We start from the raw sequence: 60,195 nt of genomic DNA on the forward strand, positions 1-60,195 counted from the left end.
GTCCGACACCGCGTAAAAGTAGGAATCGCGCGCCAGCTCCGAGTCGTCCTCGTTCTCGTCCCCAAAAGTGTGCAGCCGGCTGAACGTCACCTTGATGTCGGTGGCTGTGACCCAGTCCTGCAGCACGGGAGAGTTGTCGAAGTCGTGCGCCGAGGGTCTGCCGTCCAAGGTGCTGAACGCTATGAGTCCACCTGTGAGGGGATGCATGTCCGTGTGCGAGTCCGTGCAGATCGCCTCTTGCTCGTTCTGCTTGGTAATCGCCGCCTTATTCTGCTTGTTGAACATCTTCTTACACTGGGTGGAATAGAACTGGAAAGGGACCCACGATTTGCCATAGTCCATAGACTTGAAGATAGCCATAGATTCGGGTCGCGGCGAACAGAACTGCAAGCTCACATAGGTCACCTCGAACTTCTTACCCAGCGACAAGGTGAGCGTGACGTTCTGCGGGTACTGGACATAGTTTTCTGACTGCCAGCAGGTGAGGTTATGCGGATTGTTGAGATCTGTTAAATACGCTGGCGGGTGAGACTTCTTTGGATCATCGGCATCGCAGGTGTGGCAATCCCTAGTCCTCTCCTCTCCCTTCTCGCTCACGACGCAGTACCGGGCTTCGGGGGTTCCACAGGTGCTCGAGACTCGCACGTCCTTACCGAATGCGGAGTTCACGAAATCCGGGATGCATCTCCGGGGGTTCCCGTTCTCATCGTAACACGGGTCTGGAGGGGACGACTGCGCGGCAAACATACTCATCCCGTAACCTCCAAGAGCACCCTTGACAAGCAGAGAGACGGCCACCAAGGTGACCCAAACTTCCAAAATCCTTATCATTGTAATCCGTGCTCCTCAGTGTCTCTTACGCTGAAATGTAGTCACGGGAAAAATAATTGAGACAATCTTTAAGTCTTTCACACAGTAGGTTTTGAGAATTATCACATTATATTTCATAAAGATTGTACATAAATAAAAACAATATAAGAACGCATAAATAAATGTCCATGTTATTCACATCTAAAATAAACCATGGTGAAGACAAACAAGCAGAGGACAATTTACAAACGAAATTACATCAAAAACACATGTTTAAAATTAACCCAATATATAAACTCCTGTGTTATGTTGTTCTTCTCATACACAAATATGAAAGTCAGAGGCAAACACCCATGCAACATGTACAGTATGAGAATGAAATCTTCTTACGAGGCAAAGAAAACTCCTCAGAGGACACTACCTCGAAATAACTGCTCAGTCTGGAGGAGACGTGTGGTAAAACTAAAGAATTTAAAGGAAATCGACCACTAGTTTAGTCCTTTCGGTGTTTCCTCTGCACATAGATATGTTGGACGGAGGACCAGCTAACTAGGCTATTACTTTCCCTGACTCTTCCTTTCAGTCACACTCACACCTCTGTGTACCTCTGTCTCCGTCTGTCCCATTCCCTCTCTGACGCTCTCACTGTTTGAGCAGAAAAGCGAGAGCCAGTTATCCAGCATGCAGAGCTTGAGGTCATACTGTGGGAGACGCTCAGAGCTGAGACACTGAGAACAACGACATCCACTGGTAGGTTATCAATACTCGATAAAAGACAGCATTTGCCTCGAAATTCATACTGTAGGACTTTTAGAGTATATTATTAGAGGTTTTTTTTTAAATTTCGCTTAACATATAATAATGACAGTCAATGTTTCCTTTTAAAAATGAATTGAATAAATTCACACCTTGTTTGGACGACATTACGGCCTTGTGGGTTCAAACTAAATATTGTTGGCCTAAAAAGGTGCATACTTTGTAAGGCTAATGTGTGTGGCCAAAGGTGCAGGTGAAGCTGATTGATAGAGCTAGTTTTCTCCGATCCACAGTGGTCACAATTGTGACACGACACACAATAATTATATATATATTTATAACACATATTTTAGATATTCATATGCAATCTGAAAGAAGTAGACAGGTGTCATGTCGCTTGGGCGTTTTCACAAGGCACACATGCAATTGAAAACAACTTTTACCTCGAGTTTCACAAACATACCTTCAATTAACAGGTTTCACTTCACATAGTACTAAAATAGGTGGTGGGTAAGCTTCCTCGTTTGATTCCAAGATCCCTTTCATTTGGCACCAGTGAGTTGGTCATACGATCACTGAGGTGAACAGAAGACAGGTCACACTACAGCAAATGCAACGCTCGGAGCGACATCGTGCGGCGGTTGGACGTAATTGGTCAGAGAGGATACCAATCATACCGACTCACTTCATCTTTACGTTTTGAATATATTGTGTTAAATGGAGACTCAACTGTCAACTAAAAAATATTACATATTCAATTCTACAAAACACACATGTCAGTGGTGAAAATTGAGGCGTCTTCATGTGTCCCTCCTTCAATTTAGTAAATGTCATTATTGATATGCAGAATTCCTTTATTTATTATTATTATTTATTTTTTCCTAATTGGAAAGCAAGGATGCATACAATACATACATTAGAAGCTATAACAGCTCTGTAGAGTGAGTGTGTGTGTTGCTACCACAGAGTACAGTATAAAGGCCTCCCCTGCTGTGAACAGTACACTTGCCTTCTAAGCGGGAGGTCCCTGGTTTAATTCCAGTATACCATACCCCCATGCGCTACCATACTGTGTAGATTGTAGTGGTTAATGTGCTGTAAAATACATAACATAATGGCCTATCAAAACATGAACAATGTCTGCCAGTCTGATATCCTCCCTCAGCGGTTTAGCTGTATGAGTGAAATAGATACATTCATCTATCAATAGATGTGGTCCTCTGTGGCTCTGAATGTATGCACTCACTGCAATGTAAGTCGCTTTGGATAAAAGCGTCAGCTGAATGGCATATATTATTACTATATATAGATGAGTGATTGCGTGTATATGAGAATCCCTGAGTGTACTGTAACCTACTTGTCGTCCCAGTTTTACCATGATAACCACTGTGTTTACAGGCACAGCCCCAACCCCACCGGTGGTTGCTCACCACCGCATCCTGTGGAAGGCCATTAACACAACAGCCACTATTGTTCTTGCTTGAATAATGGACACTTGTAGTGCTTATATGTGTATGCGTGAGATAAATGACTTCCCCCCTTGTCTGAGGGGGTTACAGAAAATAAGAAAGAGAAACACTAGAGGGGTAATGCTACTGTATGTGCAACTGTGTTTGATACCATTCAGGGTGTTTGATACCATTCAGTGTGTTTGATACCATTCAGTGTGTTTGATACCATTCAAGGTGTTTGATACCATTCAGTGTGTTTGATACCATTCAGTGTGTTTGATACCATTCAGGGTGTTTGATACCATTCAGTGTGTTTGATACCATTCAGTGTGTTTGATACCATTCAAGGTGTTTGATACCATTCAGTGTGTTTGATACCATTCAGTGTGTTTGATACCATTCAGTGTGTTTGATACCATTCAGGGTGTTTGATACCATTCAGTGTGTTTGATACCATTCAGGGTGTTTGACACCATTCCTCATTCCAATCCATGCATTCCAATGAGCCCGTCCTCCGATTTCTACCTCCATCATCCTCTACTTCAACACAATGTCATGTTTCCCATAAGACTGACATATTAAATCAGACCCTCTCAATTTGCCAATGTTAAAGGCAGCCTCCTAACTGGGATAGAGGTATTGCATTTGCTCCCAAACCATGTGATATTGAAAAAGCCACAGCTTTACTAGATTTGATAGAATGAAATCAAATGAAAATTTGAGGCTACTCAAGGCTTCAAGTGTTTTAAATGTTTCAGTTGGCAAGAAGTTGATGAATGAAATAAGTCATATCTCATCTTGAATTTGTCATTTCTTTCACAGAACCCAGAGCCATATACAGATATTCCACAGTGGTACAGTATCTACGACTTTGACAGAACCTTAGCTGTCACATGTCCTCCTTGACAATCTGTCAAATGAGATGACTGTCAAAGTTACCCCTCCCCCAAAACCACTATAATGCCTCCCTCCCTCTCAACAGTTTTATTCAGTTCCTGTTTTGTTTCAGTCGCTTACTTGACTGTCTGTGGATGATCTATTTTCACTGGGCTACTTGGACGGGCGACACAAACAGAAGCAGTGAAGGATGTGGTCGCCGTGTTTGTTTCCCCTCCGCCACTGAGCCCTACTGCAGCTGGATCCAAGAGAGGAGAGCAAGCCTGGGGTTGAAGAGAGGAGAGCAAGCCTGGGATTGAAGAGAGGAGAGCAAGCCTGGGGTTGAAGAGAGGAGAGCAAGCCTGGGGTTGAAGAGAGGAGAGCAAGCCTGGGGTTGAAGAGAGGAGAGCAAGCCTGGGGTTGAAGAGAGGAGAGCAAGTCTGGGGTTGAAGAGAGGAGAGCAAGTCTGGGATTGAAGAGAGGAGAGCAAGCCTGGGATTGAAGAGAGGAGAGCAAGCCTGGGGTTGAAGAGAGGAGAGCAAGCCTGGGATTGAAGAGAGGAGAGCAAGCCTGGGATTGAAGAGAGGAGAGCAAGTCTGGGATTGAAGAGAGGAGAGCAAGCCTGGGATTGAAGAGAGGAGAGCAAGCCTGGGGTTGAAGAGAGGAGAGCAAGCCTGGGATTGAAGAGAGGAGAGCAAGTCTGGGGTTGAAGAGAGGAGAGCAAGCCTGGGGTTGAAGAGAGGAGAGCAAGCCTGGGGTTGAAGAGAGGAGAGAAAGCCTGGGGTTGAAGAGAGGAGAGCAAGTCTGGGGTTGAAGAGAGGAGAGCAAGCCTGGGGTTGAAGAGAGGAGAGCAAGTCTGGGGTTGAAGAGAGGAGAGCAAGCCTGGGATTGAAGACAGGAGAGCACGTCTGGGATACAGAGCAATGCTGCATGACACTGACTCTACGGGACAGCTGTGGGTGTAGGTAAGGACCAGGAATCTTCCTGAGTGGCTTAACAGTGTACACTACAGGGCCAACCCAACCCGAACCATACTGTGCTAGTTTAAGTATTTTGCTATGGTGGATGTGCAACCAGGCCAGCTTAGCTCAGCTCAGCTCAGCTTGGCTCAGCTGGGTTCGGCTCTGTAGTGTGATTAGGATCTCAGTGTGTGTTTTCCACCGTACTACCGATGGGATGTCACATGGGCCTCTCTCCATGTTTCATATTTAGAAACAGAGGAGGAGTACACTGGTATATAACTGTTCATCACTTAGACCAGGGGAGGCTGGTGGAGGTAGAAATCGGAGGACGGGCTCATTGTCACACGTGTGTGATACCTTTACTCATTCCGTTCCATGCATTACAATGAGCCCGTCCTCCGATTTCTACCTCCACCAGCCTCCGCTGCACTAGACTTAGGAAAGGGATTGGGCAAAGAGCATATTGAACTACTGTAAAATTGAAAACTAGAGTTGTAAAACCTCACAATTTGTGTGTGTGTGTGTGTGTGTGTGTGTGTGTGTGTGTGTGTGTGTGTGTGTGCATGCATGCGTGTGTGCGTGTGGTGTGTTTGCAAGCGAGGATATGTGCAGGTATGTGTGTGTATTTCCCAACAACAACTGCCGACCTAGTCACACCTGAGGTGCGAATCAACATCAGCCGCTTTGCCTTCTTAGAAAACCGGCACGTTTAGCAGAGTTGTGATGCCTTCCAACAAAGCTTGCAGCAGTGTTGTTGAGGCCTGCGTTTCCTGTTCCTCTTTCAACACAGAATCTACAGAATCTGTCACAAATTCTCAACAGCTAAAACAACAGTCTTTCTTCAGTACCTGAAGGTTCTTGCATTCAACTTGTTCACAGCGCTTATTAGATGTGTAGTTTAATAGTGCAGTGGTTATTTTACTGGGCAAGTCCAAATTGATATTGTATCATAAACCATATAATCTGTCTGTGGCTTTGGACATGTGTTGCACATACTGTACTCACAAAATAAAGAAACAATGTTCTGAAACCATAGAAAATGAAGAATAGACAGCACTCCAATGTATAAATATCAAATCATAATATATTTATTGCATTCTTCATTTTCTGACCAGTCCAAGATCCGCCTAGGATCGAAACGTTGCCCATCTTAGTTTGTAATAAAGGTAGTGTACACTCAAACCTTTGCGTGTGCAGGCCCTTACTACAGCTCCCAGTCTCCCTGTGTTAATATGTGTTGTTATGTGGGAGTCCTCCGGCACTCTGGATCACAGGGTGTGTGTGTGTGTGTGTGTGTCTGTGTGTGTGTCACAATAGTTACACCTGCTTCCTCTGTAGACAATTGACCTTCCTGCTTTGGGAACTTGATCAGGCTCTTGGTCTTATAGTTTTGCCAACGCTAAGAGGTCCTCCTTGCCGTCAAGGCCAATGGAGGCTGTGTGTGAGTGGTTACTGTACGCTGTACACTAAAAGCTACTCAATGGCTTGGTCACACAGCAGCTGTAGCACCCAGTTGAGCTGAGGTGACAAACTTCATTGATGCACTGTTCTGTTTATAAAAGCTCAACTTCCATGGCATCCGATATTTTGACTTCCCATCAGTGGAGGCTGGTGGAGGTAGAAATCGGAGGACGGGCTCATTGTAATGTATTGAATGTCAAAAGAGTGTTTGATAGCATTCCTCATTCCCCTCCACTGCTTCCCATTTATTGTGTATTAGCCTATGGTTATTTATTCATTTGTGTAGTTCAACCTTTATCTATTCAGGAGGTCCCATTGAGGTCAAAATACCTCTTTCTCAAGGGAGACCTGGCCAAATATGATCTGCATCAGGAGATCCCGTCCTCCGATTTCTACCTCCACCAGCCTCCCCTGACATTCCAGTACAGTATGCACTTCCCCCCTGGTGCGTTTCCTGAGCTCTCTTCAAACTTCCAAGTACTCTTAATAAGGAGGCTCATTTCCTGTTTGCACCGACACAGGTGACACTCTGTCAACCACAGTGGCATGGCTGCTTCCGGGCCACAGCTGGGCACAATGACACCTTCCTGTCTGCACATACACACATTAAAAGACCCTACACGCTTAATATAGGACTCCCCCTGGGACTTGTGTCTTACAGATACACACAGGGAACCTTGGGCCTATAGTAAGTACAGTAAATAGCTTTGCACACTCATGTGTGCTAGCCATAATGGCACATAGGGCAGGAGCCTATCTCCTGTGTGTGTGTGTGTGTGTGTGTGTGTGTGTGTGTGTGTGTGTGTGTGTGTGTGTGTGTGTGTGTGTGTGTGTGTATGTGTGTGTGTGTGTGTGTGTGTGTGTGTGTGTGTGTGTGTGTGTGTGTGTGTGTGTGTGTGTGTGACTGACTGAGCCAGGGATAGAACCCCCAACCCTCCACATATAGGCTTCAGTGATATGTCTGAGTGAACGTGTGATATAGTATATTATACTGTATATTATATTATTGCATGACCCCTATATTCTATGCAAACCAGTGGAGGCTGGTGGAGGATGGGTTCATCGTAATGCATGGAACGGGATGAGGAATGGTATCAACCACACATGTTTGAAACCATTCCTCATTCCATTCCGTGCATTACAATGAGCCCATCTTCCAATTTCTACCTCCACCAGCCTCCACTGATACTAGCCCTTAGGGTTTACTTTAGGACTCAACATCACATCAGTTGGGTGCAGGACCCTTTGTGTATGACTGGCCTTTTTGCATTAGCCTACTTTACTCTTAAATAAATAGTGTTCTTGGAAACAGAGCATGTAAACATCAGTTATGCTGACACAGAACGTCTAGCTTGTTGATTGTTTTTGCTGAGTTTGGTCTCATTTGTGGGTGTGTTTTACCACATATATCATGTGATCTGTAGTGGTTGCAAATTGGCACACAGAAGTTGTTGTATGGGTTTTACTGTATGTGGTAATTTTTACACTTTGCAGCTGCATTAGAGGATTCATTTAGGCCATCATGTACTTATTTAGGCAATGAGTGTTCGTCCCCAGTGACGTACCCCCCTTAATCCTGTGAATTCATTAGAAGTCATAGTCAGGGTAGTTTCTTGGTATCCCCAAAGAGAAGTCTAGCGAGTGGAAAATAGGAGCTGAGACGGAACTGAGGTGGCTGAAATATGGAAGTGGCTTTTTCCAATGCTGTTCTCCATGACGTGAACCCTGAGTCATGTGACGACCCTCTTAGTCACTAAATATGAGAATGAAAAACTGGAAGTTGTGGCCGACCTTCGTGTTACAACTCAACCGGCTCATCGTCATGGCCTCCTCTTCCATGCCTCCCTCTGAGATGATAGGAAGTGAGTAACTTTGCCCCCCCCCATCATTGTGTTTGGAAGAGATTTTACAGTTCGTGTACCTGTTGCTTGGGCTGCCTGTCCACATACCAGTCTAAGGATGCTGTATGCAACAGTGGGATGGTGTGACTTCACCGTGTTTATGGCTGATGTTGTTGTGATGCTTCTACAGATGAGGATCTAACTGTTGCTTGGGCACCCTGTAACATCTCTTTTTCTTGGATGTTGCATGTCACACTCGTGAGTGCCTGTGTGATTGGTCAGGGCCGGTTCTTTGGACCTAGGTGAAGCCTGATCCTAGACTAAATAAGCATCTTCAATGGATATTTGATTTTGGCTTAATCGGTGCCGTGACCATCCCCCTGTGTTCACTGTGTTTATGGCCAATGTTGTTGTGATTCTTCTACAGATGAGGATCTAAGATGGAGCACACCTCATGTATGGAGGACCGTATCCACCACGGCCTGGACAGGTGCCTTTACGGCCTCAGCCCAACGCGGCCCAACACACAGCCCTGTAACAGTAGCCAGAGCCTTCCTACTCCCAACACACTGACCTGGAATGGTAGGGCTCCCCACCTCCTAACCTCTGTCTTCCTTGCCTTCACTCCAGGAGAGGCTGGTAGAGACAGAAATCGGAAAGGACGGGCTCATTGTCATGCATGGCATGGAATGAGGAATAGTATGAAATGACTTCCGATTTCTACCTCCACCAGCCTCTCCTGCTTCACTTTGATCTCATATCAATGGAGTCATCTTTCTGCCAGCCCAGTTCAAAACCATAACCCTAGCTTACTTGGCTTCACTACATGTTTTTGTGGTACTGTAGGGGATGTGGTGTACAGCATACATAAAATAAAGGTACTAAATGAAATATACCACTACTTGAACTTTTAAAAAGTAAACTTTTACTTTCACAAAGCTTTCGGGAAACTCACCCCTGTTAAAAATCGCAACCCCAGCTTAACCGTAAGTTTTATGCGTAAACAATGACAGGAGATATGATGTAAAAAGAAAATCGACAGTATAAATCACCATATAGCTCTGAACGAATGGTCTTTGGAGAGCAAGCAGGCCGTAGTTCAGTCATCTCTCAAATCTCAATGCATTCTCTGTGTATAAAAGTGTCTGACTAGAATGACTAGATAGTGTATTAGCTACTCATCTACTCATTCATGTTACTCTTCTCTCATTGAGAACACACCCATTGTTGTGTAAGCCTTCGCCAAAGACATTGCTCCATAGAACTCGGTCTTGTGACAGTGCCACAGGGGAAGTGAAAGAGGTGATCCACAGGATGAAGAGGGGATGAGGGTGGTGGTGGTGGTGGTGGTGACAGACAGGGCACAGGGCAGAGTGGAGATCATTCATAGAATACAATAGTACATAATTGTCCATTACACAGGGAAGCAGAAATGTGTCTATGTGCTTACCACCCCCCTCCAATACACACACAAGTAGCCCATTCACATCCACAGACAGGTCAGAGCACAAGGTCTCCTATAGCACAGAGCCCCTGGAGCTGTAGGGGGTTAAGGGCCTTGCTACGTCGTGAGATGTGTGATGAACAGTCTGTTTATAAAATGGTAGGAAAAGAGAGTGACTACCTCAATAATCCCTCTGGGGTGTTACACACTACTGAATTGACCAAAACCATAATGGTGGATGCGTAACCAGGCCAGCCCAGTACAGCTCAGCTTATCAATTATGGTTGATAGACAACGTGACTGAGATCAAACTTCCTGACATAGATTTGTTATTATCATGGATAAACAGAGCACATAGATGCCATAGATTGTCGCTTACAGGGAAGTAAAAGCAGACATGTTCCATTCACTGTCTCTCTCTGTCTGTCTGTTTGTCTGTCTGTCTGTCTGTCTGTCTGTCTGTCTGTCTGTCTGTCTGTCTGTCTGTCTGTCTGTCTAGCTGGTCTGTGCCTGAACCTCTGGAGTTTAGAGGAACTAGTAAGGAGAGATCCGCAGAACTTCCTCATCCTGCTGCAGCAAATTCTGAGGAAAACAAAAGAGGTAATAATGTTAGTGATAATGATAGTGATAATGTTAGTGGTAATGATAGTGATGTGTGCAAGCCAGAATGGCCCATAGGTCAGGAGCCTATCTCCTGTTTCTGTAGCGTGAAGCATAGGATGCTAGCATAGGATCAGGATCCTTTACATTTTACATTTCAGTCATTTAGCAGATGCTTTTATTCAAAGCGACTTACAATAAGTACATTTGCCTAAGTAAGTGAATCAACTATACATCAGCTTTCAGCTTAATTTTTGTTTATTTTTTATATTATATCAATTATGTTATATTGAGTCCATATACACCTCTAATAACAACATAGTGAGGTGTGTGTCCTGTGTACTATAACTGTCCTCTATATGTCCATAGGTCCTGTGTACTATAACTGTCCTCTATATGTCCATAGGTCCTGTGTACTATGACTGTCCTCTATATGTCCATAGGTCCTGTGTACTATAACTGTCCTCTATATGTCCATAGGTCCTGTGTACTATGACTGTCCTCTATATGTCCATAGGTCCTGTGTACTATGACTGTCCTCTATATGTACATAGGTCCTGTGTACTATAACTGTCCTCTATATGTCCATAGGTCCTGTGTACTATAACTGTCCTCTATATGTCCATAGGTCCTGTGTACTATGACTGTCCTCTATATGTCCATAGGTTCTGGAGCACTGTCAGTACGAGCAGGTGGCTCCGCTGACTCTCCTCTTCTCCTCCACTCTCCTGCAGGTGAGTGCAGGTAGACACACGACGCCCAGACTCACATGCAAACACCTTTTGCTTCGGTCGGAATCAAACCAGTAGAAGTTGGTGGAGGTCGAAATCAGAGGACAGGCTCATCGTAATGCATGGAATTAAATTGGTATCAAACACATACCTCCACCAGCCTCCCCCTGAATCAAACATAGAGCCCCGCCCCAAGCCTCGAATCAATCAAGTGCAATGTTGTCAGATGGTCTGGTAGATATCTCTCTGGTCTCTTGGTTTCAGACCCCCCACCTCCCCTCTGACTGTGGGGTGCTTCAGGAGGCCTGGGTGGTGTTCCACTGTTTCCTGTCATGGCCGGAGCCTTGCTGTAGCGCTAGCCGAGACCTGCTCTCTATCCTTCACCAGGAGCTCAGGGCACCAGGTAATGAACTTTCTACCTCCACCAGCCTGTGCTCATGTCGAACTGCAGTAAGCCTTTCTCGAGCGCTCGCCTGTTCTAATTCAAGTACCGTTTTCTGCCATGTGGAGGCACTGTGGACCACGATACAAAGCTAACGCTTTACTTATTTTTTTCCCACAGGTGTCTCCTTTCACAAACTGGTGAGGAAGGAGCAGGGCTTGGTCAATGGCAGTCATTCATCCAAAACTATGTAAGTCAACACACCTAGATCGACCTTGTTTCAATCATTCAATTCAATATTACTGAATTATTATTATTTCATTATTATTAATGAAAACATTGTTCACCTGTTTTGTTTTGTTTTTTATATTTATCTGCTTTTCTGTCTCCAAATACATTCTGTCTGTCTGTCTGTCTGTCTGTCTGTCTGTCTGTTTGTCTGTCTATCAGAACGGTGTTGTTAGTGAGCCCAGGTGAGGACTTCCCTCCTGAAGTGCTGTCTGTCTCTGAACAGCTGAGTGGTATCCATCACTCCCAGTGGGACACCTCTGTCACTTTGATCAAACATGCCTTCCAGGCAGCCCTGGGAGACCGGTACCCCCTCCACACTCTGCACACTGCCCTGCAGGTGAGCCATCGTCACACATGTTTGATACCATTCCTCATTCCGTTCCATGCATTACAATGAGCCTCCGATTTCTGTCTATCCACAACCCTGAAAATACTCAATAGAATTGGTGAAACCTGAATAATGTGTCCATTTACTTAACTGTTATAGGGCTATCTGCACCAATTAAGCTAATACAATGAGTATGCTTTTCCCTAGCCAACAGATCATGATCAAATCAAATCAAACTTTATTCACACAGCACATTTCCTCTACAAAGATGCAATACAGATGCGCTTCACAGTCGGAATAAATCAAAACTGATGGAGAAAATAAAAACACAATGAGAACGAAGGAGCATAATAAAAGTATGCCAGCCGTGGAAGTTCAAACAGAAGCCAACAGGTTTATGAGATATCTGTAGCTGTTAAAAAGCTCTTTTATTTCCCCCCTCACAGTCAAAAGAGACAGAAGAGTTGGAGCAGATCCTCTCTGAAGTTACAGAGGCCATGGAGACGGCAGCAGCCTCCACAGAGGACCCAGCCTCAGCCAGAGAGAGGCTGCTGAAGAGCCTGGGGGCGCTGAGTGAGAGGCTGGGAGTCCACTTCCCAGATGGCAGGACAAGCCCTGGTGAGAAAGACTAAACCATGGCTACTGCTATGTGTTTCCTTGTTGATACCTACTCTAACAGTTAAGCATCTCAGCCTGTCCTGTTATAGTGATAAAGGTAGGTAGGAGGTAGGAATCGGAATACAGGCCCATTGTAATGCATGGATAGGAATGAGGAATGGTATCAAACATGTGCGGCTATAGTATGTGTAACAAACTGGGTTTGAACTCGGGTCACCCATGTGGAAGACACAAGCGTCTACCATTAGGCCAAGAAGACATCCTCAAGGTCCGAGGGCAGCTCTTGTCTCAGGCAGGGCTCCCTCTTCACGAGAGCGTGTTTCCAAATCACCTCCGCTACATATGCAGGCCTGATTGGAGATGGTTTGAGATTTGCAGATATGGGAGAGATATTGCATTTGTTGAGTTATAGCTTTGAGGAACTCACTGTGTCAGGCACAATACGCTTCCACACTTGATCCCATAAAAGTCAGATTTGATTTCATTGTAGAGAAGGCTATCATTGGCTTGATCTTATTAAGGTTCTTCCCTTCCATTCTATGTGTTCTCGTTATAGGGGCTGTCCAGACTCTGAGGCTGCCCTTGGCCAAATGTCAGGTGTACCCCTGGGACAAGGACAACTTTGGTAATGACCTCCATGGCATGATTCTCCCATGTTACTACATGTAATAAATACCTTACTTTGATGTACTGTATGTCTGCTACAGTATGGGGCAGTTTCCTAGACACAGATTAAGCCCAGTCATGGACTAAATTGCACTTTTCAATCGAAAACCTCCATTGAAGATGCTATTTAGTCTAGGATTATGCTTAATTTGTGTCTGTCGTCTGTATAGGGAGTGTGTTTTTCTCTCTGTGTTTTTTCATTGGTGTAATTCTATGCTACCACTCAGATATTTTGAACGACATCCTCGCTAGCGAGCTTGACCAGGCTCCAGTCCTGAAGCAGAGCTTTTCCAAGGACAAGGGCGAAGGTAACAATGACATTGATGATGATGATGATGATGATGATGATGAAGATGAGGAAGGTGAGAAGGTGGAGGAGGAGGAGGAGGAAATGATGATAATTGACCGATACACGGACCACCGCATCTCCGCCATGTCCTCCACCTCCTCCAGAGACTCCATGCTCTCCAGCTACTCCCTGTCCTCCAGCTGGTCCGTCCCCTCCACGCTCTCCGAGTCCTCCGGGGTAGACAGTGACTTCAGTGAGGTGGACGAGGGCCAACCGGAGCCCGGCAGGGTCAGGGGATCCAAGTCCAAAGCCCTCCTCGTCAACCGCTTCTCCATGCTCTTCAAGTCCCGCCACTCCCCATCCGCATGCCGCCGCGCCCAGAGCATGGGCTACCGCGGTGACGTCAGCAAAGACGTCCTCAAACGGTCCAAATCCCTACCCAGACAGGTCCGCCTGACTCTGGGTTCCAGGGTCCCCTCCCCCACCACGGAGGGGGGGTGTCCGTCCCCCCAGAGTCACGTGTGTTTCCGGAGGAGACCCATCCTAAGCTGTGAGGAGGTTGTGATGGACGGCAAGGGGCAGGGGACGGACATGTGTACCCAGGTCAGGGTGGTGGTGTTCGGGGAGGACCGAGAGGCGGGCAGGCTGGCTCGGGCCTATAGGGACCTCCAGCAGAGGGAGAGTAGGTGTCCTCGTCTCACCAAAGCCTGCAAGCTCCAGTTCTACTTTGTCCCTGTGAGGAGGAGGAGTCCAGGAGCCCCAGGGGGAGGAAGAGGAGAAGGAAGAGGAGTAGGAGGTGGAGGAGGACACACAACACCTGAGGGACACTCAGTGAGCCCTCTCAAAGGCACATCCTCCATGGTGAGAATACTGTCGAGCTCCCTTCCCTCAATACATTTGCAGACAACTGAGTACTCCAACTGTAGCTACCTTCTTGATACATTTGTTAGAGACAGTGTTGATGAGGAGATTTAGAATCTTGTGATGAGGTAGTCTTTTCTGACACATGTAAACTCAAGCATCACACTGTCTTCCATGTGGGAAACAGGTTTGAACACTGCACGTCACAACTGCACGACTAGCTGGCCCCATAGTTCTGATACCAGAGGACTCACACTTTATGATGTGCTATTAGATTATAAAGACAGTTTACGGTGTCTCCCTGACTGTCTTAATAAATGTCACAGACCGAAATGTCGACATTAAACTGCAGAGGTAAATGGTATTTCTTTAAACGATATCTCCCCTCACAAATTGTCTTGACGTATCCATCTGTTCCACTTCCTTGTCTCTGCTCTGACAGGAATCCAGTGGGGTTGCCGTGGACGACAGCACCACTGACATCGCCCAGCTGATCGGCATGGTGGACCCCTGGTACGAACGGAGCGTGCTCAGTCTGCTCAGCCTGTCCTCTGAAGTCCTGTGCCAGGTACTTCACTTTTTTTTTTTTTAACTGAATGTATTTGACAGGGACAGGCAACATTGATCAACGTTTCCATAAATACACCAGATTTAGCCAGAGAGCACAATCAACTGCTCCTTAACATAATAGCTCTCCAACATAAGTTTACTACTATTTATAAAGTAAAATATAATCTAAATCTAAATCTAATCTAATCTATAAACCTGTCATATTCTAACTTTAGGTGAGGTCTAAAGTGGAGTGTGACTCAGGCAGCGGCTCTCTGGAACGCCTGCCCCTCTTGGCAGACCTTGTCTTGTATTACTGTCGACATGCAGCCAAGCCCGTTCTGGTACAACTCTACCAAGCGGAGGTGAGATTTTGTGAAACATTGTAGTACATTGAGACCCAGTGTGTCTGCTCTATACAGACATGTGGACTGTTGAAATGAGCTTCCTATTATGTCTGACACAGCTGACCCTGGCTGGAGGAGACACAAGGATGGAGGTGTTCATACACTCTCTGGACCTGGGACACGCAGCAGGGACACGGGCCGTCAAGGCCATGGGTCAGTTTGTCCGCATGCACGCACGCACGCACGCACGCACACACACACACACACACACACACACACACACACACACACACACACACACACACACACACACACAAAAACACACGTATATCTGTCCACATAATCTGTCGACATAAGTCTCTCTGTGTTCCTCTCTCTCTCTCTCTCTCTCTCTCTCTCTCCCACACACACACACACACACACACACACACACACACACACACACACACACACACACTACTGCACATTTCATTTTGAAATATGAAGTTCACAGTTTTACTGTATGTTTACTAGGTGCAGCCAGCAGGAGGTTTGGGATTGATGGGGATCGTGAGGCCGTCCCATTAACACTAGAGGTCACTTACAACAAGGTATTTAGCATATTCTGGCTCCTACTTTAATAATGTTGTTATTAATCATAGCTTGACAGTAAACATGACAGACATTTTTCAAAACCCTCAACTATTTCCCTTTGTAGGTGGCAGTGAGTAGGAGGAGTCAGTGGACACAAACAAAAATGGTTTGCACGTCGATCAACTTACGCAAGGGCTGCAAGACCCCCGAGCTGTTAGGTGTGTTTGCTTTCCACCTGTTTCTCAATGTACTGTAGATCTCACGTCGTATGCATAGTTAGACACAATTTTCTCATGACTGAGTCGTAATTCTATTCTGGGTGCTTACTGTGTTGCTGTTTTAGAAAATGGAATAAATGAATCACTCACTGGGTTTTGGTCTAGATTCTAGAATGGAGACTCTTCAGCTGACGATGACAGAGGTTCTGAAGAGACAGAGCTTCAAATCCAAGATGAGCTACAATCAGGTGAGATACAGGGAGCATGTTGCCTCACACACAATGACATCATCTCATTCCGCACAAAAGTGAAAAATAGGCATCCAAGAAGCCTTCACCCATGTGCAACTGGTGGGGTTTGAACTGGGGACTTGGCTGACCCAGACTTAAACCATTATACCAAGAGGTCATCCTTGTAGTGTGTGGGCTACATCTGAGCTTAGAAGTCACAAGCAGAGCTACTCATCACAAGCGCATGATTCCAAATCGCCTTCATGACACGTGTGGTCCTGTGTCATTTGTGGCCTACTCTCACTAACTAACTCACTAACTAACTCACTAACTAACCCATGCACCTCCTCCATATCTCCCACCAGCAAATCTCCAACTCAGAGGTGAATGTCGATCACGTCCAGGTGAGTGGTGGGAGCGGCACCACCTTCGCTGTGTGTCTGGACCAGGATGAGAAGAAGATCATCCAGAGTGTCATCAGGTACAGTAGGCAGAACAGAACCAACCCAACCCAACCCAACCCCAGCCTCTAGCCAGAGGGCTGGATAAAGTATATGCATTCACTACACACACTGTACAGTTTATATGCAACTCTTGCAATTCACACTTCAAATAAGATATTTAGTGTATATTGTATGTTAGTTTACATGTGACTGACCCCCTGCTCTGCTTGTTCTAGTTGTGAGGTGTCGTTGTGCAGTAAACCAGAAAGCAGCTCTGACTGGAAGTCTCACAGGAGTCAGCCTGGCCAGGTTCGACCTCTGCACCTCTCCTACCGCTCCCTCCTCTGCCTGCCCATTGCCTCCTTCTGTGGGTCGCACCCCTGACCTCCTCCTCTTTCCCTCCTTCTGTGGGTCGCACCCCTGACACACTGGAGTGCTACCTCCCTTCCTCCGTCCCTGAAACCAGCTGGAATTACAGTAGACGTTGCCCTTTGACACTGACATCCTCCAATCCTATCCTATCCTTACCCATTAAAGGGACACAAGCAGTATATGATCCTGTTTGTTAGTTATGGACTTCTGCCAACTCCCAGAAACCACTGAAACGCACTCAACATGTTCTCCTGACTCAAATATACACAGATGATTAGAGACTAGAGTAGAGATGATTATGAATAGAGATGATTATGCAATGTACAGCATGTGTTCAAATTTGTGTACCGCACTGGAAATCAAACATATGTTGACTGATATTGTTCATTGTCCATTGGTTTTTCTTTTCTACTGTGTGGTGTATTTGTATGTATATGTATGCTTTGTTAAATGAGGATCTATTGTTGATAAACATGATTGAATTAATGGTGAGAGGATGTACAGTGACATGCCATAGGGGTCTTCTTTGTGATGTTTGCTGTTGTGCTGCTGTGAGAGAAAATGTTCCACTCAGGAAAATGTGCATTGTTCATTGTGATAGGCTATTGTCTTGTACTGTGTATGATAGCATTCATGAATGGGTTTACATTATGTTGCCTAGCAAATTCTTCAAAGATAAATATACAGCCATGTAAGAAAATATTTATTGAAATAAAGAAATCATATTTAATAATATTCTGTTTGTTGAAGTTTTTTCTATTGAACAGAAGAAAAACAATCAACAGAGAGAGTGAGACAGAGAACAGAGAGTGAAGCCACATCCACATTCATAGCTATCACGTCCTTATTAGCCTAAAAAGTCTTGAGTGCGTCTGTTGCAGATTCGGGTAACATGGTTTTTGAGTGGCCTCACATGCACATCTGTAGTAAGTGGTAAGCATGCTCTGTGCACAGAATCGCTCACTCGCTCTCACACATCTTTTCTCTGCTTCCCCCTTCACACTCACACGTTACAATGCTTCACACACGTTGTACATAGAGCCTGCGGGTCTGCGGTCAGCAAAGAACAGGTGCGCGCCTTTCATTCGCATATTCGGACATTCCGACGTTTTGTTTTAGCGATTATTTACGAGTATATATTATAAATAAGTAGTAGTTTTTTCCACTTGCGATGCAGACTTCAATTTGGTAAGTTCGTTTCTTCGTCTATCTGAGTTGGTGTAGTCTCGAGAGCTGACTGAAAGGAAATTAATTCGTGATAACCTAGAAGAAGGGACTTGGCGTACTGTCATTACTGGGGCAATTAACTACAGTAGCTGATGAGATTTTGAAGATATGGATTTGAGAAACTTTACCCTTTCTTCGTGATGAATTATAATAACTGACCTGGAATGACCCTAAATGTACAGTACAGTAACTGAAAGTGTGATGATGGGAAATGCAAACAATTGCCCAGACTGTATTGCCAAACCTCGTTATTATACAATTATGATATAATTGTAATTATAAATGTAATGTAGTACAATTACAAACAAAGTATAATTGTAGAGGTAGTACTATGTTTGGAAGGATATGTGTTTTATGTTTCAAGTGCAAAGGATTTAATGCATTCATAAACCCATAAACATTGACTGTGTGTGTGGAGCATGGAGAAGTCAGTAGTTCTAGAACTCTTTGTGTTCTTAGAAGAGGAACTTTAACACTCTTTCAGTTAGCTCTGTGTGGTTCCTGGTTTGTTTAAGGTTAGCCTTCATCACTTTAGTGTTAGTACCCACCTGCATTTTGCAAAGACTCTACTATAGATAGGCCTACTGGTGTATGATGTCGCAACAACAATGTAGATGTTGTTGTTGTTGTTGATGTTGTTATTGTTTATTACTGTATCTGTTGTATTTATTAGCTGCTGCTGTGTAACAAATTGTCTCTTTGAGGCTTTCACATTTTCTAAACTGAGCTCACGCTATGAACTATGAATACCCATGCTCCCCCAAGCATATCTGTAGACGGAAAAGAGGTATATTTTGGTCTCTGAAGTGTGAGCTATACTGCATGCACATGTGCTACCTCTGAGCATGATGAGCATGTGACATGTACATCTTAACAGCCCTCCTAAAGACCTCTTCTCCCCCACTACACCCCTGTACAAGTTTCTCTCCTGTTTAAAAAAAAAAAAAAAAAAAAAAAAAATCCTTCTTCTAGCATTGTGACTGCCTATGGCCCCTGGTCCGAGCATTGATTACTTTATCTTATGATGACTGATGGATAGATGATTCACTTACTTAAACAAATGTATTTGTTGTAAGTCGCTTTGGTTAAAGGCTAAATGCCATAAATGTAATGTAAATGACATGTGTCTTGGTTTGTATGTTTGTTGTTTTTACAATGTGATATACTCATCACAGTACACACTCACCTCAGCTACATTTCCATGTCTCTTGTCCACATCAAGTGAATGGTCACTCAAAAAGATGTCAGTCTGTCTGTTATTATTTTAGAGATGCACAAAAGTCCCACCACTGTTTCCATTCCTTTTTGGATAGTATGTATGTTTTGTTGTCATTTTAATGTATTTTAATGTGTTCCTCCTTTAAGAGCTAAGAGAGACTCTTTCTGGTGACATTTTAGTTTTGTGTAGTGACACAGACTGTCACATATTCACAACCGTCCAGGAGTTGTGGATATTGCAGAACTTCCACGGTCTGAAAATAAGCTTTAGTGTGTTCATCAAATTCTGTTCCTGTTTGTAGGTAGGCAACTGTAGCATTCACATGTTCCTAAAATGTGATGCTTGACACCCAAGTTTACCACGGATTTAACGAAGAAACAAGACTATGGAGCATACAGGTAAGAACACTTTTTCACTCTCTCCGTCACAAGCAACCGGAATGATTCTTAATGGATGCGTCATTGTAATAGGTTCCTCATTCCTCGTTCCTTAGTTCCTCATTCCGTTTCATGCATTACAATGAACCCGTCCTCTGATTTCTACCTTCACCAGCCTCACTTGTAGTAAACACACTGTTTTGAATATGAGTATGATATTATAAAAATGCTAACTGTCTTGCAGCTATGGATGTGTCCTCAGCCATGGAGTCCAGTCTGTACAGCAGCCTCCAGGCCATCCTCAGAGAGCTGGACATCCACAACCCAACTGTCTTCTCCTACAAAGGTACATCACAGCTGGATTAACCTCAACGCTCAGAATGATCCAGATTATAATTTGCTATCCAGGATCAGATTGATCTGGCTGATTTCCCATATACTACTTCAAATCAGCCGGGTGATCTGATCACGGACAGCAAAAAAAAGAACAATTTGATCCAGATTTAACATTTTGAAATACTGGGTATTAGTATCACACAAGCTAAAACGAGTATTACAGTATGATCCATATACAACAGTGAAACAGAAACGACCCGACATGAACCACATGTATCATTCTGTGTCTTCGGTATTTCAAAAAGACTTCTCAGCACAGTGTGATTGAGGATAAGCTAGTTGCTTGCTTGTGTATGCATTGCACAAGGACCTACAGTATAACAGCTTCTCACACTGCCCTTAACCCATGACTAAGAAGCTGCAGTGGAGAGAAAACCTCTATACTGTAGATCTACATATATACAGAACAGTAGAGAGTAGTAGACATTGGAGGCTGATTGTATTGATTGTGTTTGATTCAATTTCATTCCATTCCATGCATTACAATGAGCCTGTCCTCCAATTTATACCTCCACCAGCCTCCCCTGATACAGAATAATGAGTATGTTGTCTCCTCTTGAAGGGATGCTGAGGTGGACTCTTCATAAGAAGGTGGAGTCCCACCAGTCTAACAGTGTCTCACTGGTCAGGGTCCTGGTGAAAGAGCTGGAAAAGGTTGGTCCTTTACCTCTACACACCATATTGTCACTCAACAAGCTTTTACTTGAGATGATTTACTTATATTGTTGTTTCACATCATTTTGATGAATGTACTTGTTGGAAGTCGCTGTAGATACTCAGTGAGCAGACAATTGTGGGCCAGATCTGGTCTCGTGGTGGCACATATAGCTGAGTGCCGGAAATGGCAAGTATTACATGGGACAGACCTAGTCCAAATGTGGGGGGCCAGCCCTTGCTGAGAGTTGGCAATTTGCTGTGGGCCAGCACTGGTATGAGGAATGTGGCCCTGATATGTTCCTGTAGCTACTGGGCCATCTTTGGTTTGAGTGTGGTTGAAACCTGGGCCATATCCACATGCTGGCCAAGGTCTGGTCTTTTCATGGCAAAGATAAGGCTCAGGAATAGCAACCAGAGCTGGCTCACTTGTCCCTGGGCTACATCCGGATAACTTTAGAAAACAGACATGGGCCAGATCTGGGCCGTCATTTCTCTGCTGTCTGGGTAAGAGCATCTACTAAAATGTCAAATGTAAGACCTGCATCTATAACAATTCTCTAGGGGGTACAGGATAGGGGTTGTTTCTGCCAGGGGAGTCTGGTACTTGTTTGATACCATTCCTCATTCCGTTCCATGCATTACAATGAGCCTGTCCTCCGATTTCTACCTCCACCAGCCTCCCCTGGTGTCTGCACAGGGTCTGTGTTATGCTTTCTCTGCAGAATAATATGCAGGATGCGTGATGGCAGCTGTTTATCTTTAGAGGTAGAGTTGGCAGACATGTTGTTAACTAAACGTTGTCTCCTCCTCCTCCTCCTCCTCGCCTGCTGATTCAGGTGGACAGGACAGACTGTAAGCGGCATGTCATCCCTTTACTTCACACCCTCATCTACGTGGCTATTCAGGTCAGAGTCAGACATATTTACCTCAACTTACCTGTGACCTGAAATGCCCTCCCTTGCTCAGACAGCACCTGTATCTGTGACATCTTTTGTTTTGGTGTTTTTGTTTATATTTCCGCCACACCTAAATTCTTTTACTGGTAGAGTTATTCCGCCTATCTTGTCAGTACTGTCGGCTGCACATGATTATGATTGATGTTGCTTTTTGACATTTCCCGGTGTTGTGGCAGCAGTCTGGTCACATTCCTGACAGCCTGTACCAGAGAGTGTATGACTGTTTCAAACGACTGCTGACACTGCCAGAGCCCTACTGCATTGTTGCCTTGAGCTACCTGAAGAGTATCAAGATGGAGCAGAACACACCAGGTATTCAACACTAGTACTGTTAAGATACACATTTCAATTCAATTCAATGAGCATTATTGGCATGATTTACAAATGTAAACATTGCCAAAATAGAAATACAAATGGAAATAACTTGACTACTGCCAACTGTGTTTACTCTTTTGGTCCATTAAAGGTCCATTACATCTTAGTCATTATACACAAGGCATTTCCTCCTCCACAGGTGCTTTGTATCAGAAAAGAGTTATTGCTGAGCAGAACCTCAGACCTGAGCTTTTTGGCCTGCAGGAAAGGTGAGTACAATACAGCCAAACATGCCTACAGTATGTGTAGTAGGCCTACAGTGTATTAAGTATTGTAGCACCCAAAGATCAGTCATTGGCCATTATTAGCAACATGCTGATTAATTTAATCCAGGCCATTTCCTGCTGTGTGCTCTGTGGTTGCTCACGCACGCACACACACACGTACACACACGTACACACACATGCACACACACATGCACACACGCACAAGCAGTAATATGGTAGTGCTGATCTTCCCTCTGCCTCTGTACGCAGGGTGTTTGTGTTTGCGGACCCGGCTGTGTTCTCTGGGGCCCTGGGGGTGGCGGTGAGTGCCGACCTGGAGCTGGCCAGCCCCTACAGGGACACACTGGCCCACGAACGCGCGGTGGTGCTACACACACTGCAGGCAGGGCTGCGGAATGACTGCCATGGACCCACCTTGACCCAGGCTCTGGAGGTGAGTGAGGTCAAGGGGTTATGACAAGGGTTTAGATTATGCATGGTTTACAACAACACTGTAGCTTGATTGGGTTTAATTGGACATTTGATTGGATATCTTATTGTGTGTACAAGATGGATGGCAAAGTGTGTGTGTACTACACATTTACGTACTGAACATACTCACACAGGCTCTGAAGGTGAGGAAGCTCAAGAGGCTCTATGCCTATTGCAAGATAGATTGTTTTGTTTTATGCAAGGTTTACAAGACCATTTTCCATTGGCTTGATTAGATACTTGATTGGATATCTTGGCATGAGTCACAAAAGTCACAGTACCAGATCACAAAATGTGTGTTCGCGCGTGTGTTTGTGTGTGCGTGTGTGTGTGTGTGTATGTGTGCAGAACCTAGGTGAAGATGTGGTGCAGTTCTTCCAGGAAGTAGTTCTAGCAGTAGACCATAGTCAAGAGAATGGAGAGAATGGACAGAGCCTGTACCAGAGCAGGCTACAACACATCTACACTGAAATCCTGACCGCTGCTAACCAAGGTATGTGTACTGTGGCTGACACAGCTATACAGTCACAGAACCTATTATTTCATCCAGGAGCCTGTCCTCCAATTTCTACCTCCACCAGCCTCCCCAGATTTTTAATGTGAATAGTCAAACACATTTAGCTGCGTTTAACAAAACAGGAATTGACAGTTTATTGTGTTACTTTCACTCTCTCTCTCTCTCTCTCTCTCTCTCTTTCTCTCTCCCCCAACCTCTCTCTATCTCTCTCTCTCTCCCCCCCACCCTCTCTCTCTCTCTCCCCACCCTCTCTTTCTCTCTCCCCCAACCTCTCTCTCTCTCTCTCCCCCAACCTCTTTCTCTCTCTCCCCCAACCTCTCTCTTTCTCCCTCTCTCCCTCTCTCTCTCTCTCTCTCTCTCTCTCTCTCTCTCTGTTCAGACCCAAAGGCCCATGGCTGTCTCTCTAATGCACCATTGCCCACACCAGAGATTAACTTCCACCTGTGGACAAAGGAAGAGGATCTGTGTGAGTCAATCTACTCAACAGCGAGAACCTTTAACCAATATGATAATTTATCTTAACTCTTTAATTATTAATCCAGGGGAATGTTCAGTTTATATTGATCTCAGTGGGATTTAGGAGAAGTTATATAAATTTCAATGTCAAATCAAATAAATAGAGAGTATGGAAAATAGAAAATAGAAAATAATTTCCTAAATCCAAAACTGCTGCTGGGGAATTTTTCTTGTAACGACTTTCTCTGACATAGATTAAGCCTAATCCTAGACTAAAAACACTTCAATGGAGATTTTCGATTAAAAGTGTGAATTAGTCCAGAACTAGGCTTAATCTGTGTCAGGAAACCAACCGCCTCATGTTTACTACAGGGAACGCTCTGGCAAACTTCACCCTCAACATCTCCCCGTCTGAGTGCAGCTTTGTCAGACAGGATGACGAAGACGAGGAGGACATGATGAAGAGGGCTTCTCTGACCTCCAGGGACAGCGGCATAGAGAAGGACCTGCCTGACGTGGAGGAGAGGGAGCTGAACAAGCCATTATTCATGAGGAAACCCGGTATCAGGAACACAAAACCTGGCGACAGGTTTACCCTGCTGACGGAGAACATCGAGGGGGCCACCAGTAGAAGGACTTCTCTGTCCAAAGAGGAACGGAACCACACAGCACGACTGGTGGTGATGGGGGACGACAGGGTGCTGGGGAAGCTGGCTAAGGCGTATCACTCCATCTGGTAGGGACTGGTTTACGTGTAGATCGAAGCTTCAAGTTCAAGTTGGAAAGCTTTATTGTCAATTTTAAGGGGGAGGTTGGAAATGTGTATTCGGCTTCCATGGCTTACAACAGACACAACGTCACAAATCACACACAAAATACACACACAATACACACAAAATACACACAAAATACACACCAATGGATGCCCCTTATAGCACTGTATATTCTTTATTTGGACATTTAAAGTGGCTTGCCTTGAGGATAATTTGGTGTTTGCGTACAGGAAAAGAGAGGCCAAACATCTCTTCTTGACCAAGAGAATGAGCCTACAGATCTACTACATCCCTGTCACCGACGAGCCCGCCGTTACGTCACCTGTCAGCGAAATTAAACATTTACCGGTAGCTGACGTTCTTTGTCTCATGCTGCATACTTATTGTAAATATAAATCAAAAGGAAATGAGACCACGATGACAGTCTTTATTCCTTTATGTCTTTTATGTACAGTAAAAGTGTCTTTGAGTGTCATGAAAAGTGCTACATAACATGTATTATTATTATTATTGCTGTTGTTGTTGTGTTATTGTCATTATTATTATGTTTTTCAGGGAAACACATCTGTATCAGTTGGTAGTAAGCTGTCTCTTGCCTCGTTCTTGGGAAGGGTGGATCCTTGGTACCAAAGCAACATCAATAGCCTGGGAGCCATGATTCCAAAGCTGGCAGAAATGGTAACTGATATTGATGATAAAAACATTTATGCAATACTGTACCAATGTTTTGTCGTATTTAAAAAATCTATAAATATAGGTGTTAATAAAAAAAAAAAATTAATGCAAGACAATCATATAGTATCGTAATCATGTGCTGATGATTACCTAGAAATAACTTAGTAAATTGAGATGGTCAAGCAGAGAGAGAAACTGACAGAAATGACAGAAAGTCAGTTGTGTCACAGTAATGCCATTTCTAATACTACTGTATCGGAGGCCTAATGCCATTTCTACTACTATATCGGTGGCCTAATGCCATTTCTACTACAATACTACTACTGTATCTGAGGCCTAATGACATTTCTACTACTGTATCTGAGGCCTAATGACATTTCTACTACAGTACTACTACTGTATCTGAGGCCTAATGCCATTTCTACTACTGTATCTGAGGCCTAATGACATTTCTACTACAGTACTACTACTGTATCTGAGGCCTAATGACATTTCTACTACTGTATCTGAGGCCTAATGCCATTTCTACGACTGTATCTGAGGCTTAATGACATTTCTAATACTAGTATATCTGAAGCCTAATGCCATTTCTAATACTGTGTCTGTCATTGCAGCATTCCATTCCCAGCAGGTCATCTGGTCTCTTCCTGGTGGACGTCATCTCCTACTACCTCCGCTGTGGCCTACAACCCGTCCACTTCCCTCTCTACTCTGTCAAGGTGCGTCACTCTCTACTCTCTAACCAGAGAAACACACAGATCTCATCTCTCTCTCTCTCTCTCTCTCTCTCTCTCTCTCTCTCTCTCTCTCTCTCTCTCTCTCTCTCTCTCTCTCTCTCTCATAAATATTGCATAAGAGTGAGTCATATGCCAGATCTCATAGGGAGGAATCCTAACTCCAGTACCCATAGTCACTAGTGTGTGTTTATGACAATGCCATTAGCATGATCGGAATACATTAAATAGTTCATATACAGTATGCCAATATGATTTGATATGATATTTGACCAGACCTCAATGGGTTTCCTTGGATAAACTGGGGTTAACCATATGATTTAAATCATATTCAATAAGATATAGTTCTTATGTTGATAATCAGTGTTTCATCCTAGACATAAGAGATATTAATCTTTGTTGTTGTTGTTGTTGTTGTTTGTTTGTGTGCTGTGTTCAGATCTCTCTCTCCGGCCAGAACCCAGTAGAGGAGGTGTTTGTGTCTCACCTGCAGGCTGATTTCCCTGAGTTAAAACAAGTCAAAGAAAAGCTTCAAGGTACAGGAAGGACACTGTCTTGAGCGCAGCCTGTTTGATAACATTCCTCATTCCTGTCCATTACAATGAGCCCGTCCTCCGATTTCTACCTCCACCTGCCTCCCCTGTTATAATGTCTCTTTGCAGAGGGATCTATAAGGCGGAAGAAGAACACAGTAGAAACCTGTGGTGTGGTTGTTTCCGTGAATTACAGAAAGGTGTGGTAAAACTGCTTCCCTTCGTTTGTGTCATAGTTGAAACCAGTTTCAACTGGTCAGCAAGGCATACAGAGGGCTTGGCGCGCAAAGGGCCTAAGTGGTATTTTGGGCCAAAAAGAGTTATTTACAGTATATCAATAGAAAGCTCTTGATAAGATCTATCAAGTGGTGAAAGGATCTAACTGAGATCCTTAACTGCATTGAAATAGAATGTATAAACAAAGACTCATCACTGTACAATCGGCTCAGAATCAATGCTTTGTTTTGGCTCTCTTGTAAAATTTGGAAAATGTCACTTAGGCCCTTTGTGCTCCAAGCCCTCAATACACGGTACACAGAGACAATGAAACACTCACAATGAAACACCATCAGTTAGCAATAATATCTATTTACATGAATGGATGTTTGCTTACATGTGTTTGGCTGATAGTCGGATACTGTCTCTTTTACTCTCTTATTCAGGTGTCTTTGAGCAAACGAGAGGTCACTAAAGGAATGTCCCTCAGGACGTGTGGAGTGTCCGTTAGCGCCGTATCACCCAACGAAACAGAAGGGTTGCATCAACAATGTATGCATCACATCGCAGCAGTTCTTCCAATGACATGATTAGCCCAAATCAACACAAATCAACTTAGATATGTACACTGACACTGCACTGCATGTATGGCAAATGCTATTTCTCAGTGATATGAAAAGGTGCACCTGAATTTTGCTGAATATGTAGTGGAGGTGATTTGGAATGAGGTAGCCCTGCCTGAGACAGGTAAACTCAAGTGTCATCTTGCCCGACCTTGAGGATGTCCTCTCGGCCTTAAGGTAACGGTAGATGCTTGGGTCTACCATGTGGGAGCACCGGGTTCAAATACCTCCACCAGCCTCCAGTCCTTTGGAATTGAATAATCGGAATAATCTGATGCATATACTCTCTGTTCTACTCTACCTAGCACTTGATCGTCTCACTGTACATTTTGACAGCACCAATCCAAGGAACAACATGGTAAGGATATTTTGTGATGTGTGATAGATAATGGGTGCAGTACATGCTAAGTTGCCCATTAGCACCCCAAGAAGGTAAATATCTGTCAGTCAACCAAAACCACCAGCAGGTGGAGCTGTTTTGTACCTGTCACTCCTCCGGAGTAAGTTCTACGGCATAGGTAAAGCATAGGCAATGAGGAGGGGGGGGGGGGGGGGGCATGTGTGATAGGGTACGAGGTCAAATCTCAACACGTCGGAAACCCTACTCTACTTCATTTCATAAACCTCTTTGTTCACAGGAGACCAGGACCCAACACATCACCATCAGGGTCCTGGAGGACAAAACCTTCACCGTCTGTCTGGACAAGGATTCTCGCAGGACATACCAACATGTCCAAAGGTTAGAATTTCAGGGGAGGCTGGTGGAGGTAGAAATCAGAGGACGGGCTCATTGTAATGCATGGAACGGAATCAGAATGGTATCAAACAATACCATTCCTCATTCCGTTCCATACATCACAATGAGCCTGTCCTCTGATTTCTACCTCCACCAGCCTCCACGAGGTTAGAGGTATGATGTAATATTGAGCACACAAATGCATGGGGCTGGTTGTTTAGTGTTGATATGAAAAACATTATGATAACATTATGATAATGAAAGTCACACACTCTTCTATCATTGCTGTGACATTGTTTTTTTTTGTATAGTACAGTCTACTTTCTTTTGTAAAGGGTGAGGGTTCGGGTTAGAACTGTAAAATCTGAGTATACAATCCCTCTTTTACAATGTACATCTTAGGATAAAAGAAAATGTTAATACATCTTCCATAATGCATTATGTTAAAATATCCTTTTCTTCTTGTTTTGTGTTCAATATATGTGTCCTAAACACACAGCATTGAGATCTCTCCGTGCTTGGATCCTGGGTGTTGCCTCCAGACAGGTGCCAGGTCAAAGTTCAGCTTGGGGGAGGAGAAGGGTGCGGGGATCAGCAAGTACTTGAGCAAGGTCCTGCCTCTGCCAATCAACACCTTCAGTGGATTTAACCATTGACCAATGGAATGGACTGTCGGCCACAGCTTGGTTTTAGAACAGATGGGCAGTACAAGTATACAACAAAGAAGAGATATTCTTAAAACACAGCTTTAATGTGTTGCTGCCCTTCAAACGCACATTTTGCAGTTGAAAGATCTGTATGCTGATTGAAGAGAATAATATCCAGGTGGACATTTTAATGTTTTTTTTACTGTTCATGCTGTATTTTTGGATGATACAATGGTTTGTGTGGTACATCTACTGTATGTTTACAACAGGTTTAAAGTTTACTATGCTGTTAAAGGGACTTAGATTTAATAGTTTTTCGATGTTGTTGTTGTCACTTACTTGAAGTGTTGTAGGCTCATCCAGACACTTTTTTCAATCATATTTTTGAGCTTTCTTTCTCTGGCTCCGGGGCATGGCTCTGGTATGGCTAAATGCTAGTCATGTGTAGGTCTAAAACTGAAAGACCTGAACTATCCCTTTAAGAGACCTCATATATCTTACCCTATTGATATGTTTTACAATTAATAACCAAGGGCACAAGACTGAGTTATTGCAGAGAAACACGAATAAAGAGCTTTTCTTCTATAAAGGAACAGTGTCAAAAGGGTGCGCGTTGGAATTCATCAGGGAAGGTGTCGCATTCATAATATGTCAAAACAGGTCGATGGTAAGCCAATCTAAATAAAGGCGTTTCAATTTGTTCACAAAAGGAGTGCCTTGATCTTTGTTGCAGGCTTATTGATTACATTTTTTCTACTCAAGCCACAACATAGTTTTGCCACAACATCAGACTTTGTGTTTTATTGTTGGAATGCATTGGATCTTGTACAGCAAGATATACAAGTGGAGGCTGGTGGAGGTAGAAATCATAATCGGCTCATTGTAATGCATGGAATGGAATAAGGAATGGTATCAAACACGTCACCAGCCTCTCCTGACACACATCCACCAGTAGTAAAGGTACATACAATACCAATAATAGTGTTGTTGGCATTCTGAATATATTACAATACTTGCTGAATACATTATAATACCTGATCATTAACAGACTATACTGTTTTTGCAGATTTTGTGATATCATATGTTTTACCGTAACAATGTTTTGTATAGGCTACATACTGTATGATGATATTGATATGGACATATGTGAACATTAAACGTTGTGTGACTAGGCTTATCATGATGATTAACAATGACAACACCTGAGTTTAACAAGATGATAACAAATAGGTGACTATACCTGGTATATGCGATAGTGGTACCGTTATTATAAACCGTCTACGGTTGATACTGTAAGTGCGGCCCAGTGGTCATCCTCATGCCCTGAGGGCGCTAGAGAGACGCGGGTAAAGTATGCTCGCAAAGGTGTATCCTGCACATTAGGAACTTTCGCTGTTTGGCATCAACCCTCCCCGCTTGGCACCTGAAGATAACTTTTCGCTCAAAGTTGCTGTCATGAAAAACATCGGGGAAGTTCAAGCGAATATTACCGAAGAAAGGAGAATGACGTGAATGGAAGTTTACCGGTAAGAACAGATGTGTGCTGAAATCAGTTTACTGGAAAGTCACTTCGGACCGTGACGTGGACATAGTTGACATCGAGGCGGTGGAACAGGTGCATCTACTTGCCGTAGGCGCCGGGAAGCAGCAAAGTTACTTTTCGGTATCGGGCAGTACTGTGTTGGATGATTATGTTCTTCCCTATAAAACGTTTTTATTTTGTAAACTACCATCAGCGTATTACAGGTTTAATCTGTAAACTTCCATATGGGTATAAATGAATTTAATAATGAAGGCTACAAAGAACAAGTCATGTTAAACTTAATTCCGGGAAATTGTGGAATTACTTCTTCATATTGAAGACATTAGTTTTATTGAAAGTTGAATAACTTCAATTATTGTCACTATATTACGTACTTTTACTTAGGGTGCTTTTATTACTGTATTCTTTCAGTTCTTTTAGCGAATCCTCTTTGAGCCATTTGTATCCCTCGGCTCTGCATCATGTCTCTTTTGTATTTGTTTGTTTTTATTAATTGTTTCCGTGACGCGCATTGTATTGCATCCGTGTATGACATGGGTTTGGATTTGATTTGATTACCTCTGTAATTTGTGTTGTTTTTTGTGCGCCAGATGCTCCAATGAGGAAAAATAAACACGTAACGTGTTGAATTTTAAGATGTCATACAATAATGATTTCTCTTCATATGTATTTCTATTCATAGTGTGTGCTCCATATGAAGACTGCGAGAGAGTGGTAGCTCCCGAGGCTAGCAGCCATGAGGAGGAACAAGCAGATTGATGTCAAGGGCGCCCTGGCCATCGCTGGCACCTTCCACTTCCTGTTATCCTGTGCCAGAGCCTGCGCCCTCCCCTTCCTCACCCTGTACCTCCGACACCTGGGACTCAGCCCCTCCATGACGGGCATCATCCTGGGCACCAAGCACATCATCTCCCTGGTCTGGACCCCCCTGGCCAGCCTGCTGTCCAAACACTATAACAAGAGGCGGGTGGTGATAACGGGGTCTCTGGTGTGTTCCGCAGGGGCTGCCCTGGTGCTACTGCTCTTCCCGTCCACGGGGATGGAGACGCTGACAAGTCACTGTAACGTTTCTCACCCCCGTGTGAGCGTTAGTCCCACAGAAGACCTGAGTGGCCATTTTAAACATGTAGGCAGCAGTGTACAACCTACTTCCGGCTCCGGCACTACTGTTCTTAGGTCCCAGTCAGCTGCTAACAGAACTTTACCCAGTGACGGTGAAAACTCCATAGTCCCTGCTTTACCCATAGAGACACTCGGCAACACTAACTCTGCTCCTGCTCCAGGGAGTGAAGCCACAACCTACATGCTCCATCAGCCACATAGTACTAATGACACATCTCATCTCTCTCCAGTGAATGTGTCTGATGAAGAGGCCATTCTGCCCACCGATAGTAAAGGAGTAGTAAGTACCAGTAACTCATCCTCGGTCTCCCACCACCACCACCACCACCACAACACCGCCCCCTCCTCCATGGCACCCCCAGGGAGGAGGTTGAGGTCCCTGACCGCCGAAGAGAAGCAGCAGAAGCAGAGGGAGATGGACGAGGCCCAGGTCGAGTTCCTGGGCAGCCTGAAGATCATGGACGTCCAGCACCAGCTCTTCTTCCTGCTCCTCATCGTGGTGTCACTGTGGGAGATCATGGCAGCCCCTCTGGAGTGGGCCGTGGACGACGGTCTCTATGAGTATCTAGATTTCGTGGATGCGTCCGAACACTATGGTGGTACGGCGGTGTGGGGGCTGCTGGGGGCCGCTTGTGGGGTGGGCGGGGCGGGGCTGCTGGTGAGTCGCCTGGACTGCCTCATAGGCCCTCACACACCCAGGGATGCTGTTCACTTCTACACCTACGCTGCGTTGACCATCCTCACCCTGCCTGTGGTCGCCTTCTTGCCTCTCTACCTCAACAACAAACGAGGGCGCCCCAATGGGGTCCTGAAAGCCCTACAGCTGGTCCGAGGGGACCCCCGGGCGGTGCTCTGTGCCGCTACCGCCTTCCTGGTGGGGGTCGTGGGGTCAGTGGTAGACAACTTCCTCCTGTGGCAGATGCAGGACCATGGGAGCAACGAGCTCCACATGGGGGTGGCTCTGGCTCTGGCGCTGCTCTTGCGGGCAGCCTTCCCTCTGCTGAGCGGCCGGGTGGCCAAACTCCTGAGCCCAGGCAGAGTGCTGCTAGCTGGGGCGTCCTGCCTGGCCCTGCAGTGCCTCTACTACTCCTTCCTCTGGGGCCCGTGGGCAGCACTGCCTGCCCAGGTGCTGAGCTGCTTCAGCAGCGGCGCTCTCTGGTGGGCGGTACAGGTGCAGTGTGAGGACGTGGCCACGCCGGGCACAGAGAGGAGTGTGCGGAGGGTCTTCCAGGCTCTGTCCCTGGACCTGGGGGCAGGCCTGGGCAGCTTCGCTGGGGGGTTTGTGGTCCAGAGGTTGGGGTTGGCGGTACTGTTCAGAGGGGCAGCAGTGATCCTGGTTCTGTGGTGCCTCTGCCTCCCTCTGCTGCAGTGGAAGGCCCCACGCCAGCGCAGGATCAACTACTCCCGTCTCCTGGCGGCCGATGCCAGCGAACTGAGCGAGTCCGAGTCTGAGCAGGAGAGAGACTGGCTGGAGAAGGCCATGGAGGACGATAAGAGCAATAACAACTGGGGCAGGAGGATGGAGCGCTAGACTGGGCTTTACATACTACAGGGCCAACTCGAACCCCACCATGCTGGCTACAATATTCCCCCTTCCAGCCCCGTTTCAGCTATGATGGTGGATGCGTAACCACGCCAGCCCAGTACAGCTTGTCTCAGCTCAGTTGTGTGAATTAGGGTACAATTAACTCTGCACAATATTTAACAATAAACAATGCTGCAATATGACATAACAGGAAGGCAATATCAATTCACCTCCTGCAGGATTCCCCCGCCAATTATGTCCCTCTTTATCTTAACCTACAAGATGTGCCACAAACGGCTAATTGATTGCGTCCGTGACCGGGTTAATTGAAAACCGAGTGTTGCTTTTTAATTATCATTATGGCAGCTGTGTTTCGTTGGAGCTAATTCTTTGGCATTCCCTGTCTGCACAGAGGGAGTTTATTAGTCTTGGATTAGACCCACTGTCAGTCTCTCGCTAATGTGCCGAAGGTTGGTCTCCATGTGCCTCCAGAGGGAAGATAAACTTGCATTTGCATAAGCTATCAACGGCTTTTTAGTCTGGACAGCAAATAAGGCACACGAGGATGAGGTGTGGTTTAGGCATTGGAAGACTGAGTTGACATTGTCTGAGTTGACAGACAAGACCAGAGAGATTGTGTGGGTATTTAGCAGTACTGTTCAGGTTTGCAGGCTTAACTGTTTGTAGCTGTACTGTTGGTCCACTGAATCCTCTCATTCAGAGTCCAGGTGTGGTCTCGGGGTGAGGCTAAATCCTGAATGTTTGTGTCTCCACCCAGTGTGTTTAGTTAACTGTGTTTAGTCTGCTATAACATGATGAACACATGGTCGCTGGATTAAGTACAGGTGATATTGTTTTGTTGAAATGTGTTGTGGAGGTCCTGGTTCCCTCATTCCTCCCCTATGACCACTCTCTGTACGTCAGGGGAGGCTGGTGGAGGTAGAAATCGGAGGACAGGCTCATTGTAATGCATAGAATGGAATGGTATCAAACACGTGGCAGTTTAGCATCTATCCATTGCTAACAGGTCTTTTTGAAAGGGACACTGGCCTCTTTGACAAACAATGATGCATTGAGTCATGTTGAATAGCATGTTAATTACATTCGGAGGAATCTTATGTGGGTGAAGTAAGAGGAAGTATTAGCGGATATCTGTGTTTGCTAAACCCGTATGTCAGATGGTGTTTGTCAAACCTGAATTTCAAGCTGTTTGCCATACGTACCAGAGGTGAAATGGCACTTTTTTTTTTTTTTTTATATAAATCCCCCTCTGTTGTGGTGCATCAGCCATAGACACAATAACACAAAGACACAATATCTAAAATCCTGCCCCTGAAGCATTGTTTTCTTTCCATAATATACACATGGAGTTATAAGCAATGTTGTGAAATCTCTGACAGTTGTTTCTGTAAATGTCAAAATACAGTATGTACCAATTAAACTATTTCTGTCTGTTTTTGTGAAAGACGTCAAACTTTGCATGCCATCGATTAATCATTACCTTTGTTTAATTCATGTAAGGGGAGGCTGGTGGAGGTAGAAATCGGAGGACGGGCTCATTGTAATGCATGGGAAGGAATCAAACACTTTTTGTTTGATACCTTTCCTCATTCCGTTCCCTGCATTACAATGTGCACCTCCTCTGATTTCCGCCTCCACCAGCCTCCCCTGGTGTGTATTGTGACTGAACATTCTGCTATTGTTTGTTACTGGAAATCAGCCTCTACTGTTTCAACACTCCACAACAGCTAATACAGTAGAGTTGGTTTCAAACAGCACTTTATTTGTCCCATTCACACTTGAGTTACCTAGGAATTTAGTGGGTTCAGGATTAGTGGGGTGCCGCCTTTCTACCCATTCACACTAACAGTCTTGTACCCTTCACGCCGAACACTTCCCACCAATAACCCACTCATTTCCTGGATATCGGTACTCTATAGGTCCTCTTTGGTGTGAATGGGACTATGACTAGTACCGTACATGACAAGCACAAATTGAATATCAAAGGCATCCTGAGAGAATGTTATGACATCTTGATGTAACAATACAAAGGTCAATAGCCTTCTACAGTATAAGGCTCTTCTGTTCCCTTGGCTCTCTGTGGCAAGCGTTTGGCTCCGTCATTACTGTGGAGAGCAGCCAGTCGACTGATAAGGAGCTATCAACTGGAGTAGGCTCCATAAATATTTGTTTCCCAGACGAAACAGTCGGTTCCAGATGGCTGGCCTTATGTTCACGTGCAGTAGGCTTTGTATTTGTTTAATTGTGTTAAGCTTTGAAATTAACAAACAGAATTTCGGTTATATCAGATAGCATTGCTTGCATATGTTCTGGTCCCTTTTTATCTAGTTATCTTTTGTAAAGGAAATAATTATACTTCTACTTACTGTCCAGCTATTATGATTCCCTGATAAGGTACATGCAGTGCATACAGTATGCCGTGTTGTTCACGTGATGTGATCGAAACTTACGACTGTGAGACGAGGTGACAAGTATACGGACGGTGTTTATTTGTACGTTTCATCATTGCTATTCAAAAGCTGTCAAACAACGAACATTTTAGAAGAATGATTTAACTAAAAGCTCTCTTTTCAATATAATCTAATATCATTGTAGCTTGCGAAATGTGGTGCCGTTATGGTCTGCAGTGGAGTGGATTTATCATCTCATGAAATGTGCATGCCTGACATCTTGTGTGTGTGTGTGTGACATCCCTGTGTGTACACAGCTGTTGAATCCACACCGACGGTGGATGAATGAAGCTGCCCCAGGGCTTGGAGCGCTGCCATCTACAGGCCAGAGGCGGCACCTGCTGCTGTCTGCCCCCCTGGACTGAGCTGGGTGATAAGACGCAGTGTACACAGAGGTGCAGTCTATGCAGAAGCGCCATCTGCTCTCTCTTCCCGTCAGGCAATCCTCAAGGGCCTCGCAGGATACTGTAAATGGATGTCATCTTCAGCATTTAGTTAACAACTCAATCAGGCATGATGAATATGAATGGTGTTAGCTGGAATCACACGCGTGCTTGGCTCTTTAGATGCAGATACTGGGAAGCCGGCCCACAAGTCTCGGCTGCAGGCGGTTTTCTTTTATGTCTGCTTAGTGTTTGATACTTGTCTCGCATTTGCCACGTTGGATGAATTACTGAAAGAATAATTTATGAACTCTGCTATAGATTACCCACTGCTGCTCTTTGTTTTCATTTACATTTAAAGAAGGAAAATAACATAGCCCTATTTTTTCTCCATCTATTATTCGGAAAACCTAATTTGTACCTAATAAAACCATGTAGTGTTGGCCTGTTCTGTTTTGATCAATGTTAGGTGACATCACATTATGGTTAGAAGCATAACAATGACATTTTTTTCTTTTTTTTAATTATGTTTATTTGTATGGCTCGGTGGCATAGACATGGTTAATATGACAATTGGTAATATTATGTACAATGCAGAATGGAGGGTCTGATGAGGGTCTCATTGTGTCAGATAATGTTCTCTGCCAATCACAAGGTGGCGCTTCACGGTAACTCGAGCCTCTGACTCATGCGGTGTCCGTGGTGCTGAAATCCGCGCGTGTACGGTAGTCTTCAATTAAACAGCAAAGACAACGGATCAACATCTGTTCTTCACGTGCTGTTATTTCCACTCGGTAACGATAGTTCTGCATGGCCTCGTGAATACGTCGTGTGATGGTTTTGAAATAATTTAGAATATAATTGTTATCGCCTTGCTGCTAAATTGAAATTATCAAGCAAATCTGAAGTCTTTCAAACTGAAGACATGGAGAAGGAGCGCAAATCCTCCAAACAATATGGTTCTTTAGAACGGACCAAACTGGACGGACAAGACAAAAATAAAGGTGAGTCTTTTACTGAACAGTTTGTTGTACATTGAAAAGAAAGTTCCAGATAGATATGTACATTTTGCATAATCAATCAATCACTTAATATTTAGTTGAATATGAAATTATGATTAACTTGGTGCAGAAAACCCTGCTGTTTGCGTCAGTATATTTTCAGAAACTTGGGTTCGTTTCCTTTTCGTTCTAATGATCATAATTCCATCACTAACTATACCTATATGAATAATATGCAAGTAAAATCTAATATTTTTGAGATGTTAGGATGTTTGTTTTTTTAAAAGATACCATGAAACTCCACCTAATCCTAAATATACAAATAAATAAGTTCCCTGGCCTCTTAACCGAACAACATTACATTTAAAAAATACAAAAAAAGATTGTGTTAAAAAAAAAAACGGCAGCCTTTACTGACATCACTGAATATGTGAAACAAAGGTTACTCATAGAACCCCACTGTGAACAGCGCTCTGTCAGTTTGTCTCTGCCTGCCACATATAATGTAGAGATAAATGTCAACCAATGATCAATTACTGAATTCATAAAGGTCATTTCTAACTTAAAGCTACTGACAACTGTAACTTCATCATCATCATCACCATCATCATCATCATCATCATCCATCCTCCTCAATCATTGGGAGTATGTTCTGTATGGGTCAAGGACAGTCATTGAGTGGGACGGAGTCGGGACATGATGATATGATCTCTTCAGAATGTGTGGTACAGTGAGTGACTTCACAGGGACATATGTTGTTGTTTTTTTGGAGGGATCTGCATGTGAAGCAGATTGCACTACATTGATGTACGAAATGTACATAAAGTTTAATTAATTGATTGATTGATTGATGAATGAATGGATCGACTAAGGTATGGTATTGATAGAATGCAGTGCCAAAGTGTTGCAGGCAGTATGAGAGTTAACACAGTGTGTCACTTCAGTTCGTCACGCTACATCATAGAAGGCTACCACCTGTTTGTGACACAATGTGTTGACATCTTCAGTTGTCTGTTTAGAACAGATTTTGGTTAGTGTTAATAACAATCTTACTAACTACTAGTTGTAGTAGTCTTAGCTTTAAACAAAACCATTTTTATTAATTTATTTATACAGGTACAGTAAGTCCTAACAATAAACAAAACAAATAGCTTAAAACAGAGACGTGTTCCAACAGTGGCTGCATTTACATTTATGAAACATTTGTACATTTGTACATGGTTCTCTATGGCTCAGTTGGTAGAGCATGGCGCTAACAACGCTTAGGTTGTGGGTTTGATTCCCACTGGGACCATATATACTGAAAAATGTATGCACTCACTGCTTTGGATAAAAGCGTCAGCTAAATGGCATATATTATTATTGTTGAAAGCACGCTTTTTCTATTGTTTCTTGTTTGTCCTTACTCGTCTTCCGTTACGTAATTCCCTGTTCAAATTAATCTCCTGAACATTTTAGTAATGCTAATTTCAGGAGCAGAAGCGTAGGACATGAACAGTCACGAACGTAGAGAGATAAAGCAGTCAAAGAATAAAAAATTTCTTCCTCGAAAAGAGAACTTTGTGTAACAAGGCGTAGAGCAGAGAGGAGTAGAGCTGACACATAGGCTCTTTGAAAGTGATTCTGCTGTGGGTGCGGAGGCTAGCAGACAGCAGGGGAATGCTCTTTAAGACTGCATCTGAAGGCTGGGGGCGGCCAGGAGACCTAAACTGACTGAGTGACTGGAACTCAGGGGCACAAGAGGAGGTTGGGGACGATGACGAGGACTGAGAAGGACCGGGGGAGTTTTGGTACGAGCCGTAGTTCATGAAGACAATCTCCTTTCCCCTTCGCTTTCTACTCTCTGGCTTTGTGTTTGTGATGTACGCTGCAGAGCTCACCTGGCGGGGGATCAGGGGAGTGATCTGGGGGTGTCCTCAAAGAAACCCAGCTACACAACTGTGGCTCACAGTTAGTTAGTCTGACTGTAGTAGGATACGATCCACTGTCGAATTGTCTTAGACCAGTGGGGGCTGGGGGAGGCATAAATCGGAGGATGGGCTCATTTTAATGCATGAAACAGAATGAGGAATGGTATCAAACACAGGTGCGTTTGATGCCATTCCTCATTCCATTATATGCGTTACAGTGAGCCAGTGCTCAGATTTCTGCCTCTACCAGCCTCCCCTGCCACACACATAATACATTTGTTGCCCACTGCCTGTACACCTTTTCCTTCTGGCAGTGGCATCGTAAAGCACGAGGAGCTGTTCTGACTCACCCTTTTTTAGTTCTAGTTGTGACCTCACAGTACAACAACTCTACAGGAGGACAGTGGTGACCGTCGACGGAGGTGAGATGAAGCAGACTCTGATTATAGCCAGGCAGACAGACACGTAGACACACACACACACACACACACACACACACACACACACACACACACAAACACACACACACACACACACAAACACACACACACACACACACACACACACACACACAGCTGGGGTATAGTAGTGGTAATCCAAAGTGGCAGTTGAAAATAAAATTTTCACAACCAAGGCAGACAATTGACCTGAAGGTAGAACAGACAGCAGCAGACAGACAGTTAGTACTTAGTGGCTTTCTGCACAGTGCATAGACACTCACTGATTAGTGGAAAAGTTAGCAGGAGTTGTTAAAACATTAATGATCCCCATGATGATTTGTGGCGTGCGTGCATGCGTGCGTGCGTGCGTGCGTGCGTGCGTGCGTGCGTGCGTGCGTGCGTGCGTGCATCCACATGCATGCATTCGTGTACATCTGCGTGCGTGCGTGCGTGCGTGCGTGCGTGCGTGCGTGTGCATCCATGTGTGTGTTATCCCCAGTGATTTAGCCTGTTTGTTTCTAATGTTGTCTTCTCTGACAAGGTCAAGTAATTAAGAGCCAATCACAGCTCTGCTGGGTGAGTCATCATCGCTCCCCAGTGTGGAGGCCGCAGGGTGGGCAGAGCAGTCGAGGTGAATTACTGCACTACACTTACAAGAAGAAAGGAGAGGATTCATTGGTTCTGTAGGAGGAGAACCGTTCGAAGAACCATTTGTGGTTTCATGTAGAACGTGTTTATACACACAGGGGATCTACATGGAACCAAAAACAGTTATACTGTACATGGCACCAAAATGTGTTCCTCAATGGGTTCTCCGGGGGAGGCTGGTGGAGGTAGAAATTGGAGGACGGCCTCATTGTAATGCATGGAGCGGAATAAGGAATGATACGTGTTTGATACCATCCATACATTCTATTCATTACCATGACCCCGTTCTCCGATATCTACCTCCACCAGCCTCCACTTGGGTTTCCACACGTAGGACCGGAGACTAGCCTGGGAGCCCTTCTTTCTTTCTTGTTCTTGGTATAACCCTTTCTTCTAAGATCGTGGGCTTTCATTGGGCTGCAGAGCTGCGGTTATGCAGTGTGAAGTTGTCGATTCTTCAGGGCAGAGGCAACAGCTGCTGACTCAGGGAAGTTTCGAAGTTTCAAGTTTCAAAGTTGATTTAATGGGTTGCAGGGAGTGTATGACAGCATGATACAGTATTCTGACTCGCAAGCGTTTGTCTTTGAAAACACACAATGCAGTAGTAAACCAATAATACAGTTACATCACAGTAAACACCAAGGGAGGCTGGTGGAGGTAGAAATTGGAGGACGGGCTCATTATAATGCATGGAATGGAATGAAGAACCCATTCCATGCATTCCAATGAGCCCGTCCTCCGATTTCTACCTCCACCAGCTTTCCCTGCTTAGTATACTGTTGCCTTTATCCCTGCTGATATCCCAAGTCATTTATCATCATCACACTGCCTCTAGTTTTACTCTCCGTCACATTCAAGTGCCTCAGCCTTGGCGATAATGAGCCTACTTTGTTCGGCGTGATGAAAAGCTGTGTTTGATGCCAAACAGATGCTCCTGTAAGCAAGTCTTTGGAGCGTAACACTGAGAAACAAAAGATTTCACTAAAAGTCTTGGATTCAGCAGCCTTGTTCTCGGTTGTAGGCTGAAACACGTTGTGGAAAAAAGTGTGATTATCTTGTATTCAGAGTGCATTTCTAGACTCATGGTATCTAGAGGAAGCTATAGAAGCATCCGTGATATACTGTTTCGATTTACATTTAGCTCCGGATTATAGTGCACATTGGACTTCCGTCTTTCTACTTGCTACCAATATCAATGTTCTATACTGTAGTTTAGTGCCTAGACACTCCCAAGCGATTCAATATGTTCAGAAAATAGAAACACAAATTCTAATATTAAATATGTTTTCTCTAGTGTATTCCAAAAAATAAAATGATAATAAGTATTCCTTATCGTATCTTCGGAAAACTACCAGACTCTCCTCGTACTGGTGATGGCAATTAAATCAGTTCACTGATCTATGACCAATCAGATGGGCTGACCCCCCCCCCCCCGACAACACTGCAGGAGACAGGAGGTTTAATTGAGGAAATGTTAACGAGGCCAGCATTAGTGAGCTTAATTAACAACCTTAAACAGTTCATTGCTGATTCAGATTTGCTCGCCCGTGGTTCAGGGACGCTCAGCATGGTTCCCTGATTGGCCTTGTCTGACTCATCATGGATTCACCGACTTCGTTGTTTACTTTTTGGAATTAATCTGGCTTTTGGATCTTTGGAGAATTTCCTTTGGTCGATTTAGTCATTAATTCCTGGGACACGAACACGAGGATGCCATTGATCTGCAAAGAGTGAAGTGTGGTCAAAACGTACATCGTTTGGTGCAGGACTGAAAAAAAAGTCACCATAGAATGAATAAAGCACCTGCACAGGTGTTTGATCCCATTCCTCATTCCATTCCACGCATTCCAATGAGCCCATCCTCCGATTTCTACCTCCACCAGCCTCCCCTCATCCAGTAAGAATAACTGTGCATCAATGAATATTTGGAGCCTGACCAAAGAGAACTAATAACTGGATGAACTCCACTAAGGCGCTTATCAGTCAACCTGGTGGAGGTAGAAATCGGAGGAGAAAGGTACCATGCCAGCCGGGTCTGTCCAATGAGGAGGCTCACAGAGGCACGTTTCCTCTATGCTGGCCCACAGGGGAGGGAAACTGAGGAAGCGTGCTGCACACATGCAGTAATTATCAGAGGCTGAAGACAAGGGGTTCTGTCTCTCTCTCTCTCTCTCTCTCTCTCTCTCTCTCTCTCTCTCTCTCTCTCTCTCCCTCCTCCCCCCTACTCTGACACATGATCATTTGCTGCTCAAATGGGTAGAGCGAGCCGCGCAAGCAGTAATTTTTGAACCTGTTACCGTGGTGATGTGGTTGTGGTACAGTACGCGAGCGAGTGTGGAGGGTGTGTTGTGTTGTCAGAGCCATACTGCTTCAGAGAGGGAGGGCTGACAGGCCATATGTGTGGGCTGGGTTCTCTTCAGAAACAACAATCTGTGGACTGTATGTGCTCTCTTAACAGTGTATAGATATGACAGGTGCGTCCCAATAGTCTGTCCCTCCTTCCGTTCCATTCTATTCTCACTTCCCTCTCAAAATGCATTGGAGGGGAGAAGACTTAAGGTTCATCCCCATCGATGTTCTTCTCCAATGCTTTTTGAGGAGGAAGCAAGGAGAGAGGACGTGAGGAGTGGAGGAAAAAAACGGTTGGGACACACCCTCGGTCACCTCATTCTAACCTGCTTGTGATGTTGTTTCATGTTTTTTTGTGTTTTTTTTCATACATAAGAAAAATACTCAATGTTTGATTCATGAACAGTGGACATTCATTCGTTGTCATTCAGTCTTCACCATCATGCTGTAATAGCCAAGCAGCAAATGTCTGTTTGGTTCCGTCCTTGTGATCTCGTTTCCCTCAACAGAAGAGGACATTGTTTCGATGGCAGACTCCACCATCACGATCGATGACATCGAGGGGGAGCTGTTCAAGATCGAACGGATACGGGACGTCCTGGTGCGGAGGGAGTCAGAACTAAGATACATGTGAGTACCTTTATTCCCTGTCCATGGCACCACTGTTATCTGGTAGGATAGCATCTCTAACAGGGGAGGCTGGTGGAGGTAGAAATCGTAAGGACGGGCTCATTGTAATCTTCACCAAGACTGAGTCATTTATATCCCCTTATCAGAGAGAGTCCCATATTGGAGGGAGTTCTTAGAAGAACAGATAACCATTCTGGGCCTCTCACCCCAGTGGAGCCTGGGGGAGGTAGAAATCGTAGGAAATTGTAATGCATGGAAGGGAATGAGGAATGGTGTCAAATATGTGTGAGCCTGTCCTCCAATGAGCCCATCCTCCGATTTCTACCTCGACCAGCCTCCCCTGTCACACACATACAGTAACAGCCCTGAGTCCTGTCACGGCTCCTAGTGGGAAGATGAGTTTTAGCTGTACAAGGGTTGGCAGTGTATTCCCTAGGCTTACGCGGCCATCCCCCTTGGAATAACTGATGCTCTGCATCTGACAGCCACAAGCGATGGGAGCGATCATGTGTATGAAGGGGAAACACTGTGTGTGTATGTGTGTGTGTGTGTGTGTGTGTGTGTGTGTGTGTGTGTGTGTGTGTGTGTGTGTGTGTGTGTGTGTGTGTGTGTGTGTGTGTGTGGAGAGAAGAGCTATTACTCTTCCAGATCACATATTCTTTTGTCTTTTTTCTTACTACACATATTAGACTGCTTCTTAAAAAAAAGTCTCAAAGTTGACTTTCTTCATTATTTTGACGTATGTGTGTGTGTGTGTTCCTGGTGATGGTGTGTGTGTGTGTGTGTGTGTGTGTGTGTGTGCGTGTGTGTGTGTGTGTGTGTGTGTGTGTGTGTGTGTGTGTGTGTGTGTGTGTGTGTGTGTGTGTGTGTGTGTGTGTGTGTGTGTTCTTGCTGGTGGTGGGGGCCTACAGTACATGTGGGTAAGGGGTGATCCAGAGAAACAATAATAATGTTGGGCAGAAGGGTAGAGAGTCAGTTGCTGGGGAGATATGCAGCCAGGCACGTACAACACTCCCTCACCTTTACCCCTCAAGACCTCACCTTTCTGGGCTGGAGCTCACATAATCAACCCTGAAATGAAACGTGAAAATAAGTAAAAATCCTCTGATATGACATGTGCAGGATTCAGTGGGATTATTCAGTGGGATCTCCCTAACTATGATCACGGTAGGGCTAGTGAACCAGAGAATTAAGTAGATGCTACAGTATGGATGCTGAATGCAATGTGATTCTGTCTTAGTAACTATAATCACTATTGGGCCGGTGAACCACAGTACTTGAGCTCGGCATTCATTCAGATAGAGAGCCGAGGCACCGGAACAGCGTTTTCCTCCCTTTCTCACCTTCTCTGTGATATTTCTCCTCCTTCATCTAGCCAAGGATAGACAGGAGCATATTGACGCCTGTTTTTCGATAGCTGCAGCACTCACAGTCTTCTTGAGGCTCAAACCCAAGACACTGTTCTGACCAGGGGGCTGGGAAACGGGGAGAACACAGTAACACACTGTGTACCTTTAGTTTGCTCATGTGGAAAATTAATTACCGTTTGGCCTCTGATATGAGGAGAAGTAGCTTGTTTTTCTTGCCAACTTTGGCGGGAATGAAATTAAAAAGTAATAAGATAAGGTGATCAAGGTTTGCTTCCATGGTCTAATTTGTATGCAGTACATTAAGTGTATGCGGTTCAGTACTTTTAATGTTTTTTTTAAACACTGTCGACAGCTTGAGGTGGTAGGTTGTGAAAGGTATTAAACACATCGCTCTTAGGTTGAATATTGTCGGTGCAACCGCAACCTCAGCCAGAAAAAAATAAACTAAAGCGCAAGTATCATTCTCATTATATTATAGCAAATATAAGCTATTATGCAGGTATAGCATTCATTCAGGAGCATTCTATAGCTAACCACAGGAGTGTCTCCAAAAATGACACATTTCCTGTCTTTAAGAGGTTGGGGGTATTTCTATCTGGAAGGTAATTTACCTTTTGTCCTCCCCCCAGCTACACCCTCTCATTGAAATTACCAGTGAATCACCACACTGTGTGTGTGTGCGTGCATGCGTGCGACCCGTGATGTTTACATCTCCTTACCTGAGTCAATGAATGATATGATATGATGCATCCTCTCAGAGAGACAGGGAGTGACTCACTCTCTGGGGCAGCACAGCGCGGCAGGGTTATTTCAGCTAACAAACCTTCTGCCCACAACCATTAGTCTACCTGAAACCCGGAGAAAACATTATTCTCCTGCTGATTGCCACTCCTTTGGTGTTTTTCTGTGGCAAAGCTGCTTAAATTCCCATGCTCATGTTTGTGTATGCCAAGCAAGCGGTAGTGTCCTCTGTGGCTCAGTTGGTAGCACAGCGCTAACAACGCTTAGGTTGCGGGTGGCTCAATGGCTTTGTCAATAAGAGCACTTATGATTGATGTCATTGTGTCAGACCAGTGTGGAACAAGGAGAAGAGTAGCATCTGTCGATGGGAGACCAGATAACTGTTTAGGTGTCCTTTCCTTGGCTTAGTCAACCTAAAACAAAACAAAGTCCTCAAATGAGGTCCTCAGGTCCTCAGATGAGGGGATTGGGCAAAAAAAAGACCTGTGACCAGAAAAGTTGACTAAGAGCCAAGGAAAGGACAACTAAACAGTTTTGTGAATCTGTGAATCTGATTTCTGCTCCCCTGATGACAACAATAGTCAGAGGAGTTGGCTAAGGCACATACGTATTGGCGGGAACTAGGCTATTACTTAACATTGATAACCAGAGTCTTCAAGTAGATTGCCTCTAAATTTACAGTACAGTACATCCATGTGGTTTGTGATTAAGAGTGAACTGTATTTCTCTGTTTTCCTCGTTCACAGGATGGATGACATCCAGCTCTGCAAGGAAATCACACGGCTGAAACAAGAGCTGCAGAAGCTGGTGTCTGTTCCAGGTACAGTAGGCTAACAGCAGTGGAGGCTCTATGACTGTCGTATGAACACTCTATGACTGTAGTGTGAACACTGTATGAATGTGTTATGAACACTCTACGACTGCTGCTGTGTGACTGTTTGCTGCAGACAAAGAGAAGTCCCAGGAGGACAGGAAGAGGGAGGAGGAGCTACTGCAGCAGATTCACAAGCTGGTGGAGACGAGGGACTTCATGGTCGACGACGTGGAGTTTGAGAGGCTGAGGTGAGGCCGACGGCGGCCATTTTGTATTTTGCTCTCGGGTAAACAACGCAGAAAAAGCGTTGTTTCCCTTTAGTATAAGTAGTCTAGTGTTGAGTAGATGAGGGAGATACCAGCATATGGTGCTGTTACTGTGTGGTATGTGTCAGGCAGGTCGCTCGTTTCACTGTTCGCGGATCGTGGCTTTAAGGGAAAGGAGAGCTCTGTAGCTGCACGTGTCACCCAATTGAAGTGTATCTTTATCCGGTGTCAAAGACCATTCACGCCGCTGTCGGTGACTAACTCGTATGAGTCATATGTGTCATATTTGAAAGCAATTCTAAAGTTGAGCCATGTGTCGTGAAGTAAAATCCCACGCGATCGTTCCATAGAGTCTTTGTCTGTATGTGCGTGCGTGAGTGTGTGCGTGAGTGTGTGCGTGCGTGCGCACATGTGTGTGTGTATGTGTGTGTGACAGTAAAAGGATCTGTGGTTAGTGGAGTATTACTCCTTCATTCTGGGGGGCTGGGTTCAGTGTTGTGTGTGGCTGAGTGTATATTTAGTGTGAATGACAGTGAGTCACACACACAGAGGAAGCGAAGGCCATCCACGCGGTATTTGTTTACTGCACTGATAAATTAGCTGTCTGTCTTCCATCATGCCAGGCAGACAGGCAGCCCTGTCTCTCTGAGAGTGTTTATGAGTCAGGGGCGCCTGGTGGGTGCAGAAATCGGCGGACGGGCTCATTGTAATGGAATGAGGAATGGTGTTTGATACCATTCCTCATTCCATTCCATGCATTACAATGAGCCCGTCCTCCGATTTCTACCTCCACCAGCCTCCCCTGGTGTGAGTGACACTGTTGACAGCTCTCAGGAAGGTGGGAGAAACGTCATATGATTTAAAGTCATCCTGAGAGCAGATAACCGAGTAGAGAATGATATATTGTCAAAATAATTTCACGCCTCATATAAAGTTCAAGTGATTGTTAGATGAGATGTTCTGAGCCCCTCTGTTTTGTGTGTGTGTGTGTGTGTGTGTGTGTGTGTGTGTGTCCGGTGTGTGTGTGTGTGTGTGTGTGTGTGTGTGTGTGTGTGTGTGTGTGTGTGTGTTTTATGGCAGCACATGCTGTGAAAGATATACTGTTGTTGACTGCTTCCACCTTTAAATCTCTTCCTTCAGGGAGAGGGAGGAGGACAAAGAAATGGCTGACTTCTTACAGTCGAAATTCCCTAAGAAATCAAAGAAAAACAGTAGGTGCATTTGTGTTACCATGGTGCTTTGTATATTGAAGGTTGAAATCTAAGGCCGTTGTTATGCCATCTAATCAAACGGTATTCTACTAAGAGTTTGAGCTGCATGAATTCATATACTGTATGTTTAACTACATTATTCATAAAGAAATATGATCATGAATATGTATAATGATGATGATGATGGTTGTGATGATGAAGATGATGATGGTGATGGCGGTGGTTGTGATGATGATGATGGTGATGGTGGTGGTTGTGATGATGGTGATGGTGGTGGCTGTGATGATGATGATGATGATGGTGGTGAGCGTGGTTGTGATGATGATGATGATGGTGGTGGTGGTGTTGGTGGTGATGATGATGATGATGAAGATTCCATATTTTTTTTTTTTCAGATCTCACCAAGGACCAAAGGACGACCTCCAAAGCCCAGCAGATGTCCTCCCCCTTTGTCACTAAAACTGGACTCACTCTTCTGAAGGAGTGCTGCGGCTTCACCTGCTCCATCATGTAGAGCACCACCACTGTGCGTGTACATGTGCCTGTACGTGTGCCTGTACGTGTGCCTGTACGTGTGCCTGTACGTGTGCGTGTGCGTGTGCGTGTGCGTGTGCGTGTGCGTGTGCGTGGTGGTAACCAAGTGACGAGACAGACTGCAGTTGACTACAGCAGCAAGGGGAGAACATGGTGGTGACAATGTTTGATGCTGATGACGAGTGTTCAATGCTGCTTGACTTGAGTGTGTTTGTGGCTCTCATGCTTTGAGTATGTGTGTGTTTACATTGGTAGGGTTACGGTTAGGGTACAGAGAAACACAATTTCACCATAACAGAGGCTCAGGGGAGGCTGGTGGAGCCGTTCCTCATTCCATTTCATGCATTTCAATCAACCCATCCTCTGATTTCTGCCTCTACCCACCTCCGCTGCATAAGCTATATATTGCTGATGTCTAGATAATGTAAGGAAAGCTGTCTATAAATAATTCAACGTCTCGTTGTATTTAAAGTGATTTGTCACTGTGGGTGACTGAGTTTATAGGCTCATCGGGGGGGTGTTGAGTAGGCCGTTGAATTAATGGAAATTATTTTAGTCAAATAGTAATGATAGAATTCTAATGGAACCCTGTTCAATTAAAGTAATTAGACAGTATCGTGTGTCACTACAGTATAACTGCAATTATCCATTTATAATTAGTAATAATTTAGAATGCATCATGGGCTGACACACTTGATATTCCCCCTGGCGCTGATTACACTGATACTACATGATACTCTCTCTTTGTCACCAAGTGTGTCACTGCAGTATGTTTTACTTTCTTTTCTTTCTTTCTTTTTTTTACATTTTAGACATTTAACAGACACCTTTATCCAAAACGTACAACAAGAGTGACATTGTACTTGGTTCTAGCTGTTGGCTGGCTACGACACTGCTTGGCTTTCATCTCTCTGTCTCTCTCTCTCTCTCTCCCACCCCCCACCCCCGTCTCTGCCTCTGTCTCTGTCTCTCTCTCTCTCTCCCACCCCCACCCCCGTCTCTGCCTCTGTCTCTGTCTTTCTCTCTCTCCCTCTCCCACCCCCTACCCCCATCTCTCTCTCTCTCTCCCTCTCTGTCAGACAGTGCTGGCCCCGTTGTGACTCCCCTCTGGACTAGATGGGTTAATGTGGCCCCCTGTGGTCAGTTCTATCCGGTTCCTGGAATGTACTGAGCAGAATGACATCTTTCCAAGTTGTATACTTCCAAATACGGTTAATATTATATTTCTTTCACATTTGTTTTCTTTATTTTCTTTGGTGCTGATTGGACTCAAGGGAGCATGCTTTTTGCTTGTGATTACTTGCCCTTATTTGAACAGTAGTGGCAAACGTAGAGGAGTAAAAACATTAATTAAAAAAAAGTAGCGTGACTAAGTACTGCAACAATGACACTCGGGAGTTCCAAATACAGCCTTGTGAGCATAATGGAAATCCAACAGACCATGTCCCCCTGGCATTAGACTTGATAGCCGCGAAATGTATTGTTCACCTCTTATTCAATGACAGAACGTAACACTACTCTCCGTGCTGGCATTTATCAATGAGCCCATTCTACACAATGGAACAGTTCAATGTCAATGTTGTATATTAATTCTTTGTAGTGTGTGTCGTAACATGGAGTGACAACAGTACTTTACCTGGTTGGTAAACGGACCAGACCTGGGAAAAAAAAACACCTACTTGAAATGGTTTCAAATGTTCGAAAAAACTTGAGGTGTGCTTGATTTCAATTGTCAGGCACAATGGAAGTAATGGTCTCCGAAGGTAAATAAAAACATATTTCAAACCATTTCAAATATTTATTTTGCATCCGGGTCTGAAACTGACACTGTACGTTCACTGTTATGAACTAAAGAGCCATGTGATGGTCATTGCTTTGTGATATATTGTTGTTATTATTTTGTGTGGCTCTGAATGTATGAACCTTTCTGGTTGTAAATATTGTACTTCTTTGCAGCAGGTTTACATTGTGCGTGTCTCATTAAAGAGTTCTAATGTTCACTTGTTCTCCAACATTTTTTTTTATTTTCTTTTTATGTTTTAACGTAATGTTAATTTGATGTTATTAAGACCATCAACCCAGGTAGAAGTTAATGCGAGGATAAACGTCTTTTCTTTTCAAGGAAAAAGCTTAATTGAAATATCATTTTATTTTGCCTTCCTTTAATTGAATCTTGTGCTTGGCGTAACCTCTCGTCTCTGCTTAAGTCACAAGCATCCTTATGCTTCGCATTGTCAAGTAAGCGTTATAATTAGGGTCTTGTTTTTCTCTCTCTTCTTGCTTGCTCACAGCTCAGACACACCTGTGGGTGTTCAGGAACAATGACAGGCGTGTCGACAAACTGTCACCACAAATGCGTGGGGCCTGGGTTTTAACATCTTTAACATCTGACCTATTCCAAAGAGCATTCTGCCACATCTGTGTGCGCGCGTGTGCGTGTGTGTGTGTGTGTGTGTGTGTGTGTGTAACTGTCATGACAACAGCCCATGATGATGCCAGGCCGACGAACGATGTGTTGTTTCAGTACGACTATGAGAGAACCAGCTGTTTGCAATTTCTCTCCCAAGCACTTTCCCCTCACCTCAGCCCCCCGCGCTGCATTGCGCGCACACACAGATGACTCATCGAGGGGACTCAGCTGAGACGCATTGTGATCCTCAGTGGCTTCTCGCTCTGAAATCCTCCACACAATCGTGGCTGCATCTCAATAGTCTTTCCTCCACACAATCGTGGCTGCATCTCAATAGTCTTTTCTCCACACAATCATGGCTGCATCTCAATAGTCTTTCCTCCACACAATCGTGGCTGCATCTCAATAGTCTTTCCTCCACACAATCGTGGCTGCATCTCGATAGTCTTTCCTCTGTTCCTGGCATCCTCTCAATCCCAAAACACAGGAGAAGAAAATCTATGGCGAGGAACCTCAAAACATTGGATACCATTCCATGCATTACAATGAGCCCAGCCTCCACGGCTATCTATGGTTCAGAAGTTAAAAATCCCTTGACCCTCTGACACCTTGTTTCAAGAATGAGATACGGTTGAACGTTTTGGGCTTCATTGTTCGATTGACTTGATTGTATGTTTTTAAGGAGCCATCATTTTAGTTTTGTAGTTGATGTTCTTGTCTTATCATAGACACTGATACTTTACCAAAACTCAGCCATGTGTGAGGTGCTTGTGATTGTTGTGGCAGTTAAGAGAGGCTCAGCAAGCTGAACATGATCAGACTGTGTTATTACAGTACTTTTGTTTTCTGTGAAGAAGACGCATCGCTGCGTTTGATTTGCAGGCCAAAAAGCATATCGTAGACGGACCGCGCGGTGAGAATGCAGATGCGGTACTGCCGCCGACCTGGTCTAATTGGAGTCTGCTGATTCCCGGCTCGCTCGCCCTCATATGCAGCGTAGGTGGAGACGTTAAACAATCCCTTCAAAGAGAACAACACGCCCAACCAATTAGAGACAATTTCTGCCAAACAGATTTTCTCTTAACTCTTTTTTCTTCTCCTTTCATCTCCTCCTGCCCTCCTCCTCTTCCACCAGGCCCCACCTGGAGTTCTCCACTCACGTTGTATGCTTTTATGACTGTGAGCCGAGCACGAAACAGCCGCAGCAGCAGCAGCAGCAGCAGACGAATCAATTCCTTGTGAATATGACACCCAAGGCTGTAAGGGCTGCGTGGTCCCCTGCTATATGTTTTATCCCCATGACAAACGCCTCTGACACTAGTGAAACTAAATGAGGGATCTGGACGTGCATGTCAGATATGGAGAGGGAGAGAGAGGGAGACAGGGAGAGAGGGAGACAGGGAGAGGGAGCGAGAGAGGGAGAGAGGTGACATGGAGGGGAGAGAGAGATGACATAGGAAGGAGAGCGAGAGATGGTAGAGAGGGAGGGGGGGGGGGGGGGTATGGGGAGAATGAGATTTTCAATTCAACCATTCAACACCTGAAATGAATGTTATAAAGTGCAATGGCCAGAACACAAGGGGGAGGACTGTGCTTGAACTAAACCTTGAGTCAGCATATTGTATCTGTTACTGATTTCATCAACACAACCAGATGGGATCTAAATTTATTAAGGTAAGTAACCAAGACATGGCAGTTATTTTATAACCTCCTTACCTGTAGCCCTCCATCTGTCTAGAATGCTCTTCTAGAATGTCCTAGAATGTTTCAAATAAAACAGTTAAAACAGCCCTAGACTTACTATGACTTTGATATTCAGTGATCATGCTCACTCATGCTCCCCGCCCTCCCTCTCTGTTAAACCTGCGCTGTCATGTTAAGTTTCAGCTCCCCTCCCTCCCTCCCTCCCTCCCTCCCTCTCTTCCTGGTAAACCTGCGCTGTCATGTTAAGTTACAGCTCCCCTCCCTCCCTCTCTCCCTCCCTCCCTGGTAAACCTGCGCTGTCATGTTAAGCTTCAGCGTAGTGGAAATGACTCCACACTTTCATATCCTCTTTGATTCAGCTGACCAGTAGCGGAAGGCTAGGACAGGCAGCCATACATAAAGAGAGAGACAGGGACAGAGAAGCCACAGCAGCGGCTCAAGTTGACCATCTGAACACAATCCTTTTCAAGAGTCACAGGTAAGGGAATGCTGCGGACTGTTACGCACAGCTAATTACATATAAGTTCTAACTCTTACTGACCTGCTTATGAATAAGTGTAAATCTACTCATCTTATTGAGATGATAATGATAAATTCAACAGTCTTGCAATTGCAGAGATTATGAAGTCGGCACGAAGAAACGATATGCAGAGCCCTGGCAGGTACAGTAACTCACCTGAATCAATCAATAATTCAATCAATCAAACTTTATTTGTATAGCACATTTCATACATGAATGCCTGAGTCTGTATGTCCTCATTGTGTCCTCAAATGTCTCCTCAGTGACTTGTCAGAGCAAATCAAAGAGGCGACCAAGGACAGCCATGTCAGGGCAGAGAACACCCAGCTCATGCTGAACTATCAAAAGGGACAGATAGCACTTCCACAGTACAAGGTAAATAGGCTTCGCCAATCTTAGCTTCACTCAAAGATACTCTGCAGTACCAACGCTGTACAGATAACAATACAAACTCACAAGAATGTGACTTTCATCTGTACAATCATTGCTTTTTATTGTATTATTTTGCCGTTCTTGTTAATGTATTTCAGTTTGAATTTAAACTGCATGTGATTATCCTAATAAAGTTGATTTTGAAGTTGAATTCTATCCCATGGCAGCTTCTCCTGTGTTCACTCTACGAGATCTACAAAGCTCTAGAAGAGGAACTGGACAGGAACGCTTCCCACCCAGGTGTCGCACCCATATACTTCCCCCAGGAAGTGGCCCGCCTGGAGGCCCTAGAGAGAGATCTGCAGCACTTCTTTGGACAGGAGTGGCGAAAGAGAATCATTGTTCCTGCAGCAACACAGAGCTATGCACAGAGACTTCGAAAGGTATTATCAAAGAGATAATATATATACAAATACCAATATATATATACCATATATATATATATGCTACTGTGAGACTACAGTACTGTTGTTTAACCATGAGAGATCAATGTGCAGGGATGGCCTACTACCTTGAGGCCCAGTCCAGTGACATGTCAACTTTGTTCATTTTGTTTGTCAATAAAATTAACACATGATGCTAGAAGATGTTTTTAGCCCCACAAAATAAAACAGTACAGTATGTGTAGTTTTTGAGTCAAGATCCAATTCTCCGGCTGTCTTGGAAAGTCTCTAACCATGACCGTTTTTCGTTTGCGAGACTACTTGCCTGCAGTGGAGGCTGGTGGAGGTACTGTAGAAATCAGAGGACGGGCTCATTGTAATGCATGGAACGGAATGAGGAATGGTATCAAGCACATGCCATGCATTACAATGAGCCTGTCCTCCAATTTCTACAGTCATCGAATTCTACCTCCACCAGCCTGGGAGTGCAGTGACGTAGCTTTCCCTAGCTGGAACCCGTCTTTCTGTTCTGGAACGCATCACTGTCACATGAGGAAGTGAAACTACCACTGAACGAGGCCTTTAACAATAACCGTAGTCTTCTCAACTTTACAGATTGGCAGAGATGATCCTAAATTGCTGGTGGCCCATGCCTACACCCGTTACCTTGGTGATCTGTCAGGCGGACAGGTTTTGGGGAAGATTACCCAGAAGTCATTGGGGCTGAGCGGCAGAGAGGGTCTGGAGTTTTTCTCCTTCCCCGGGGTGTCGAGCCCCAACCGCTTCAAGCAGCTGTACAGAGGCAGGATGAACAGCATCGAGCTGACCAGTGAAGAGAGAGAGGCTGTATTGGAGGAAGCTGTCAGATCGTTTGAATTCAATATCCAGGTGAGAGAACGAGAGGGAGGACTGGTGGATGAAAGAGAGATTGGGGACTTTAAAGTTACATTATGGAGGATTTGCCTCTGGGGGTGCTCTTGAGCCAAAAGGGCCCAGGTCCCCTAAGTAGTCCGAAATAATGTCCAGAAATGGCTTCATTGGACAAAAAGGTGCATGCTCATGAACATAAGCATATTCTGAGTTTGTGAGCCTAAAACGAAGGATTGTGTGGTTTAATAAGGATGATTGGTATTCTATCATTTGAGTATGATAACACTCAAGCTCATTTGAGGTATATAATTTTCATTTGAGGTATATAATTTTCATTTGAGGTATATCATTTTCATTTGAGGTATATAATTAGCGGATAAACGTTCATAATGTACATAGTGATAATAATAAAAAACATAATTGAAACTTGCAAAGAAGAAATGAACATAGGAAGTGAAATGGGAAGGCCGTGTGAATTATGCAGCGTGAGGATGTTGCTAGCTTCTGCGAACTGGTAATGACTGCATTTTTTATGTTTCTCATTACAGGTTTTTGATGATCTACAGAAAATATTGAGTGTCACAGAGGAAAACTATGGTAAGACTACCAGTTTAATCTCTGGATGGACAGATGTGAACTTTCACTTTGATGTTTTCCTATCATAATGCAACGTATTCTTTTTATTTAGCAGAGGACCAACTAAAGGCCAAGTCACTAAACCTCCCAGCAAGATTCCTCCACTCTTCGTCCATAGTGCAGTTTGCTCTAGGGGTTTGTATTGCCTTGGCAACGGTTGGAATGGGAATCTATGCATTCTAGACCTATGGAATAGAATCTGAAATGCTGTAAAGAACAAACATTAAATGTTCCATTTTGTACATTGTTCAACAATGTTACTTCCCTAATCATAAACACCTTGAGTGGTATGCACTTAAAGCACTTTGTTAACCCTGCACTGTTGTTAATGCTTGCAACAAAAGCTTCCAGAAGTATACTGTATGTCAATGTGATACAGTGGAGGCTTGTGGAGGTTGAAATCACAGGACGGGCTCATCGTAATGCATGGAATGAAATGAGGAATGGAATGTTTGACATGATGATACTGCTTTACGTTGAGCACGTCCTCCAATTTCTACGTCCACCGGTCTCCACTGATGTGATAACGTGAATTGCAATTCCGTACCATTGCAAGTCTGTAATGCAGTGTATTTTATTCTGCATACCTTATCATGTGACAAACCAGAACATTTTAGTTAAACAAAATGTAAGCCTAATTTTCGAATTCTTCTAATTAGCAATAAAGTCATGTTTTGTAATGCTGTTTGTAACCCCTTCAAAGCCATATTATGCAGTCGAAAAGGAGAATTTTCTTTTTAAAAACGTTCTATCATTAAACAGTATGCACATTTACTTAATTTTGTAAACTCATTATTTCGTGGGGTGGAGAGAGAGAGGGGGGGGGTGGTAGGAGAGAGAGAACGGTGGCAGAGAGAGAGAGAGAGAGAGAGAGATCTATCTATACCATGTAACCAATGTTGGGCTTCCATGTAACTTCAATAGGGACTCTATGTGACTGTCAGGGAGAGGGTTGTCATAGTAAGGGAGATATCAGGGCCAGCCTGCTGTGAGCCTCTGGTTTAGAGGGGGGATATCTCGCTCCTCTCACAAAGGAGCAGGAGAATACCACAGCAGGCCGTAATGACACAACTGTACAACTGAAAGCAGTCACGGTTCTCAGGTTTTGTTCCCTAGCAACATATCATGGAAGGTGACTTTCATTGTGATCTCATTATTGACAAAATGTTGAGAAATAAAGGCTTTTTAAACAGGATTTGTTGCGGTTGTCGTGACAGCGGTATGTGAGCAGTACCGTGGTAATGGTGGTTCCTTGAGTTATCTTGCCTCCGGAGTGATAGAGTGTAAAAGCTGAAGAGACACATGTTCTAAAGCCTCACCAGGGGTGCATCCCAATAGTCTTTCCTCTGTTCCTCACCTCCTCTCTCCTTGCTTCCTTCTCAACAAGCTTTGGAGGAGAAAATCTGGAAGCTGAGCAGTGTAGGCTGGTGGACGTAGAAATTGGAGGACGGGCTCATTGTAATGCATGGAATGGTGTGTTCGATATCATTCCTTATTCCATTCCACGCATTACAATGAGCCCGTCCTCCGATTTCTACCCCCACCAGCCTCCCCTGGAGCTGAGGCTATCGAATGTCCTCCCCCATACAAAACCTTCACATTGTATATAATGAGCAGGGACACCTATAGGGGCAACCTTGTAATCTGTTTTATGGATTTATTTATTTACTTAACCGTTACTTATCCAGGTTGAGATACAAACTCTTTTTTAAGAGAGACTTGGTCCAAGATAGCAGACCATCATTTACATATTTACAATACAGCTGAGAATAATTCATCTAGTGTACTTCTTTCATCCAGGCTAAAGAATGATCTTCAATATATCAAGGTACTGTTGATTTATGTTCACTCATATCTCTTTTAAATGTGGGATGTGCAAGGAGGGATTGTGGTGGACCACATTGGGTCAATACCGCCAGAGACAGAGGAAATTACATTCGCCAGACATTGACTTGGTTCCAAATGGCGTGGAATCCGTTTATGTTTTCAACTGATCTTTATCACGTCGGCAGTGGTGATGTGACGTCTGTGACATTTCTGCCGATTGGCCGACCACCAAGATTTTAAAGATTGAGCCCCTGAGCATCGTCAATGGAATGAAAATAGTGAATCTGCACCAGCACAGCCAGATTGCATCCTCCTCTATGCAGTCCTAGGGACAGATAGAGTCAGAGACTTTGCCATGTATCAAAATAAAAAATGACCCTGCCAAGACATCGTTTGTAATAAAATCCTTCTTTCACTGACTGATTTAATAGCAAGTAAAGGGACTTAGCGAGATGGAGCTAAAGTTAGCTCTTTAACTCCCTTAGCTCACTTCGTAGTATAGCCCTCGAGAAGTTGAAAGGTGCGTTTATTTATTTTAAAATTTTTGAAAGACACATTTGGCACATTTTGGTCACAGGGAATGACCAGTGCCTTACTTTGTATGTATGCTGTGTGTGTGTGTGTGTGTGTGTGTGTGTGTGTGTGTGTGTGTGTGTGTGTGTGTGTGCGTGTGCGTGTGCGTGTGTGTGTGTGTGCATGCATATGCGTGTGTGTGTGTGTGTGTTGCCCTCTGTTGTGCTGTGGTTGGTTGGTTTATGCTGTAGTTGTCATGTCAGAAGCCCCCTAGGTGAACCAGTAAACCAGACCAACAGCAGAGCATGAAGCTGACCCTGCTGCCTCCTCCCGTACTGTTCAGACCATGAGAGAGAGACAGCTCCTCAGGCCAGCAACTCACACTATACTGTAGCTCTCTAAAAATACCCTCTGCAGAATATTTTATTTGTATTAGGCATTAAACATGACAGCACACATCCAACACACATAACTGGTATCACAATACTAAATAATTAGCATTTTCTTTGCATGCTGTTGTCACAATATGGAGTTTTTCTATTTGTGGCATTGTTGCATCAGAACCACGGGGGAGAAAGGAGTAGGTTGAGAGCCAACTGTGAGAGTAACACATAATCTCTCTTTCTTACTCCGTGGGCTATGACTCATTCTGAACCTGGTAATTTCAGTGCATCACATGTCAATTATGCCTGAGCTGGGTCTTCCTCCCGCATCAAATCTCATTTAGATATAAATAACATTTGACGAATGTTATATGCACAGGTTATTTCTTTGACATCCACAAGACATGTCTAATAACTTTAAACCTTAGACTGCATGGATGGAATACATTTCTACAGGAAAAGTAGACTGCATACTGTAAATCAGTTCCTCAGGTTTTATGTTATTGGCTACCTGCATAATGTAGTTGCCATCCAGAAATGAATTGCATTTATATGACTTTTTATAACTGTATTGCACAGATATGACTGTGGCGCATCACAATAAAGTCCAAGACTCATTCACATTGTGATCCTTTTAAGGTAGATTGCCTCGGTAGGTAGATTGGCTCGGTAGGATTGGCAATGAAATACATTACAGTAATGCAAGTAAAAGCCAGAAAATAAAAACATCATTCTCGGCAGGAGTAATCTTTCACGAGGGCACACAACTCATGAGCCAGTTGTTAGCCTTATTTTTGAAGATGAACAGCAAAGAAGTTGTTTTAATGGTAAAGGCAGCCCACTCCACTCTAGGGGAGGCTGGTGGAGGTAGAAATCGGAGGATGGGTTCATTGTAATGCATTCCTACTTCAGTTGGGCCAGTAGCCATCGTTACAGAGTATGTCAGCAGCACCTATAATTCATATAGTATATACACATACAGTATACACATTACAATATGAACAGTAGTGTTGTGAAATCAATACTTGCACCTAAGATAAGTACAGATAGTATAAGTTCACTCCACTTCAAGCCCTTAAATACTATGAAAGCAGCATCTTATCCAAATGTAAAGAAATGCTCAAAAACAGCCAACGAATGAAATTATCTAAAAGATATTCTCTATAATCTACCTTACATCTATACAAGATGGCTATAGGAGACAAGCAAACAGCTACTGTAACCATACTGAGTAATTTCGAGGTATCACTCACCAAGAGTACAGATCTCCCTCTCTTCATTCAGTGTCTGTGTGGAGTCCTTCTCTCTCCTTTGTCTGCCTGTGTGTGTCTCTTTAGTCTTTTTGTCTCCTTCCCTTAGGGATATACCAGTCAAAACATCACATGGGCTCTGTCCTCTTGGCACCATGCAAATTCAACTGGTGCACAACAGATGCAACATACTGCATACTTGAATATCTACATTTGAAATTCTCCACCATCATATTAATTTTAATGTCCTTTCTGTTTGTGTTTTCCTCTTCCGAAACAATCGAATGATAAAACCATCACCTGTGATGAATAAGGATCAAGTCCTGGCGGTAGATAAGGGGAAGGACAAGAGTACTGTACAGTAGAAATCGGAGGACGGGCTCATTGTAAATGTATGGAACGGAATGAGGAATGGTATCAAACACATGTGTACCGGTCCTTAGTCCATGCCATGCATTACAATGAGCCCGTCCTCTGATTTCTACCTCCACCAGCCTCCCCTGCTGTACATGTGCAGGACAGCTAGCTGCTCTACTCTACATTCCTCCTCCTAGTCCCTAAGCCCACCTGGTAGCTGCAGTGAGCAGGCTGTGAGATCTGTGTAGGGGCGGGGCATGGCTCCCAGCTTCTCCCAACCTCTCCCAATCTCATGTTGCTAATTCCTCTGGTCATCTAGTTGTTGTCGGTTCAATATTTATTTATACTGCATGACTTCAATGAGGAACTTGGCAAGGATACTCCACCATCATGTTCACGGTAACCTCTTGCTGGTAGTGGTGTTAGTGAGCCGGTAGGCGGCAATCCTTCCTCTGGTCTAAGTAATAAACTCTAGGTTATAAGGTTCCATCCCTCAGATGAGACACTAAATTGGGGTTCTGCCTTCCTGTGGTCACTAATACTCTTGTGGTAGTTATGGTGGTAACCCCAGTGTCCAGGCTAATACAGTTATGGTGGTAACCCCAGTGTCCAGGCTAATACAGTTATGGTGGTAACCCCTGTGTCCAGGCTAATACAGTTGTGGTGGTAACCCCTGTGTCCAGGCTAATACAGTTATGGTGGTAACCCCTGTGTCCAGGCTAATACAGTTATGGTGGTAACCCCAGTGTTCAGGCTAATACAGTTATGGTGGTAACCCCAGTGTCCAGGCTAATACAGTTATGGTGGTAACCCCAGTGTCCAGGCTAATACAGTTATGGTGGTAACCCCAGTGTCCAGGCTAATACAGTTATGGTGGTAACCCCAGTGTCCAGGCTAATACAGTTATGGTGGTAACCCCAGTGTCCAGGCTAATACAGTTATGGTGGTAACCCCAGTGTCCAGGCTAATACAGTTATGGTGGTAACCCCAGTGTCCAGGCTAATACAGTTATGGTGGTAACCCCAGTGTCCAGGCTAA

At 44.4% G+C, this 60,195-nt stretch overlaps 6 protein-coding genes across 13 annotated transcripts in view; 5 read left to right on the plus strand and 1 right to left on the minus strand.

The window, feature by feature from the left end:
• Positions 1 to 831, minus strand: part of ntn1b (netrin 1b) — a gene marked incomplete at both ends in the record, with an annotated part of 44,184 nt that extends 43,353 nt beyond the window's left edge. Inside the window, one exon of the mRNA XM_083676590.1 lies at positions 1 to 831. This exon is cut by the window's left edge and continues 184 nt beyond it. Coding sequence (XP_083532716.1) covers positions 1 to 831 — 831 coding nt within the window.
• Positions 832 to 4,635: 3,804 nt separating this feature from the next.
• On the plus strand, positions 4,636 to 17,824 carry LOC310809371 (phosphoinositide 3-kinase regulatory subunit 5-like). Of its 2 annotated transcripts, none has more exons than XM_083676581.1 (18): positions 4,636 to 4,858; positions 8,585 to 8,739; positions 10,101 to 10,201; positions 10,867 to 10,935; positions 11,197 to 11,335; positions 11,495 to 11,564; positions 11,765 to 11,942; positions 12,380 to 12,551; positions 13,108 to 13,176; positions 13,445 to 14,367; positions 14,810 to 14,935; positions 15,153 to 15,281; positions 15,383 to 15,476; positions 15,777 to 15,853; positions 15,961 to 16,054; positions 16,220 to 16,302; positions 16,650 to 16,765; positions 16,964 to 17,824. In XM_083676581.1, the coding sequence occupies exons 2-18, from the start codon at positions 8,598 to 8,600 to the stop codon at positions 17,109 to 17,111; spliced, it is 2,730 nt and encodes a 909-aa protein (XP_083532707.1). In that variant the 5' UTR covers positions 4,636 to 4,858; positions 8,585 to 8,597; the 3' UTR covers positions 17,112 to 17,824. The 2 variants fall into 2 exon arrangements, with proteins under 2 accessions (XP_083532707.1, XP_083532708.1); XM_083676582.1 differs by having other exon boundaries at positions 4,636 to 4,854.
• Positions 17,825 to 18,099: 275 nt separating this feature from the next.
• pik3r6b (phosphoinositide-3-kinase, regulatory subunit 6b) lies at positions 18,100 to 29,503 on the plus strand. Of its 2 annotated transcripts, none has more exons than XM_083676584.1 (20): positions 18,100 to 18,287; positions 19,847 to 19,943; positions 20,167 to 20,268; positions 20,881 to 20,972; positions 21,812 to 21,880; positions 22,108 to 22,243; positions 22,446 to 22,515; positions 22,783 to 22,966; positions 23,353 to 23,497; positions 23,901 to 23,987; positions 24,350 to 24,713; positions 24,981 to 25,098; positions 25,306 to 25,428; positions 26,040 to 26,144; positions 26,599 to 26,695; positions 26,822 to 26,892; positions 27,355 to 27,460; positions 27,837 to 27,889; positions 28,170 to 28,270; positions 28,767 to 29,503. In XM_083676584.1, the coding sequence occupies exons 2-20, from the start codon at positions 19,931 to 19,933 to the stop codon at positions 28,921 to 28,923; spliced, it is 2,193 nt and encodes a 730-aa protein (XP_083532710.1). In that variant the 5' UTR covers positions 18,100 to 18,287; positions 19,847 to 19,930; the 3' UTR covers positions 28,924 to 29,503. The 2 variants fall into 2 exon arrangements, with proteins under 2 accessions (XP_083532710.1, XP_083532711.1); XM_083676585.1 differs by having other exon boundaries at positions 22,111 to 22,243.
• A 150-nt stretch (positions 29,504 to 29,653) lies between these two features.
• mfsd6l (major facilitator superfamily domain containing 6-like) lies at positions 29,654 to 34,542 on the plus strand. Of its 4 annotated transcripts, none has more exons than XM_083676588.1 (2): positions 29,654 to 29,874; positions 31,140 to 34,542. In XM_083676588.1, exon 2 carries the CDS (start codon positions 31,194 to 31,196, stop codon positions 33,108 to 33,110), a length of 1,917 nt encoding a protein of 638 aa, XP_083532714.1. In that variant the 5' UTR covers positions 29,654 to 29,874; positions 31,140 to 31,193; the 3' UTR covers positions 33,111 to 34,542. The 4 variants fall into 4 exon arrangements, with proteins under 4 accessions (XP_083532714.1, XP_083532712.1, XP_083532715.1 ...); XM_083676586.1 differs by lacking the exon at positions 29,654 to 29,874 and adding an exon at positions 30,189 to 30,440; XM_083676589.1 differs by lacking the exon at positions 29,654 to 29,874 and adding an exon at positions 30,503 to 30,577.
• Positions 34,543 to 36,883: 2,341 nt separating this feature from the next.
• LOC310809382 (bMERB domain-containing protein 1) lies at positions 36,884 to 47,852 on the plus strand (the record flags this gene model as incomplete). The annotated part of the gene is made up of 6 exons (XM_083676615.1): positions 36,884 to 36,962; positions 42,816 to 42,936; positions 45,794 to 45,867; positions 45,995 to 46,109; positions 47,268 to 47,338; positions 47,734 to 47,852. The coding sequence occupies 6 exons, from the start codon at positions 36,884 to 36,886 to the stop codon at positions 47,850 to 47,852; spliced, it is 579 nt and encodes a 192-aa protein (XP_083532741.1).
• A 4,546-nt stretch (positions 47,853 to 52,398) lies between these two features.
• hmox1a (heme oxygenase 1a) lies at positions 52,399 to 55,591 on the plus strand. Of its 3 annotated transcripts, none has more exons than XM_083676612.1 (7): positions 52,399 to 52,464; positions 52,603 to 52,648; positions 52,770 to 52,881; positions 53,106 to 53,321; positions 53,937 to 54,209; positions 54,740 to 54,788; positions 54,880 to 55,591. In XM_083676612.1, exons 2-7 carry the CDS (start codon positions 52,608 to 52,610, stop codon positions 55,008 to 55,010), a joined length of 822 nt encoding a protein of 273 aa, XP_083532738.1. In that variant the 5' UTR covers positions 52,399 to 52,464; positions 52,603 to 52,607; the 3' UTR covers positions 55,011 to 55,591. The 3 variants fall into 3 exon arrangements, with proteins under 3 accessions (XP_083532738.1, XP_083532740.1, XP_083532739.1); XM_083676614.1 differs by having other exon boundaries at positions 54,883 to 55,591; XM_083676613.1 differs by lacking the exon at positions 52,399 to 52,464 and having other exon boundaries at positions 52,545 to 52,648.
• The last annotated feature ends 4,604 nt before the right edge of the window (positions 55,592 to 60,195 follow it).

This window comes from Argentina silus, assembly GCF_951799395.1.
Source record: "Argentina silus genome assembly, chromosome: 9".
NCBI lineage: Eukaryota > Metazoa > Chordata > Actinopteri > Argentiniformes > Argentinidae > Argentina > Argentina silus.

Excerpts from the sequence above, each read along its gene's own strand:
- pik3r6b (XM_083676584.1), top strand. Across the intron at positions 20,973-21,811 it reads TGGTGAAAGAGCTGGAAAAG|GTGGACAGGACAGACTGTAA; the intron begins GTTGGTCCTTTA and ends CTGCTGATTCAG. Across the intron at positions 26,893-27,354 it reads TTTCCGTGAATTACAGAAAG|GTGTCTTTGAGCAAACGAGA; the intron begins GTGTGGTAAAAC and ends TCTCTTATTCAG.
- mfsd6l (XM_083676588.1), top strand. The coding sequence starts at position 31,194 with ATGAGGAGGAACAAGCAGATTGATGTCAAGGGCGCCCTGGCCATCGCT.
- hmox1a (XM_083676612.1), top strand. The coding sequence starts at position 52,608 with ATGAAGTCGGCACGAAGAAACGATATGCAGAGCCCTGGCAG. Across the intron at positions 52,882-53,105 it reads TAGCACTTCCACAGTACAAG|CTTCTCCTGTGTTCACTCTA; the intron begins GTAAATAGGCTT and ends ATCCCATGGCAG. Across the intron at positions 54,789-54,879 it reads TGTCACAGAGGAAAACTATG|CAGAGGACCAACTAAAGGCC; the intron begins GTAAGACTACCA and ends CTTTTTATTTAG.
- LOC310809371 (XM_083676581.1), top strand. The coding sequence starts at position 8,598 with ATGGAGCACACCTCATGTATGGAGGACCGTATCCACCACGGCCTGGAC. Across the intron at positions 13,177-13,444 it reads CTGGGACAAGGACAACTTTG|ATATTTTGAACGACATCCTC; the intron begins GTAATGACCTCC and ends GCTACCACTCAG. Across the intron at positions 15,477-15,776 it reads ACGGGCCGTCAAGGCCATGG|GTGCAGCCAGCAGGAGGTTT; the intron begins GTCAGTTTGTCC and ends TATGTTTACTAG.